This window comes from Camarhynchus parvulus, chromosome 2, assembly GCF_901933205.1.
Source record: "Camarhynchus parvulus chromosome 2, STF_HiC, whole genome shotgun sequence".
NCBI lineage: Eukaryota > Metazoa > Chordata > Aves > Passeriformes > Thraupidae > Camarhynchus > Camarhynchus parvulus.
The window spans coordinates 104,812,135-104,873,082 of NC_044572.1; the positions used below are offsets into that span (position 1 = coordinate 104,812,135).

General features: G+C 38.0%; 1 protein-coding gene across 3 annotated transcripts; it reads left to right on the top strand.

Moving 5' to 3' along the window:
* Positions 1-19,452: 19,452 nt before the first annotated feature.
* On the top strand, positions 19,453-59,971 carry RBBP8 (RB binding protein 8, endonuclease). Of its 3 annotated transcripts, XM_030971878.1 has the most exons (20): positions 19,453-19,585; positions 21,198-21,247; positions 28,535-28,755; positions 33,837-33,879; positions 36,265-36,360; positions 38,423-38,535; positions 40,083-40,158; positions 43,213-43,379; positions 44,783-44,884; positions 45,572-45,669; positions 46,304-46,431; positions 47,380-48,265; positions 48,352-48,478; positions 50,329-50,429; positions 50,821-50,935; positions 51,862-52,014; positions 52,631-52,700; positions 53,665-53,761; positions 57,346-57,487; positions 59,349-59,971. In XM_030971878.1, exons 3-20 carry the CDS (start codon positions 28,644-28,646, stop codon positions 59,444-59,446), a joined length of 2,724 nt encoding a protein of 907 aa, XP_030827738.1. In that variant the 5' UTR covers positions 19,453-19,585; positions 21,198-21,247; positions 28,535-28,643; the 3' UTR covers positions 59,447-59,971. The 3 variants fall into 3 exon arrangements, with proteins under 3 accessions (XP_030827738.1, XP_030827739.1, XP_030827740.1); XM_030971879.1 differs by lacking the exons at positions 19,453-19,585; positions 21,198-21,247 and adding an exon at positions 24,396-25,933; XM_030971880.1 differs by lacking the exons at positions 19,453-19,585; positions 21,198-21,247 and adding an exon at positions 24,396-25,608.
* The last annotated feature ends 977 nt before the right edge of the window (positions 59,972-60,948 follow it).

Genomic DNA, 60,948 nt, shown 5'->3' on the forward strand with positions numbered 1-60,948 from the left:
ATTTTCAGTGGCCCAGACTGTAGCTTTGGGTCCATCCTCTGCATTTTACCAGAGATAAGACTAATAGAATCTTGATATTTTTTTCTGAGAATATAGCCCAGACTGTGCAATTGAGGGCTCTATGGGGAAAAAACATGTAAATGTCATGGACATGGAGGAGACAATGCAACAGAGACAATTTATTTCTGATATTTTGTTACTTTGTAGTGCTTGACTTGCAAGCTGAATAATGTAGGTTTTACATGAAATTCCATTAAAGGGGAAAAAAAAGAGGGACAGAGAACTGGAAAACTTCATGAGTAGTCATCAGGTCCCAAAGCTTAGATCCACAGCACAGCCTACGTTTGTCCTAATCTGCTTGAGCATTTGGTGACATAGTAGAAGACTATTGTCTATGCTCAGCCACAGGAGGCAGATGAGACAGAACTTTAATGAGTATATTTCAAAGCTATTTGTTAGACAGCAAATGAAAGATGAAAGTTGGGAAAGCACAGTTCAATCACAGAAGAAAAATGTATTTTCTTTTTGGAAAACTCTGCTGCTCTTATTCTCCCTGGCTTGTCTCTCCATCCCCACATCTGTTCCCACTTACTCTGCGCCCATTTTCTCACTGGGAAGCATCAGACAATCTTTACTGCAGGCACAAATATCCATTCCAAGTGTCTTCGAGGGAATACATTCTTAGTCATGCCTCTGCTCTACTGGGTGTCCTTACTTTACATGCAAGTCTGGGTCCACATGTGTCCCAGGCTTCGACTCAGCAAAATAGTTATGCAGGCATCTCACAGTACAGATGTGCTCAACCCCCTTAATGTCTAGCACACATTTCATTTTGAGAATGCATTCCACTGAAGCTGGCAGAAGTGCAGTGTTTGTCACTGTCTTCTCCTAAACTGGGGCTTGAGACTTGCATATTGCGCTTTGTGACGCTGAGAGCCAAAATGCATATTAATTATATCACAAATGTAATGTTTGTTTTTTAAAAAGACGTAAGTTGGCAGGAAAGTTGGCTGTTATTTCCCTCACACTTTCTCCAGATGAGAATAATAATTTTCTCCCTTATTTTGTTACACACTCAAAACTCAGAGCAAGACTTTACTTGTCAGGCTTGTGACACTGCTGTGAATTCTTTTGTGTCCCTTGATTGTCTCCCAGGGAGAACCAGCGAGCCCTAAGGAGTCTCCTTCTCACTCCTTCACTGACTTTCTCCCAGGGATGTCTCCTTCCCCTCAGCCCTCTAGGTGGCTCAGGTGTCTTTTACAGACAAGGCAGATCACGAACACTTGGATGAAGGGTGGAAAGACGCCCAAAAATACAGCAACAGCCTTATTTGCCTATTGCTTGTGGGTAAATGATTGTGATCCATGGGAGGGATAGAGAACTGGCATGGATAGGGAAACAATACCATAAGGCAAACAGGTTGCTATGCAAAATAATGACTTAATAGGCAATGCCTGTAAGCATTTGTTATTAAATAATTGCAATTAACCTGTTTCAACTACTAGGAAGATTTTCAATCAGTTAGAAATGCTAATGTTCAGCATGCAATGAAGCCACTAAATGTAGAAAATAATTGCTCAGAAAATCATAGCTCTGCAAGAAAAGAACATTGTTGCCAGCAGTTTTTGGGTTTTTTTCCCCAAGGAAAAAAGCAGCTGATACAACAGGACAGGACATTTTCCACTCAGAAAACATGCATGCTCAGGCAGGCTGGAGCACTGTGTAAAACAGGCAGCTGTGAGAGATGAGTAAGTCCCATCCATTCAGAGATAAAACCACTTTTTTTTTTTTTTTTTTTTTTACATAGGCTAGTCTAATGTGGAGACTGCCAATCCTTCCCTCTCACTACTTCTTTGATGTTCATTTGCTTTAAAATTTTTCCCCGTGATGAACAACAGAGATTGCCAGCAAGTATTTGCAAGCTCAGCAGCAAAGCAGAAAGAGCTGAAGACTTGCTGCTCCAAATGAATCCTTGAAAATGACTGTCTACAATCATTCTCTTCTGTTTGCTTCACTTAGTGAGTTATGGGATAAAGGGAAACAAACAAAGTAGCATGGCAATAGCTATAATAACAATAACAACCCATTAGTGTTCGTAAAATCTCTGTTGGAGGCATGTAAGTGTGCAAAGTATCACTCTGCAAGGGATACTGAAGAAAGCATATTTATTTCCACACAGGCTGCCTCTTATTACTAATACATGTTGGGTTCTGATAGCATCACTGATTTTTGATAGCAAATTACAATGCCATAAAAAATACCACAAGAACAGGGAAAAGTATACCTAAAGCAGTACACTGTCCATGAGGCTTTGGGAGGAGTGCAAGAGTTAGAATGTTGGAAGGTGGTAACATCTCCTCCAGACTCACTCCCCATCACAAACCATCACCTATGTTGCACATTATGAACACAGAGAGCATAACCTGCTCCTTCAGAAACCAGCCATGCTGGGAGCTCCCCTTGCTGGAGATGTCTCTTGCGCGGAGCAGGAGGATGGGTGGCGGCACTAGGTGGCACTGGAAGCTCTGCGGTTAAGGCAATTTTAGTGCTATTTTGGGCTTTAAGCGCCATCTGGCGTTACTGTCGGCCTTTTCTTAAAAAGTCTGGTTGTGAGACCCTGACACCAGCCAGCTCCACTTTTCATGTTTTACAATAAATATGCATAGCTAGATATTAAAATACAGTACCATCGAGTTTTGCTGAACAGATTAGTATTTCCCCTCCTTTCTTGTAGTGCTTTTGGAAAGGAGCTCAATATATAATGCACTTATCAATTCTGATTTTTAGCCAAAAACACTTAATCAGAGAAGTTTTGGCTTAAAGGCATGAATGTGCTGCCAGATGCACTCGTGCTTCTGGATGCAAGAGCATTTCAATGCCCTTTCCTTCACAGTTCCTTGGCTTCTCCTCCTTTAGGCTTCCTCTTGAAAACTCAATCAAACAGGTTAGACAAATCAGAGAGACTGCCATGGGAGGCAAGAGCACAAAGATCAAACAAACAAAATCACACATCCATTCTTCCAACTCCCGTCCACCCTGCCACCCCCAAAAAAGAAACACCAGACCAAAACAATAACAAAGGACTAGTCCTTCACAAATTCCCCAAAGCCTGGAATGCATCTCATCAGTCAAGATGCTACACACAAATGCCAACCAACCTAGTAGGGATTTTCTTCCATGCAAGTTTGTTGCAAATCTTCTCATTCCTGTCTCCATTCTTTGCTTGTTTGGCCTGAAATGCTTTAATAACAAATGACAACTTATTTTATATCCCTAGAATATTCCTTCTGGATAGAAGAGTGTATTATTTGTGTATGCAAAACTCTAGATTCTGCTTTACCATTTCCTGGACAACATACAACCTGTGTTGAAGGCAGTGTGCAACAGGTACACACCAAGCTTCCCAAAAACAGACATCTGTTCCACATTTTGAAAGACTCTTGCACTATTATAAAAGCTGGGAGGGCAGGGGGAGGCTTCTTCTCAGTCTTGCTCACATTGAGGCTAACAGAGAAAGTTCCTTTCCACTTCTTTAGGAGCATACAGGGGATTTTGTCTTCTGCTACTACCTTGTAAACTGATGCTGTAAGAAGAAATTACTGACACAGTGTGACAAGGAGAAACAGCTCTGGCTCTAGGAGCTGGTGGGTGACATGCTGGGGCAGCAGCTGACTGAACCACCCAGACCCCGGCTACAGACAGGGCAGGGGACTCCACTGACTCCACCTTGAAAGGCAGAAGGGCCAACTTCTTCTTCCTGGGATTACCAGCACTGGCACAATAAAGCCAAAACTCAGATTACCTTTGTGTAACTTGCCAACAATTCATTTACCCTGTTGTTATCCAACATCCCATCACTTGGGGGCAAGGATGGAGGGGGGTGGCAGGTAAACACCAGGGCACAGGGTGGGCACTTCTGCAAACTGCCAGACCAAGCAGGTTAGCCAGGGGAATTCAGAAAGAAGTTGACCTACCTAAAAATGAATCCTCTCACAGACATAATGAAGACAGAATTTGCATTAGAAATTCATACAGCTGTTTGGAGAGGGGAATGTTGCCCTCAGGGACAAATCCACTCCCTAACACCCAGCCTTGGCGTCTCCCTCATGCCTGGCCAAGGTCCTCCCCCTCATGAGGAAGAATCCTGCCCCTGAGGCGCCTAAGCAACAGTGGAGCAATCCTGAGGAGGCCTCTTTATTAAATTAAATGTCCTCGTGGGAGGATGCAATTCAGGGTTTTTTTCCTTTTTTCTTTCTTTTTTTTTCCCCTCCCCTCAAATGAAGTTTCTTTCTCAGAGAAGAGAGTTTCATTTGGAAAAATTAATTCTGTGTGGCATGATTCAAACTGAATGTTGTCTCTTTGTTCCTTTTCTAAAGTCAAGTTGCATAAAAAGTAATACATTTCCAAAATCAGATTGTCTCCTTCTTCAGATCTGATTACTTACTCCAAGTTCATCATTAGGATAGTGTAATGTGGATCCATGGTTTAAGCAGGACTCTCCAGTGAAAACAATGAGTGTTCTGCCTTCTGCCTAAATTAATAACACAACATGTCCAGTAGAAAATGACTAAAAGATAAATCAAGCCAAGTTAGTTTCATTTAGGCTAAATGTGGGAGTTTTGCTTTGAAGTAAGAACATAGAAATTTGGTCTTGTTCTGTTCTAAAAGAAATTAATTTGAGAAACATATCCTAAATAATCAAGACAGACAAGCATTTTGTATATAAGTAACCAGGATTACATCCCTGAAATACAAATCAGGATTATTTTCAGCTTTAATATCAGTCTTTCCATACAAAATACTCAGCATAAACTCTCAAATCCAATATTCTTCTTCACTTTTTATAATTAGCTTTTTTTTTTACTTTAATCAGTGTAACTCCTTAACAACACACTCCTTTTGCCTATTTTGTTCTATTCTGCTCATACGAGACCACAAAAATAAAACCATTTCATAGAAGAAGCTTAGGAGGTCTGTACTTTTGTTAAGTGTATCTGCACCACAAATAAACAGAAGCAGGAGGTCACATCATTGTGCCTCTGTGTGGCTCCAGTAACAGGACTTTGGGCTACAGTCTGCACAGCTGAGGGCATCACAATGGTCACTTTTAGACTGCATTTCAAGCTTGTGTCCCACACATGTTTAAGCTCAAACTGGCTTCATGTCCAAATAATTTCAATATTAACACCCAAAACAGAGCTTCAAACAGAGATCTGGAGTCCTACTATTCTTTAGTCCAGATTCAAACAGGTTAGCATGCACTAAAATTATACAAGGCAGACAAGGCAGTGTAGGTGCCTTCTAAAAAGGCTGGTACCTGCAGCAAGGATAGGTAGGCTGCTGAGCTGTACTTCAGGGCCAGAACTGCAGACACACTGATGAGAAAGTGCATTTTGTTTCACACAGCTTTCTGTCTTGTGCTTTATCCACAAGGGTAAGGGACATGCAGCCCATGTGGCCCAAAATTTCCTGATTCTTCTTAGAAAAAACACAATTTGTGAAGTAAGTCCCATTTTAACCTAATGGCCACTTCCACCTCTGCAAGACAGTCTCCAAGAGAGATTCTTTTCACAGGACAGAAAAGACAGTCAGGCTGTCAGAAGGGCTTTTCAGTCTGCCTTTTTCATTATATCTTTTCAGCCCTTGAAGGTGCCAAGCAAAGTGGCAACAGCTGTTGTGAGAAGAGAGAGTGCATCAAAAACAGACCTTGTGATCTTCTCTTCCTACCAGCCTGTTCTCACTACCTGTGTTCTACCATTTTGTACTTATATTGTTTAGACATTTTACTCTTACCAGGGGATTTGTGTTGTTTTCATTTAATTATCCTTCTGCATAGAACAGTTTCACATAGAGCAACTTTACCCAGATGAGAGAGAGAGGCATACAAATAAAATTTTCACTGCACTGTAGACTGGAAGAATGAAGGGAGGTCACACCTCATGTACCCATGCTGTACAAAGCTCTCATTCATGTAGGTATGGTCACTGATGTAGAGTGGGCTTTAAATAACTTGTTAAGAAGAAAATTAGTACCAGAAAAGTAAACAAAATTACAAATTTCTTGACTCTTCAGCTTTGCTGAGACCCACAACCTCTTTCTCATGCCTTCCTCCATACATAAAAGGCACCTTAAACATTCTTTGTCATGCAAAAATTCTCATTTGTGTGAGACTCTAGTGGCTTGTCTCACTGACTTTTTAGGGCATAAATACCTCTTCTAAAAAGAAGAAAAAGGTCAGATTCGTTAAAGACTTCACTCTACTCATGACTACCAGGCTATTGCAATGTAATGACTCCAGGAGATAGGTCTTCAGTCCTAGTGTTAAGGAATGCGATTTGAGCCGTTGCCGGTACAGACATGTCACTGATGCTACTAAAACAAAACTTGAGCTAAAATTTGTTTCAAGTCTTTACTTGCTTGCAATGGAAAGTTTGCTGGCAGCTGTTGTCATCATTAGCCTTGTGGCGATGTTTTTTTCTGAAGTGTCTTGTGTCTTACTGAAGCTTAACGCTTGTTAAGTTGGGAGGGGACTTTGGGTGATCTGCCAGCAGCAGACAATAAAGTGCTCTTTTCTCCTGTTGTAACAGAGTCGTAAGTTTTGGTTTATGGATAATGGCAGCTACACACAGTAAATAAAACACACACAAAAAAGAGGAAAACATGAGGGCTTCTCTCTAAGTAGTCTATTTAGCCTATTACAGGCTCCCCTCGGGTTTTAAATACAACCATAAAAACACTCTAATTTTTCAACATTAACTTTTTTTTTTCTTAGTAAGCTAAGAGCAGGCATTTTTATAGCAGTGCCCCTCTCCAGTGACTCCAGTTTACAAGCTTTGAGCAGCACTACCCTTTGCTGTGGGTCCCTAGACATGCAGGGAAAGGTGTGATCTGGAGAATACCCCTTTCTCTGTGCACAGCTCTCTGGGAAGGAGCTGAAATTCATCGTCTGCTAGTACACTGTCCTCTGGTTTTGCCTTCTCACTATGGATTGCTGGGATGGATGGTGGTCTAGCTTTTAAATATGGATCAACTACATCATCTTTATCCTTTCAACTGACACAGGGCTGTACCTCAAAGCAGGCCAGAAAGCCCAGGAAAGAACCCCTGAAGGAAACAATGCAGTTCCAAGTAGACTCAAGTACATCGATTCTATGCAGTGAAGCCTCACATATGGCTTAGGGAGGTCTGTCAGGGCCATGGGACCCACTGCAGACATCTGGTAATTTGTTGGTATAAAATACCAAATGCACCAGAACCACTTAACTCCAGCAGCTTCTGTGCAGAGGCCCAGTTATATGTCCTGCAAGCAGATGGGGAGGTATATATATCACTCTACAGAAACATACAGCAGTCTCAGACTGCTGTTAGGTTCAAGTTTAGGTTCATTATTCAAAAACAGGTCCAGTGAAAGCTAATCAGATTAAGATAATTAAAAAGCAACCAGGCACCTTCAGCTGAAAAAACAAAACTAGAAGTCCAAACAAGGAGCAGCATGTTTTTGCCCATTGGTTGTGGTTTTCCTTGTTTGCTCAAGTTACTTGAGTCCTTGAAGTTACATGGAGCAAGCATGGCCAGGTACTGGCACTGTTTTAGCAGCATGATGAAACTAAACTGTAAAGGAATCTCTAAGGTTTGTGTGATTTAACACAGAGTTCTGTGGGTAGGTCCTGGACTGGAGACACAAGTTACAAAGGGAATTTTGTTCCTTACAGTAACTCCAGCTCCTCAGGGCAACCTTGGACTTGTCACTTCAACTCTCTGTCTTTCCTCCTCCTTCACATTACAGCCAGCCACAATGATGCATTGCTGCCTTACCCTTTCCTGCCTCACCTCCTGGAACAGGAGCTCCTCAGGAAGCAAGCTGCTGGCAGCTGCTTGCAGGAGCACAGCCTGGCACAGCAGGACCACTGGTGCAGTGTCATGGCTCACCAGCATCAGGGCGTGTGGCACTCCTGTGTCACCACAAGAGCACACACAGCAAGGTTCACTGTCCCTGCCACAGCACAGACAGAAAGACAGCAGGCAATAACCACCCTCTGCACACTTAATAATTTAAAGGAGGTAATTGCCATACATAACTTAAACCTTATGGGTAATTCAGGAAAAGTGGAATTAATTAACTATCTTGGCACTTGGTCTTCATTCTACTGCTAGGACGTATTATAAAACATATAAACATCATGGAAATGTTGTTCTATTTGTCATGCTGTGTAACAAACAGGGAAAATACTACTGAATAGGAAGCCAACATCTTTCCTCATGTACACTCTGCCTTAAGAAATCATCTCTTCCAGTACAGATCTGAGGCAACAGCATTCCTGCTATTAGCTGTCTTCAATTACAAAGAAATATGAAGTACAGAAATAAAATTCCACTTGTATTACATCTGCCTTTCCTAAGTGGCCAGTGCATATACCTTGCTCAATTTAATTCTGGAATCTCAGACCCAGCCAGAAGCCAGCTCAGTCTCCTCAACACCACTCACTTGGCAGTCTTTTGCCAGGTTCTTTGCACTTGCATCTTTTCCTAATTTTCTTTCATGATGTTTGTGTGCCTTTTGATCTTTCTGAATGATAAAACAAGGTAACCTAACAAAAAAAAAAAAAGAAAAAAAAGAAAGGAACAGAAAAGCTATTTCTCTGGAAGGCTTGTAGTCTGATCTTGTAGAGACAAACACCTCAAGTTGAGTCCTTTTTCTTGTTCTGACCCATTTGCATAAAATGGGTAGTTTTATCTCTTTTTTTCTCATAGGATCTAGATTTTTTAAAAGAATATTTCACACAACAGCTTTCACTGAGGTATTGAGACAGCCCTGATGGAAGTGCAGAGATCCCAGCTGAGCTGAGTGTCCCTCCAAAGTAAAAGTAGGGTAATGGCAGTTCAAAATTAGGCAACTGTCATATTCTCAGTGGCAAAACTTTATAAAGAGACCAGACTAAACTGTGCCAAGAGAGGTGTTATGTTCTTCTGCTTTTAAAGTGTCCCTAAAGCTCAGGTTTAGGCACCAGGGCTTTCCTGAGGAGCTAGAGCCCTGTAAGCAGCAGTAGCATGTGTATTTCAAACATCAGGCACTGCTGAAAGACAATGAACAAAGGGCATGCAAAAGGGAGGAAAGAACTCAGAGCCAAATTCTCTCAGGTCACATACCAGGTGAGATGACACTAGTTCAGGTTGCTCACTTGCCCAAATGAGGCCCTCCTGCCATCTGCCCACATATTTCTATCTTTCCGGTGTTGTTGTCACAGCAAGTCCTTCATTCTTTTGGGAAAAAAAAAAAAAGCCACCTGAACAATTGTATGTGTATTGATTTGGTTGATTTGCTGCCTGTGTAACTCAGAGCATCATTAATCTGATACAGAGAGAACCATTTGAAAGGCTTTGACTAAGTACAATATCAAGTGTCACCCTGGGTTTTAGAGTACAAAAAGTACAGATAGCACAAACAAAAGGGCCATATTCACCCTGGTTTAACCCTTCCAGCCTTGCTAACAATTGCCAGAATGTGGCTATTCTGGAGTTGAATCAGAGGAAAATCTGAACCAGAATAGAAATAGGAGAAAGTTGCTTGGACAGAGATGTTTTCTTGATTTCTTTTGCTTGATTGATACCACTGAAAATGCCAGATGACCGGAAACATTCATGTTACTGTTTCTCAGATGTTGGATTTTTCTAGTTTCTGGATAGCAATATGCTTATCAAAGGTGCTGATCACTTCTTCCACATAAATAAGACTAATTTCTCTCCTGAAAATTAATATGCAGGTAGCATCTGACCAGGACTGGTGAAGTGCTTCATAAGCACTTGGGTAACAGTAAAACCCCTTGAGAGTATATTTAGAGGAAGTAGCAGCAGGCATTTGCTTTCACAACAAGAAACATTTCAAACTCAAATACACCTTGTGATCTTGTCCAAATTCCTTCCCCTCACCTGTATTCTGGTCCATACTTCTATTGCTGTGCCAGCTATCATCCTTGCTGTTCCCATGCCCTCCTTCTCTTATTCTCAACAACTGCTGTCAGCTGCTGCCTTCTCCAACAAGACTTAACAACTACAGCACACAGGGCTGCTGTACAGGCTGCAGGTCACCAGCCAAGTGCTTTGGAGTATGCTCTGTGATCCCACATGGATTTTCAGTATGTTTTCCCTGTTCCTACAACCTGCACATACGCATCCAGAAGAGGCAGACTTTCATTATGCCAGCTAGGAAAAAAAAAAAAAAAAAAAAGGATGCCAAATCTCCAGTGCAATGGGGCTGTCATAAGCCTGAAGCAAAACAAAACTCAGCACCCTGTCTAGCCTTCCCACTCTTGATCACTCCTGATATTACTCACCCACAGGGGCTCAGTCTAACCTTTATGTCATGTCTGTGGCAGACGGAAACTCCTATAGTTTTACTGAAGCTGAATATTATTTGAATTTTCAGTCTTTCAGGTGTGCCTTAAAAGAAACTTTGCAAGGCAATTCAATTACTCGACCTTTGTCCTACCAATAAAATCCTTTTTATGTTGAAAAGGGTATTTTGATCTGAATGACAGAGGCTGGGCTGGACCCTGCTTTGTTTTCAGGCCAACAAGGTGGTAGAGGGCCAGGGCACACTTCAGCTTTCAGGTTTTTATGCCCAAAAATGGGCAAAACATGATCTAAAAACTTTAAATAATGTGAGAAGGGGAACCAAGGCAACTGTGAGCAGTTTTTAAACCAGTTCCAGTACTGGAAATCGGCCCCATGTGCCTTGAAATTTGCTGAGACCAGAACATATTTGTGCGTATGTGTGCTATTCTTCTAGTTCAGCACTGCAAAAATGTAAAACAGCAAAAAAAATTTTCTAAATAAACTCATGTTGCTGCTGACCCAGGTAGAGTACCTAGGACAAAAAAAACTTCTCTCTGTCACTGAATTATTGTTTCTCACTGATATTAAGAAAACAACCTGGAGATTAGCCATTGATAAATGGTTTCTACTTCCCCAAAGGGAACTTTCCCGTTTTACGCTGCCGTGCAGACAATCGAGCCTATGTCAGATTGTCAGTAACGCGTGACACAGGCTTCCTGTAACAAACAGGCCATGTTCCAGTCTGCACATTCCAATTCCATTAATCCTTGTACTGCTCTGTGATTAAAGTATAAGTAGCATGATTGGAAAAACAATGAAGATATCATCTGTGAATTAAATATATAAGGGTGCAGAATTCTTAGAAAACAGTGTTACTGACACTGGACTGTCCCTGGGCTTCTCAACATGTAGGGAAGATGAGACCTTGACACCCTAAGAACAGGTTAACATAATTCACATGTGCTGACAAAACTCAGGAACTGAGGGTTTAACCTCTGCTGCTGCAGTGAAGAAAGCAGAAGAAACAGATTGCTCCTGCAAAAAGCAATCATCCCTCCATCCACTCTGCTCTCACCCTGAAACAGTTCCCATTCATCTACTTTGCTGGCCTTTTACTGAGGAGCAGCTGGATAGCTGCACAGGGGATGCAGGTGTCCTTTCCAGCACAGGCATTCAGGCAGCAGAATCCTTGCCAGCCCAGTTTATGAAACAGGGGGACCCATTTCATTCCTCGATTCTGTGTGCCCCCACAGACTAAACAGGGACAAGTCTTTGAAGAGTCCTAAATCACAAAACCTACAGAGCAGCAAATTAGTGAAAGGAGAAAGTACAACTGGACAATTCCTCACACACCTACACTGAGATCACTCATTTCAGGATGAAAAATTATTTTATGCACTTCCTTAATGAAAAAACAATCACTTAATTTCTAACACAGAAGCCTGCTTTAACAGTAGCAGAGCCCAGATCAATACCTTGGATGTGGTTTAACACTTTATGCTTTTGTTTCACTGCCTTTTAAAGCATAACTCAAATATGAGTCCCTGATATTTGTTCTTAGAATTAATTATATTCCTGTATTTGCTTGAATACAAGCCAGAAAGTAATGAACTACAGACCTGAGTGTTAGAAAAAAATATATGATCAAAGGTACAAATACACTATTCACTATTCCATACATTCTTTAAATTGCTAGGGTGGGTAAAAATGTTCTCCCATTTAGCTCACACATTTTCATTTACTGAATTAAAAAAAACATTTGTTGGTCAGTATTCTTTGCTTTCTTTTAGGTTCCTAGTTGCTGCCATTTTACAGAGCATACTGTCTGGTCCTGAATGCATATGAGTCAGCCCAGTTTTAAGAATGTAGGTGGAGAATTAGTGTTTGGGCCAAGTGAGGAGAGCGATAGTTGTTTCCCAGCTAGTTTTGACTAGAAGTATTTTATTGGGGAGCATGGGCTGGGTGCCTGCAGAAATGTAGTTGTGTTAATTCTAGAGGGTGCATCAGAGTGATTTTTCTAGGTGTTGTGCCCAGGAAAGAATGGTTTCACCACTGTGTTCTGATTTTGCATTTCTAGATGCTTACATAAGAAAAACACCTTGCTGATTTGCAAAGAGAAACACTCAAGGCCTCCACACTGTATGAGTAAGTCCCTTTTTTAAACTCTAGATCAAATTCCAATTATTTTACTTTCAAAAAAGCATCTGTTAAAACATTTATTTCCTAAAGAAGACCATACTGCAAGAACCTTCACAAAGGATGATTAGGACAATTCCTTTAGGATAATTGTATTACATAGCACCAAATTAAATGACACACTTTACCTGTATAAGCACCAATTTAGAGGACATGCTCCAGGTCAGCCTTACTGATTTTGTTGCCCACTTTTTGCTTATCATGGAGGAATACAAATTAATCTCATGAGTGGGATATGAGCAAGCTTCAGTGGATTAAGTCCCAGCTATAAAAGGTAACCCCTGCCAAAAGGACTAGGGATCACCATCAGAATTCACTGGTTAGTCCACTTTGACAGTAGGATACATTGACACTTCCTACAAGAAGGGACTAGGGCAAGGTATGCAGAGTACTGTAAATTCACACCTTAGCTTATTTTTCTCTAATTTGCCTATGTTAGACACAGTAATGAAAGAAGAGATTTTAAACTGATTACACTAAGCAAATCCAAAGTCTGATCACTGAAGTTCACCTTCAAAACCAGACTTCTTGTCTTAGCCGAGCTGATTCAGAATGGAAGTCAAAGTGGCTGTAGATGTATTTAGTCTAGCTTAAGTGAATCATCCAAAAAACTCTTCTACACTAAAATCCTGTAGTATCTGTTTTCTCAGACAACATGACTCAATCCTTCACTATCAGCTGGATTCTGACCTTGCCTTAGGTGGAGGACTGGACAAAGGCAACCTGAGCCATCAGTCCTGACAATCCTGCCTTCTGTCAGGAGCTTATGGAAGCACCAGAAAAAAATACACTTTCCTTAAGGCAAATTACCACCTCCCTTGGAATTTTCAGAAGCTCATCACTACTTTAGGAAACAACAATACTTACGTTGCGTCTGCATTGTGCTGCATTTTTTTTTTTATCACTAGAGCATTGAAAAAGCTGTGGTGTTATGCTCAGCACAGTAAACACAACGCAAAACGAAATTTGACTGGCATCACATAACGAAGAATCATAGTTCATATCTTTCCTGCGCAGGTGAAGAGTTTATGTTTTAGCCATGCAGTTTTCCTGAGGGAGGAAAATAACTCTAATACAAAAGATACAGTTAAATCACCATTAACTTTTCTGTGTTTGTTTTTTTTGTGTTTTTTTTCAGTTGATCCCACCTCTTTAGTGATAAAGCAGTTGGAAATTAGGAAAATTTATAGTATCATTTCTAGACTTAGTCCAGTAATGTGCTCATACTGTAGCTGTCAGTTCATTATAGAGTTTCCTCATGAAATTTTAAGGCCTTTAACAGCATTCATATCATATTAAGTAAAGTTTTTGGTCACTGTGCATGTGCCAGTTTCCCAAAAGTTTGATCTCTTCCATATATTGAAAAGTTTGGAGCATGTGCCCCTCAGACATGCTACCACTCCTTTGTTTCAAAATTAAATATGTTTTGCTTTAAAAAATAATCCTGTGAGCCCACCACTGTCTGCCCTGCCAAGATTTGCTGGTACTTCAGCTATCCTGATACAGTTTTTGTGGGGCTGTGCTTTTAATTGTGGTTTTAAAATTCCTTATGTTTAAGTATAAAATTTTTAAACCAGACTATTTCACTGATACCCTCCACCAAGAAAGCCCACCAACACTTTCATTGGAATATTTTGGAGACAATGGCAAAGTTGGCTTCTGGATAAATCAAAAAGGTGACAGCCTCTCTGCCATTTCTGAATATCAGGGCTTCAGATGTGTGTCTCAAAGGAAGGTGGACAGAAGCTCTGCAGAGACCTGTACTGGGGAAAGGCACTGCCATACCTTTCCCGCTGCTCTTCCCCTCCTTCTGCCACAAGATATCTACTCCTGGGATTTCCCAGGAGTAGCTAATCTGAAACAGGATAAAGAAGAGGTACTGAATGAGGCATAAAAACAAGACACTCTGTTCATGCAGTTTCGATAATGCTGCAAGACTGCTGTGAGCTCTTTCCTTTTAAAGCCCTAAGAGAGCTGACAACAGGTTAAACGGTGTGACTGTTGTAGCTGTTGAGTATAAACAACTGATCATAGATGACAGAAGTTGAAGAAATGAGAGAGGGAGAGGATGGAGGGCTAGTGATCTGCTGGGTGATGTGCTGAACTGATACAAGCATGCTTATGGTTTAAGTCACAGGCTGAAGGTCAAAGGTGGAGGCTTGAAGGGTCTGTCTTGATTTTCTGTTTTTATCATGCAGGCCAGGAAGGGAATCAGAACCACAATACATTGTGGTTCTGTATACTGTGTATGGACTAGCACCACAGACAAACAGCTGCCTAAGTTCATATTTCCCCCTTGCTTCAAAAAGTGAGTAGCTCCCTTAACAGCTCAAGCCAGAAAACATACACTGGAACAGTAATTTTTTCAATTTTTTTAATCATACAAGAAAGGTAACAAAAGAGGATTAAAAATCTGCCTTCAGTAAGGTCATTAACAAAACTTCTTCTAACTTTAGAAGCTTGGAATTTTCTGTGAAAGACATTAATTGCAAAAGTCAAAAGCTTTGCTTTTGAAAAGCTGGAACATATATTTACATTCAACTAGTTTTCCTAATACCCTCTTCCTCTTGCTGTTTCTAAGTACAAGAACCAGGAGAGACCAACAAAGCTTTAGGTATTGGAAGAAAAAATTCTGCAGCAGGACTGATGAATGAAGACAGCTGAATGAAGTAATGGAACATAAGAATGGTTGGGCTTCCCTCAATGTTCTGAATTCTGAAGATGCTTAATACCAATGTGGCATCTAAAGTTTTTAACAAAAGATATTGTCTCAGTAACATTAGGTTTCAGAACAAAAACATATTTTCTCACTCAATGAACCAGAAAACAACAAATAACATATTATTTTTTAAATACAGACCTATTGAAAATTTTAGTGAGTCTTTCTTCAGTAATAGCTTGATTTAAACTACCTTTTTGTTTTGCATATGAGACACAAAGAGAGATCTAATGTGCTAAGAATATTTCAGGAGGACTCCTACAATAAAAAATTGTAGCTCCTTAACAAAACTATCTGGTATCTGGTGTATTAGTAAAACAGCAGACAAATGAGTAGTAGACAAACTACATGGATTTTCTAAGGTCTTTGACCAAGGTCTGCAGAGGATACCATAAGTACAGATGGGAATGTACTTCTCATATTTGGGAAAGTAGTTCTCATATTTAAAATAACTGAAGGCCTAGATGACAAACCGGAAAAATTAAATATCTGATTTCAGCATGTGAAAAGATAACTGTGAGGTCCATGATATCCCATGCTTCCATGTCTTCATATAGAAAGCCTTTTCCTTAATACAATATCATTTGAAAAAGAAGATTAATAACAAAAAAAAAAGTTTATTATTCAGACACAAACAATGACAGCAATGCCTCTTCTGGTTCCTGCTTTATAACTCTCTCTTTACAGCAAATACTCACACTTCTGTAATGATTAATCACCATGAAAAAAAAGGCAAAGCCGTCCTAAATGTCTGTAAGACACCAAAAAATAATAACATTTCAAGGCTTTTTCCTCTCAGAGAAAAATTGCAAGATTTTGTATTAGGCTCACTTTTATAGTGAGAATAGTGATAGTTCTCTAGTAATTAATTTTTATATCCTGCTGCCTCAGACATGGTAAAGGAGAAACTGTTGTTATCAACAAATTAGTTACAACAAGTTCTAAACCTGTTTTTGCTCAGGAAAGCATAAAAAATGCTTTAGGTTGCGTCCCTTGGCTCACTTGAAGGCATTTTTCTCTGGTTAGCCTCTAGGTCAGAAAATAACTGCTGCTCCCTCTCTTCCTTTTCCAAGGTTGGACTTGGCCTACTTTTCATTATGCCCTTTATGAACCAACAGTCTCCTGCCCTTACACTGCTACACAACTAGTCAAGAGGAAAGAAATATTATCTAACTGTGATAAGGGGTGGGGGCATGTGTGTTATCTGAATTTGCTTGTGAATGTACTGAACAGCTCTTGATAGCTACAGGGAGGTATGTTGTAAACTCTCTGTAATGAATACTTGTAGACATGAATGTTTGTGCATACCTTCACTATAAGAACAAGTTGAAGCCTGCACCATTTATATTGTCTTACTTTTCAGAATTGCACCTCTCTGAGACTCCTCTCCTGAAGAAGATTTTATGTGATCACTGTATAAATTGGTAGAGTTCACAGATAAGCATTACAAGACTTTTCTTGATGGAAGCTGGAGATGACAAATAACTTATACTTTATTCTCAACTGCAAAAGCATGTAATAGTAGGTTTGATTTTGAAGAGAATTCACCTGTGAAATCCATTTAATGCAAATTATATTTGAAATAACAGAGAAATAGGTCCTTCAGATAATTATACTGCCTTCTTCAGGAGAAGAAACGAACTCTCTCACAGAGAACTCTGAGGAAGCCTGATACTACAATATTTATGTCTGTGGTAAGTTTACATTTAGAACTGCTATGAGTTATGAGGCAGAGAACAAGAGTCAACTGATGTCAAAATATGTGTTGATACATACAATAACTTCCTTGTCTTATACTTTTGCCTTTTACTTATGAAAAAATAAATTTCTGTAACTTGTGGAAATGAATATAAAAGCATAACTTAAAATCTCAGTCCTGACAGCAACTCTGTATGAGAAGCCCTAACTAAGGAAAAGCCCCTGCTGAATCTTTAAGGTGTGCACATGGTGGGTTTTTTTGGGGGGAACAAGAGTCTGGAAACAACAAGCTCATTAAAAGCTCTCAAGTCAAAGGAAGAGGTAGTAAACATCTCTTTTTCCCTAGGCTTTTCAGAGTCCAGTAAAGAGTTCAATGGCAAGTACAAAGCCTTTAAAGACCCACTGTCAGGTTCACTATAAGACTCCAAATTTAATGGTGAGCTCAGGATGCAGAAAAGAACATTTCAGACCATATCTTTTATGAGACCAGCTGACACAGTTGGAAGTAGACCAGCTTTGAAGCAAGCACACCAGCCCTCCTTAAGTCTAGTATACAAGCAGAACCTTAGCAACACTGTACATTCTTACAGCTATTTTGAGTGGTAATTTATTTGCGTTAATCAGTTACACAGTTTATCCAATTATGCGACACTCATAAAACCAAATCATAGGCAGACAACAGTACATTCACATTGGATAGGGATTTACAGTTCAAGATTAAGAGCTTGTGGAAAGAGCTTCGGAGTTTTTACAACTTCCATTTAATGTGGCACCAAGACTGGGACATACCCAGAACCCAATGTCCCCGTCACCTTTGGCAGTGATGCCCAATTATTCAGTATAGCCTCCTGAATCACCAAAACCACTTCCTGCAGCGGACTCTCTGTAAATCCCTTATCCAAGTACTGACCCAGCCCAGCCCTGCTTAGCTGTATGCAATCATAGCCTAAGGTGGTGTGAGTGCAAGCACAAACAGCATACATCTGGCATTGCAGCTCAGTTAGCTGCCTTCTTCAGACAAAAGCCTTCCTTTCAAGGCAGTCATAAGATGCAGTTTTATAGGAAGGGCTACTTTCCTGTAGTAAAATCATCTGAGTATATTCAAATATCAACTTGTCCTTCACATTCAGGTCAATGGTGAAAACACCATTGCCTATCCTACACAGCACTGTTTGAATTTGGTGGTAACTTCCTGTTCTAATCACAGGTTGTCTAGTAACTATTACTAAAATCAGTAAGTAAGAAAAGATGATCTAAAAAATGATAAATATCACTGTGGGATCATTTTATGAACAAACACAGCTTTCTACAGTTACTCACAGCCTTTGACAACATTCAATACAGCAAACCTTTTCAAGCCTGAGTGTTTAAATTCTAGGTCCCTAAACAAAAAAGAAGCACACGTTTAACCAACTGATTGTATATCTACCCATGATTACATTTCCAGAAGTGTCAATTACAGCTCTTACTGATTTAACTCAACATCTCTGACAATCACAGCAGGGCAATCTGAAAATTATGGCCTATATTTGTATCTGGAAAAAAAAAAGAGTACTAAGTTTACACAGATGCAGGCTTCTGTCAGGGCATATACTGATCTCTGCCTACAGCCAGAATAACTATGCAATCTGCAGGACTGCCGTGCAAGTATTCTTGCCCCACAGCCATGAACAAGAAGCAGCACAGCTGCCATTGCAGCCCGTGTGCTATTGTAGCAGGGCAACTGCTGTCTTTCCTCGCAGTAATGGCCCAAATGTGCCATGTTCTCTGACCTGTTTCACCTTGAAATAGGCTGTGCAGTAACTCAGGGTCAGCTTGCACAGACCAGGGCTCCACCAAAGTCACAAGGTGGATATTCCACGTGCAAGCTCACAGTGTGCTGTTTCTCATGTGGTAACAAAGATACGCTGAACCCTATGCACACAGTAAATACACTTTTCACTGGAAATAAATCTGAATTAGTGCATAATTTTGGGGGGTTTTAGCTGGTCATACTAAAGATTTGGTGTTACATTATAATAAGTCTGTACTGTTAGTGTTAAAAAAAAGGACATTTTCTTCTCTCTTTCTCTTTGCACTTATGCTGGTCAGACCTCTAGCCCAGTTCATCTGCATATAAAATGAAACAAAATTTATAACAATAAGATCTTGCTACACTTAACAAGGATGTATCACTCCCCCACCCCTCGGTAAATTATTTTGCTGGAGGCTACATCATTCTCTCAGAGTAGTATGTTGGGAGTTGACAGAGGCGTGAATAATTCGCGGCGGAGAAGCCTCCCCAGCCGAGCTGAGCTGCAGCATGTTGGGCTGGCCTTTGATGCAGACTGGTTGGGCAGGTTCCTGGGTGCCCCGGGAACCGGTCTGACGGGCCTGTTATGCCAACAAATTCTGGTATGATTCCATGCTCTCCAGAATGCAGAAACCTGCCCAGCCAGTTAAATGAAAGGCATATTAGGTTATCCATTGCACATTGTATATATCTTAGGTGCAGCAGATCTCCTCTCGGCATTCTCTAGTGTGGTCCACAGTGGCTTCCTCATCTCACTTACACTTGAGGTTTATAGCTGGAGGGGAAGTCAATAGTAAATATTTATCACCCCGACCAAGAACAGAACTTTTCACAATTCAAACAGAAGGGTGAGTTTTGAAATCTTTTTTTAAAATTAATTTAAGATAACCTTAAGCAAAAAATTTCTTTGACGCTTGAAGTGGTATAGTGTCTATTTCCTTAATGTGTCTGAGTACTGCCAGTCTCTACAGCACTGGTTGACAGAATTTTGATAATTGCATCTGTTTGAGCTTTCTGTGTGCAGCTCAACATCATCTGCTGTCTGCAGGGTATTTACTGCAGAGACAGTTCAATGGACCTAGCACAGGGTTGACAGATAGAAACTCCACAGCCAATGACTTGGTATGTTGAGCAGTTCAGTTAAGTATTGCTTATATTGCTTCTCTTTTATACAGCATTTTTATAATCCCTGTCACATAACAGCAGTGTTGTGATAAGGTATAGTGCCATTACAGTAAGATGTGTGGTTACTAATTCTTGCCAGATTAACCTTTTTAATAGCTCAATTTTATAGAGTGAGCTACTTAAGCCTAATTTACCTATTCCATGGTAAGACAAGAAACTTACTTGTCATTCTTACTGCTTTCTTTCTACAAACTTATTAGAAATTTACCTGTTTAGAATGAGTAACGGTGGTGGTAATGGCAATAAAAAGCAGTGCTAGTCATAAAGGGTAGGCTGACCTGAAAGTTGTACTTGTATCTGCAGCTGAATCCATTCACAGGTTCTGTGTCAAATAAGAAAAATTAAACAGTGTGAAAACAAAAGCTGTGGAATCTGGTAACTGATTAACTACTGGGGCACAGAACTACTTGCTGAGCTGAATAGAAAGGAATGAAGACAGGTTTTGTCATGCCTGTTAGGACAAAATAACTCTTTAACATAAGTAAATGTGAATCTTCTCAACATCTGTGTAGCTACATTTTTTAAAACCCTCACATAGCTACTTCCGTCTCCTGGGAATTCTTGATTTCGTCTAACTTTAAGCAAAACAGTTACCATTCTCTTTTGCGATGTGAGAAAAACCCATATCAGAATCAGCGGATACAAACCACTAGATACAAAATATCTATCTTGGATTATGTAAGATTTTATGGTAGTCACACAACAGGAAGCTTCAATTATGTTTACTGCCAGCTATTTCCAGGCTGATGCTAAAATTAATATTATTCTTTTGTAGAGTGCCAAGAAAAAGGCCCCTTGACCCTCTTGAAAAAAAATCAATGAATTGAAATCACTTTCTCATTAGCAGCACTGTATGTGTGTGTAAAATTTTTTCTTCAAAGTGTAGATAAACAGAAAAGAACATAGGAAAATTTTATAGTCTCACAGAGGCTGATAATAATCATCAGGAAAAGAAGTTCCATTTTCTTATATTCTCAGTTGATTCTGCTATCAAATACATAATGAAAACTTGCTAAGGGATAAACCATTCTCCAAAGAAAAATTACAGCTGGCTGAGCTACATGTTTTGCATAAGAACTCTGTGTAGAGCCTCCAAAATCCTACAAGAGAGCATTGATTTCTAAAGCTACAGGATTTTAACACAGAACATGTTGAATGTATTTAAAATTCAAAATAAATAAACCACTTTTTCAAAATGCTGCTTGCTATCCCCTCTCCAGTTTACATGTTCTGTTTTATTTGGGTTTTCCTCAGCTCCCTTTTTTTTTTTTTTAGGGGGCTGGAAGTGCAGGGGCTATTGTTTGGGAATTTCTTTTTCCCAAATGGTAAGTAAAACATTACAAATACTACTTCCTATATGTTGTTTCTTTTCTGTCCCTGAATTCATGTTTACTACAGTAAAAGGTAGGTGGCATGATTTTTTGAACAGATCTGTTAACTTTTACTTCAGCCTTCCAAAGCTGAGATAAATATGCATAACTACTCAAACTGGTCATGTTACCCTGGGTAACATCAGTAAGAGCAAAACATTTCCACATGCAGCCAACACAAATAGGTGCTGCTGCTTAGAGCCTGAAAACCAGGAACACCACACTGGGGTCCTGCAACAGCATCCCTCACATTGCCTTTTTGGTTCCCCCCCCCATCAGGTCTTCCTAAAAGACCTGAGAGTTTGAGTTGAGTAAGCCCTGGCAGTTTCTGACTATAGATGAGGAGCAGTGAAAGCACTTCAAAGAAGAGGCCTCCTTAAAATGAACAGTGTTACTGACATCGGGAGATTTGATCTTGGCTCAGTTTCAAACGTGGCTACGCAAGCAGCTTGAGAAGAATCAAATTCAACTAGTGGGGTGATGGAGTGGCTCCTCCCTATTTTTCCAGAGAAAGCAACCACCTGTGCCAGACAGCAGTGGTGGGGTCTGTTGCCTGTGTGCCTTCCCAGCTGTAAGAAATCATGCTACTCAGAGCACTTCCAGTTCCAACACTTCCAGTTCAAATTCCATTTAGGTAGCAGCTGAACTGTGCCACATACTCTTATTTGCTGCCTCTGAAGTTGGGCTCCTTTGATGTCCTTATTGGCAATTGCAGCATAAAGTGCATTAAATAAACAGGACTAGAGAGTTAAACAATTTATTTATCCTTCAGTTGCAGATCTGCAAGTCGAGGAGGTTGTGAACACACTGGTCATGTATATGTATGTGTGATCTACTAAATGTGATGCAAATACATAAGGACCTCACTATTTTATTTTATACACACAAACATATATATATTTTATACACACACACACATATATATGCAAAGAATAAAATAGTTACCTTTGTGCATAAAGCAAATAAAATATTTAAACTGGACTTCCCCTTGTAATTCAAATCTGGTTTTAATCTTTACATCTAAATTTAAAGTAATAGAAACAACAAAAAAGTAAGCTTTCTGCTAATATCTTTTAGCCCTATTCTGTATGCATATGCAGTGAACTATGTCATCTGCTGCTACCTGAGTGATTAGAAACACTGATGCAGTCTCTATACTACCCCTCAAAAAGGGAGGGATGCGTGTGTGAATTAAAGGCTATTTTTAATTTTATCTGTGCTGCAACACTGCAGTAATCTCACAATAGAACTTCAGTTATTAGCTGATTTGCCGGTAAAGTCCAGCCATCAAGAAGAAAGGCATTGCCACTAAACTGTAACTGAAAATTGACAGCTCCACCTACTATTATACGATCAAACAGTTCAGACCATCCAGGTCTAAAATGGGCTAGGACAAAATAAGATTCCTGCTTTGCAGAATTGCTCACTGATAAGTGTTCTGTCACCTAGTTCAATGTGCCACAGTAAGGGTTATTTTGAAATGTGGACACAAGCCATGACACCACAGGAAGTTTCATATCTGTTCAAGCGCAGCAACGGTGAAGCATTTTTCCCACAGTTTTATTGTCTAGGTGTGTGTGTTTACTCTTACAAGGTGAATGAGATGTAGTTCCAGTTAGACTAGTCATTTCAAGACACCCAGTGTGTGAATGTGGAATATCAGACTCTCCGGTAGTTTTCTGGCACATTCAATGAGCCAGGAATCTATTCAGTGGCCAGCTATGTGATTATGAACTACATAAAATCAAATAAATCTGGAAGGGAGATAAAAGTAAAGTTCAACCGTTAACGTTAATCCGTTTTCACTTACTGTGGAGTAGATAAGGATAACACTGTAGAACTCAGTGGATTTATATTGCTGTAAAGATCAACATGAGAGAATATGAAAACAAACAGCTCAGAGTTTATTGGGAAATAAAAGGGATGACATAATTAATTGCCAGAGTGCTTCCTATAAATAGTAAGAAAGGTACAGTTTATAGTAAAATATCTGATCAATCAGCAAGAGGGCTATTTTATTGATACTTATTAGATCCGTGCATAGATTTAAGACATCTGCTTCTCTTAACATGAGGAAATGACTGCTTGTCTACATCACAAACTTTTAGATTACAGAAGTTTCAAAAGTAGAATGAAAAGCTGCCAACAAGCATTATTTAGAAAGACTGGAGTGTCTATCACAACCCATTATGACATGACAGCTTCCTCCAAAACACCTAGCTAATTTTAGTTCCACCATATGTCTACTGATCTGATAATGCATCAAACTTACAATTTGATCTTACAATAAGTAATCTGCTTCTGAGCTCCTTAACAATATGTTCATTTTATTTAAGTCAAAAAATAAGTGGTTAAACAATGATGAGGAATAAGCAGAAAAGTTAAGTATATGATTTTTTCAAAATACTTTAGAATTCATGGTATGTACTTGATGGGAAACCAAGAATATTTTCAACAATGGGGAGCAACAGATTTGAAGCTTGAATCATGTGTCATCTCCTGTCTGAGGGTATTTCAAAATATCTCAAAAATGTTGAAATAGTATTTCAGATACAGTTTTATTTATGCTGTAGCTCCTTATTTATGTTTTCTTGAGACCTGAGTGATCTGAGTAATGTAAAAAAAATTAGATGGAACGGCTAGTAACAATTATGAAATACCCGAACACTTAACTTTTAAATATTGCTATTAGCAATGTAGAAAGTGTATGTTTGCAGCACTGTCTCTTCCAAACTGATCATTATTATGTCTTCTAGTTATGCCACCAAGCTGTCTCTGTACAAGACATACCATCTCTATACATATCAAAATGGTCCAGTGGAATCACGTGAAGGCAGAATAGAAATAGTGAAAAACTCTGTTTTGTTTCTATTTCATCACTAAGAATTACCTAAAATCAAGAGGTTTATCTCATTGCAGACAGCAGGGCTGGTCCCAGTGAATGAAGGAACATTGATCTGCAATTTGGGCAAAAAAAAAACAACATTGAGAAGTAACAAAAAAGTTCAGCAGCCTTATACTGTACTAATTATATGTGCCTACTGGTTTCCATATTCACATAAAACACAAAAATATGCCGAAGCCGCTCTGTTGTACAGTAAAACGATGAGCCAGGAAAACTGTTAAGATCAAGAGGGTGGGGGGAAGCCCCCCACATACTTCTGTGTGCAAGCCCCAGCAACCAGAATATGAATCCTGGGGCGCAGATGGATTTAACAGCATAGTCTTAAAGGCAAGGCCACTTCTGGCACAGTTGTACACCCCGATGATCCTTTTTACATCTAAACCAGCAAGAACTTCTTTCAGGGAGGCTGGGGCAGCATTTGTTTCAATTCAGCCTCCCGCTCACACTTTTGATTTTCCAGAGGGTGCTGTGCCACCAAACTGTGGCACCAGCCAGGGCCTGACTTGTTTCCTTGGCTTTCTTCTGGCAGCTCCCTGGGAAACCCCAAGTTCTGGGCCAGAGGAGGAGAGGGCTGAGACAACACCTGGTGATGTCAATGAACAAACATGAGCCAGCAGTGTGCCCAGGTGGCCAAGAAGGCCGACGGCATCCTGGCTGTGTCAGCAATAGTGTGGCCAGCAGGATTCTCTACCTGGCATTGGTGAGGCCGTGAGGCTTGGGCCCCTCAGTTCAGGGAGGACATTGAGATGCTGGAGCGTGTCCAGAGAAGAGCAGCAAAGCTGGTGAAGGGTCTGGAGTACATGTCCATGAGGAGCTGCTGAGGGAGCTGGGGCTGTTTAGCTTCGAGGAGGCTCAGATGAGACCTCATTGCTCTCTACAACCACCAGGAAGGAGGGGGCAGCCAGGCGGGGGTCAACCTTTTCTCCCAGGCAACAAGTGACAGGACAAAAAGAAGTGGCCTCAGATTGCTCCAGAGAAGGCTTAGGTTGGACATTGGGAAGAGTTTCTTCACAGAAAGGGTGATTAGACATTGGAATGGACTGCTCAGGGAGGTGGTAGCCACCCTCGCTGGAGGTGATAAGGAAAGACTCGACGTTTCACTTAGTGTCGTGGTGTAGTTGACCACGACTGAACGGTGGTGTTCGGTCAAAGGCTGGACTCGATGATCTCAGGGGTCTTTTCCAACCCAGCTCATCCCGTGACCCTGTCACAGCGTCATCCCCGCCAGCCGAACGCCCCGGCGCCCGCCCGAGCCACGGCCTCAGACCCTCACGCCCCCTTCACTCGCGAGAGCAGCGCTGAAGCCTCGCGAGAGCGGCCACGGCCCCGCCTTCCCGGGCGGGGAAGGTGCTCGCTGCGGTTTTTCCTTTTTTCCCGCCGCTGGCGCGCGGAGCCGCCGGGAGCCAACCAGGTAACGGCGCGCGCTCTCCTCATCCTCCGCCGGGGAGCGAGCGCGAGCGCGCCGCCCCCCCTCCGCTCCGCCCCGGGGACGGGCCCGCCACGGCCCCTCCGGCCCCGCGACCCCGCCGGGCGCTCCTGAGGCGCTGCCCCGGCTGCCCGAGGGAGCCCCGTTCTCTCCGGCTGGGAGGCTCCCGCCGCTCGGGAGAAGCGGCGTGTGCGACATGCCATACCGCTCCTCTGGCGTCCCGGCTGCGGGGTGTGACCTGAGCCTGGCGGGAAGCTCCCAAGTGTTGGTCATGGCAGGATTTCCCAGAGCATCCCGGCGTGTCTATCGAGTGAGTTTTCTGTGCGGTGTTGCTGCAAGAGGGAAAGGAGAGCGAAGTTCACCGCCGGGAAGTGCAGCAGAGTTGAGTTTGTAGGAGCAGCCGGCGGGGATCAGGGCGCCGTGTGCTCCCCACAGTCCCGGAGGGGTGGTGTGGCCCCGGCGGAAAGGTATCAACACCGATAAGCGGCCTCGGTGCGTTATCGGTGCTGATGGATTCCTGGAGGCAATCACTGGTGAGGCCGTGGAAAGCCTGACGGTGCCGGAGGGAGTTGGGTTGTGGAAGAAGAGGGAAATAAATGGACGCTTTCAGGTGGTTCTATGAAAGCGACAGTCGGCAGGATAGCAGCAAAGCAGGACATCCGGGAGAGGGGCTGGCTCTGTGCTTCCACCCCCAGTTTCCAGTTCTGTCCCTGCCTGCAAGTGTCCGTACGTCCAGCTCTGGCGGTTTTCCCCCCTAAGGACTGGAAAGCACTTCCTTAGGGCTGGAGACTAAGGCATCACTTTTACACCTGTGCAGCTGCCCAGGCCTGTCAAAGGCTCCACTTGAACGCTTCTTGCATTCCCTGTGTTTTAGGGGAGGTTGAACATCTGCAGGAAGTAATGTATCATTTTGGGATCTTGAAGCAGATGCAGCTTGGGAAAATGCCTTCCTCATTTTTCCCTATTTGTAGTCGGTTGATGCACTAATAATTTGCAGAAACGTTGAGTGGGTTTTGTGTATATTTTTCCTTGCAGTCATCTTGGGGGAAAAAACCCCAAAACAAACACTAGGGACACCATTTATTGTCTAGTCAGGTGACTTTTTAATGGGGATGAGTCATCTGACAGACTTAAATCTGAAACAGTAAGTGAAAGCAAGCGTTTTCACTGCCCTAGTGCTTGATAGAGAAAAAGCTTGATCCTGAAACATCTCTTGAAGGTGCAAAGCAGGAGTTTAAAAGCCATTCCTAAATTCACGAGGCAATTGTTTCCACAAAGAAGCGTTGTAAGATGGCTTAATGTGGCTGCACACAAAGTGGAGCATTTCAGCTGCTAAGATGCAAGCAAATCACTGTTCAACTTCTGTTGAAGACTTGTAGGCATTGCTAATTTCAAAGGGTAATTTTATTTTCTATTAAGGGTTTATCTGAAGATAATATTTGCTAACATGAAGCCATATCCTGAAATAGGCACTGAATTTGCTATGAACAGAGCAGATTAAAGCAAATGTGGAGCTGCTGGCTTCATTATTGTAACATTTAAATATCCTTATACTATAGAAAACATACAGTTCAAATGTTTCTGTTGAGAATAATGTTTTGTTCCATTATTTTTATTCCATTGTAAAGACAGCCAGACTGCAAAAAAGAGACTTAAAATGGTGCACAGAGAGATGAGACAGGAGAGTGGAACCAAAGCCTGCAGGCCCTACACTTGGTTACTGACCACTGGACTGAACATTTTATTGTGGTGAATCTGGGGGACCAGCTAAACCAGCAGCTGCATTCAGATACTGTTGAGCTGTTTGAAGGCTTTCAAGATAGGAAATGCAGCTTCTTGACTAATCACAGACCTTGTATCATCTCAACTATAGCTTATACCTCAAAAATTTGAGAGCAAATTGTTCCTTCCATTTGGCAGTATAGGCATGGTGGTTTGCTTGCTCAAGTTGCTAATTTGGGAGTAGTACAAAACATCTAGCTTTTTTTCCTTACTGCATTTTATATTACAAGGTCATAGAGATATCTATGACCAGCTGGTACTGACAGTCCCTGTTCAGAAGTGTTTGTTTAAAACTGACTGCATAAAAATGGGGAAAACTTAGAATGTCCAGTTTCACACAGAGGGAACTGAAGGACAGGGATTACAGAAGTATTTCAGTATTGGATACCCAGTGCCAGTAGAATTGAATCTTGCCTTGGCTCAGAGCCAGATTGGAGTACCATGCTTCCTCTGTAGTTTGCCTGAGGGCACCATCTCTGTAAAAAACCCTTCAAAACAAGTGAGAATTATGGGTAAGATTATCCTAAATTTTGTAGGCAGTCAAGCTTCTAAGATAGAGCTAGCTGACTTTGATTGTTCTTCTCAAATATTAATGTTTACGAGATTTACAGATTTTTGTGATTACTCTACAATTTTTTTTTCATCCGGGAATGGGAATCATTTTAATATAGAATTTGCAAAAGAATGTCATTTGAATCCAAGTTTATGTAAAGGATGTATGTAGACAAATCCATTTCTGATAAAACTTTTGACAAATGCTTTTGCTGACAGCCAGATTCTGGCACTATGGCTTACTTTTGGAAAACAGGAATTCAGTATACCTCTATCTTTAGATAATAAAAAAAAATATAGACTCTTAAGTGTTTTAATCTAATTTTAAGTTGATAGCTTTTTAAGGGGAGGAAAATTCTGTTCATTTGTAATTACCTGCAGCAAAATTACCTGCAGCTAAATTCTGTTAGTTTGTAATTACCTTAGCAGTGTCCAAGCTTTCGGGGTGACTGTCACTATGAAAGTATATAAATACATATCCTCAACAAGGATAGACAGTAAACTTTGCATTTCATCCATGGCTACAAGTTATGCTCTGATAAATTCAAGTGTAAGTGTTTTTATTCTGTTGTTACAGATGTACACCCCTCTTCAGAAACAGTTTCATAACTATGTAATTTGAAATACAAAGTTTGAGAGTGAGCCAGTTCTGCAAGTCAAAGAAGCTAGGAGCAGGAAAAAGCAAGATGAATGCATCTGGAGGAAGCTGTGGCAGCCCTAGTTCTGCAGAACCTGCAGGAGATTTCTTCAAAGAACTGTGGTCCAAACTGAAGGAATGTCATGATAAAGAAGTACAAGGTAAATCATTGAAGGTTGGGTTTCAGGTTAAAGTTGGTATTTGTCAGTTACCACAGGAAAACTTTGAACCAAAATACTCTGCATGGAACTAAATAGATTGTTAATGTTTTCAGTTATGCAGAAAGTTGGACCCGATGATTATAAATGAACCTTAGAGATTGACCGCCTAAGCCTGGTTTAACAGGATTAAACTATCAACACAAATAAATGATTTGCTAGGTCAGTGAATAAAAAGTAACACAATGTTACATGGAGTCTCTGTTTGCCTACAAAATATCTATGTGTTACTTTTCCTTTAGTGGAATGTGATTGAAATTTCCAAACCATGTTATTCAATGGATTCTTTTCTTTTTCTTTTGGCTTTAGTTACTTCAGATACATTAAATTGTTTGCATTGTTTATTTCCCCTAACTTGTGCAAAATCACACTGCAGATTAATGTTACTGAAGTGAAAATTATTTCTTCAGATTTTAGTGTTCTACATTTTCTCAGCAAAATTTGTTATGTTTTTATAATATGATTATTCTTACATTATGTTACTTGTAATAACAATTTTATTAAAGATTGGCTGTTAGTGTCTGTTCATTCTTCAGTAATTCAGAAAAGATGAATTATTGCACTGTGTGTATTGCTGTTGTAATATTGTTTTAGAAGGACTGACTATTCATAAGGGTTTTTTGCTAAAACCATTAAATAAGTTAACATTTTGTTCTGCTAATCTAAAGTCACGTGATCCATTCTTTTTGGATGGAATTGAAACAGTATTAGACTGTGTCTTCAAAGAAGTTTATCCTTATGTATGAAATAGTATTTATATTAGGCTGAAATAAAAGTGGCTGAGTTTTTGTGGTTTAATAGCTTTAGCTATGCGAGTGGATCTTTACCTAGGGCATTTCAGTGGCCTTGGTTGTTTCTACCAGCCTCAAAACAGTTTCAGGTCTGTCCATTTTGGCCCAGTTAGACCATCACTTCTTGGTTTCAAAAACTCTTGGAGATTGTTTTATAATTAATAAATATTACATGCCTCCTACTGAAAGTCTTGATTCAATTATTTGCAGCACTAGGCTGTGACACTTTGTTGTTGATTATTAAAAAAACCAAACCAAACCATCAGCCAAAAAGCATATACCAATATGGCAACTGGAAAAAAAACTATAGCAGACAGCAGCATTTCTTTACATTAACATGTGGGCTACAATTTTACAAAAAAAAAAAACTTTTTTAATAATTATTTTTAAATTGTTGATGGTTCTTTTTGGAGTGGGTGTGATGTCAACCGCAGATAAACGCGGAAGTACTGACAGAATGGGATCTGGCAATCTATGGCATGTCTGAACAACAAAAACTTAACAAACAAAAAGCTCTGATGTAGAGACTTATGTTAAGTGACCCTTTCTCTAGTTTCTTGGGGTGTGCAGCACGTGATTTTCAAGTCTGGGTTTTCTTTATGCAAGCAAGATACTCTTTAGAATGCATGCAGGGTGTGGCCAGGTAATTTTGCCACCAGGCAGTCTTTTTCATGCCTAGCCCTTTGTCAGTATGTCCTACACTGTGTTAGGTAAAATTAGGTCTTCCATGATAACATCAAAGACATGCCTGAAGGATAGTTAATTTTTTCAGAAGGTGGGGATCCTCTTATAGAAAATGGTACTGGAAGATATTTTAGAAACATCAAACACAGACTTGCCTAGACTTTGCTTGTTTCTGAAGTCTATAAATAAGAATTAAAATTGACTCATGAGTTTCCAATCTGAATGTCAGCAAAAATTTTTTTAAAGGTGGTAGAAGGTGGATTAAGGGAAAGTTAGTAGTTGTTGAAAAAGCTTCTTTCATGTACAATGTACTGAACACTGAAATGGTAGAATTCTTCTAATTTAAAATCCATGAAAAGTAGAATTTATGACAAATGAACTTGACATGGTCAGACATGCTGTACAAGTTATGTCTATAGAATGTAGACTGAAGAAAACTTTAAACTCATGCAGTTTGAAAGGGATTTTATTGAATTTTGATATTACTATATTGTAAAGGGTGTGATTTTTCACCATTATGTAAAGAAATCCAGCTTCTTGTTCTTTTAAACTGATCACTTCCAAAAAGATCCAAATTTTGGCCTTCTTCAGCCAAAAATAGCTATTATTTAACTTAAATTCATTATGAAACAATGGGTAGGACACCTACATCCCAGTGTCCAAAGATGTTGGGTATGGTCAGTGTCAGTTGACTTTTCATGGAGCTCAGAAGTGCTCAACAACTCAGAATAATGGTCATTAAAACTCTTTGCTTTTATTTCCTATGTGTGGGATACTTCCATAGTGCCCAGAAGATTCAAAGGAATTTAATAATGGTTTTTGTAAGCTGATTTATTTCTACAGGTGGTAATTCTTACCTCTTGCTTGAAATAATTATATAGATGCTTGCTGAATGTGGATCGAGATGGTTTCTGAGGATTAATTTAAATCTAAAACTCTAAAAATATCTATCAGTGTGGAGATGTGAGCAGTGTTTTATGTAAAAGAATGGTCTAGTTTTTTTAGTTATTGCTTACCTCTGAAAAGCAGAAGATAGCAATGGACAAAAAACTGTGGTCATAGAAGGAGAGAAACTTATGAGGAAAGCAATCTCATTGATAGATTGTTGTAGGAAAGGAAATGGCTGGAAGTTCCTCAAAAGTGAATAATTATAGAAAACAGAGCTGGAAGGGATTTTAGGAGGTCATCTAGTCCATCTCTGTACCCTTCAGGTAGGATTATGTCTGTGTCATTGCTGACAGTAGCTTGTCCAACTTGTTTCAAGAAATCTTCAGTGATAAAGATTCTGTGGTCTTCCCAGGCACCGTCAGCTTTAAGGAAGTCCATTTAATGCTTTTGAAAATCCATCAGAACTGAAATGATCATAGCCATTAGTTGAAATATTACAGCTATTCTAATCAAATAGGAAGTTTCATAAAAGTGTTTAATTAATCAGCCTAATGATACTTTAAAGTGCCTGTTGCTTTAATAGGTGTAGAGTGTCATTTACTAATGCACTTACAAGCTTTAGGTAATGTAGATTTATATAGCCTACAGCTTCTCTATTCCATAAAAATACTGTGTAAAAGATAAAATTGAATGGAGAAGGGACATAGTGTAGTTCCACAGTTTTACGTGCTCCCTATGTTAAATAAGGAAACCTGGAAAAGCAAGCTCCTTAAATGAGCATGCTTGAAAACTCTTAATGCTTTGGAAAAGCAAAAGGAAGAGACTACAGCAGATGGAGTAATTCAAGGCTCTTGGATAAATGTAGCAGGCTGGTTTCCTGCCTTCTCATTGCAGTCATTTGAACTAAGAAAAAATGCAACCTTTAAGTAACTAGTTTAGTTCCTCCTGAATTCAGGTGAGAGGGGAGATAGTGTTACCTGTAGCACAGTACTGGGCCTTTTGAGCCCTGCCTCTTCAATTGGTTGCTCAGGTTGCCAAAGTTACAATCCTAAATACTTGCTGAACAGACTACCTGTTCATACAGGAGATGCATTGTTGTGCAGCTTCATTCCTTCCGATGGGCGTGGAGCAGCTTTAAAGCAAGCTTTATAGGGGTTCTAATTGCAGATGCCTAATTGACTTGATGAATAGCAACTGCTTAAAAAAATAAACCCTCTTTCTGTGCTGATCTGCATGATAGAACATAACTTCTCACAGGTGCTGAACACTTGGAGATAAAAGAAATCTTGCTATATTTCCTAAGAATTTTTTTAAGTAGTCTGTCTGCATTTTTAACTCACTGTCTCACTGGCATCTTGTAGCAAGTATGGGTTCACTGAGTCTGTGGCTGGCTTGACATTTTAAGTGGCCTGAGGAGTGAACCTTCTCAAGCAATTAATTTTTCCCTTAGAGCTGTTCCTAGTTGAGTGTGGTAGTGGAGAAAAAAATAGTCTGTTAGCTGCCTTAACCTACATTTTCTATAGTAAAATGTAGTATCAGCTCTGTATTTAGGCTAAAATTCAAAATAGTCTGAAGTTTTCTTACAAGTGTTCTGGTTTTATAAGTTTATCTTGCTATCCTAAATGCATAATACTTTTGCATGAGAGCTTACAAGACACCTAATGTTCAACCTGAAGTTGGTAGCAACCTTTTATAGTTAGAAGAAAATAACTATGCTAGGAAATGTTATTTTCTGATGTGATATGAAAGTATCTCTGGGATTTCTGTTTAAGAAATTGTTTTGTCATGGGGGTCTGATTATTTCTGTTTATTTGGAATAGGAGTGGCCAGCTTGTGTGTGGGTAATATGACATAAATTTCCATAGCACTGTGTCTCGCTTGTTAAATTGTTTCATGCACAAATATCCTCTTGTCTCTGTGCAGATACAAATGCACCCAAAACCTTTCAAGCAGATTGGCTGGAGAGTTCTGTCCCCTGGGCTGTCAGCTGGCCACTTCTGCTGAGAACATCAGTTGTATTTGAAAACCTTTTTCCTTCTGCTCAGAATATAGAGTTAGGAGCGTAGAACTCTTAGGGGGAGAAAGGCCACAGATGAAATGTCATTCTTCAATTCACCTTCAGATAGTCCAAGGAAGTTTTGACTGAGGGAGTCTGGTAACACATCTCCAAAGAAGGATGTTGTCCTTCTGTGCTTTAAAGCCTTGAATCACATATTTTTAATGTTTCCTTTATGCGTATACACTGTAAAGCATTTCTCAGTTCAGTGATTGGATGCTTCTTTCCAGTGTTGTATTATGAATTTATGTGCACACAGAACATATTTTATGCTACTTATGTGGGCATAGTCAATGAAAATATATTGACAGTGCTGGCTTTTCATGTGTGGTTATTTCACAAAGGTGTTTGTTTACTTGTGTAAGTGGAAATCTGTGTGTTTGCTTAAGTCCTTATTTCCTGGAGATCACAATGACTATATTTGTTTCCAAGATCCTGTAGAACACACTCAAAAAGTCCAGGAGGAACCTTTTTCTCTCCAGATTATTGACATTTTTTGTCTCTCTTTGCAGATAACAGTGGCGAACAGGGAGTTAATTTATTGTCTCACTGATTTTTTAAAATCAGAATTCTCTAACATGTAATTTCTTCTTTCCACTTTTCAGGCTTACAGCTGAAAATATCTAAGTTGAAAAAGGAAAGATGCTTGTAAGTACTCATCCTAATGATCTAATTTATTAAAGGAGAGTCAGAGTCCCAATAATGAGCTGCAATTCTTGTAAGATCAATTAAGGTTTCATGGATTCTTCCTTTAGAGATGTAAAAAACTCTGCTTACTTTAATAATTCAGCTAAAGTTGTCTGAAGATTTACAGAGCTCTCTACAGGGTGTGTTATTTCTTAATTATAATTTATAAATTAAGTAGTTGCTCATTTTTACTCTGAAATGATGAAATTATCTCTTACTTTTGATATTAGCCTGCTGTATCATAAGTTGCTTCCATGTTCTGTAATCTTAAATTGATCAGTCCATTTTCTAGATGAGAAATATTATCAGTGCTGTGACTGCACACGTACGAAATAGGTTAATCATTGTTTGTTGGAATCTTTCTACAGCTGCCACATTGTGGATACAGTACTGTTACATAGGAGGTCTTGTTCTCCTTGCTGCATCTGAATACCTGGGGTTTAGTATTTCAAACTTGGTAATCAGCTGACAATGAGCACCTTATTTTGTATCCCACTCCAGCATTGGAACTAATGACTTGTAAACCCTAGGTCAGAGACTGGCCATTATGCAGCACTTTCATAGCCAAAGAGTCTGTCCTGTTTATCAGGTGCACTGGAATTTTAAGGAAAAAAAACCCAACCAAAAGCCTAGTTCCTTCTCTTGTTTTACTGTCTTCATGGGGCATTTTACAGGGTTTAGGTGAAAGGCATGCAGTATTAGTGTACATTAGTATCTTACTTATTTATTGCAAGTGACTTAATGCCATAGAATGACATCTAATTGACAAGAAAAAATTTTTAAATTTTCTATTTTAAGCCTCCTGTGGGTGGCATAAAGAAAAAATGAGGGGATTATTTGTGATTTTAGTTTTTTGTTGGAGGGATTTTTTAATGTCCTAAACATCAGGAAAATACAGCCTGCTTTTGTCAGACTTCGAATTTTGCCGTGGCCTGGCTGTACTTGGTTAGTGAACTGAGGTAAGAAAAGTTCAACATTTTGAGTTTCCCAGGTAAAAGTACAAGCCTTAAATGGTCCCTCATGCTGTTTGCATGTAACTGTTTTATAGGTTGAATATGCAGTTGGAATGACCTATGTGGGTCTGTGTGATAGTACAGAAAAATGAAGCATCTGTATTTAAATTTGAAGATAAATAAAATATGCTTGTGATTGTACGCTGTAGAAGCTTCCAGCTGTCCCATTCACTTTATGACCTATGATTGCTAGTTTCTTGAACTACTGTAATGCCAGCAATGCGAAAATGTGGTTGGCTAAACGTATGATAAAGGGATAGTGCCAATTTAAAAGTTTATTTGTGTAAAAGAACTGTATCAAGTTAGTAAATATGTTTTCATTTCCTAGTGTGTGTGTGCACTTAACAGCTTTTCATGAGCCAGTTTCATGACTTCCACAAATAATCCATCTCAGGCACACTGAAAACAACCAACTGCTTTCATGGATATATACAAAGGATTCCATGGTAGAAAGAAGAACTGGGAATTTCTCAGAAGTTAGTCATTGTCATGTTACGCAGATTTAGGCACTTAGCTTTTATTGAACATTAATATCCCTGTAGAAAATAATCGTGTCTTGTCACTCATACCATGCATCTTGAAGAGATATTGTGATCTGATAACAACATTGAAAGGGAGCTGAAATTGGGGAGTTAACATTACTATTTTTCCTTAGCTCTTTTAAGGAGAAAATATTCTTTGTCAATTAATTCATTCTGATTTTTAGAAAAGGTATTTTCTACAAGATGAACTGCTTCTGAGGGTTTTGTAAAGAGACTTCTTTTATCTTCATTCATGCTATGGGAATACATGCTCCATAGAGAATTTCTTCTTGAGGAAGTAAACCTCTAATGGAACTAAAGACTTTTCAGAGATTTCCAAACCTAATGTGGTTTCCCACACTGCAGAATTTAGTCACTGATATGACAAGAACAAAATGACCTGTGAAAAAGAAAAAAATGATTGTGAAAGCTCCCATTAGATTCCCCACTGCTCCACAACGCAGTAGGGTGGAAGAGAAGTGTTTCAGTTTGTTCTCTAAGATTGTTGCTCAAACATTGTTAGCTTTTATGTCTTGACTGTCATTAATTCTAGTTTTTACCTGAACAAAAATCAGACATAACAGAAGATCACCTGTATTATGAATTAGAAACTAGCTGCATCTTTCCTCTGTCGTTTGCAAATTATTATTAAGCAGAAACACTAGCTTTGTGTATCTTCAACATAATATTTGTGCTGACGATAAGCACATTTCCCAAGGATATGAAAGAAATATGCCTGAGAAAATTCTCTAGTGAAAAAGTAATTACTGCAATTTAAAGCTAGAACTATTTTTTCCTCTTTTTCTTTTCAGGGATGCAGAGAGGCTTGAAGAGTTCTATACCAAAAACCAACAGCTCAGAGAACAGCAAAAAGCACTTCATGACACTATCAAGGTTTTAGAAGACAGGTGAAGTAGTGTCTTCTGGCTTTTGAGTTTGCTGAATTTTGCGCTTGCAGAGTAGCTCTGAATACCTTTGCAAGTTGAGTTTATTGTGTTTTGGTGTGAGATTATTGATTTTTTTTTTAGTAAGCCAGTCCTTTTCTAATGCAATCCAAATAGTGTGTTATAGAGAAAGGTGTAGAATTTACATTTTTCTGAAGAGCAATCAATAAATATATAACATATATATTTATTTATCTCATCTATATAATTAAACATAAAATCAGTAATGAATAAAAATAAACAACAATTTCTGTTGTATTGTTATTTTCAAAGTGCTTAGTTTGTTTAGTTCAGTTTCAATAGAAGTTACAATAGAGCAACTTGGAAGCAAACAGACATTTTCAGCTTTGTTCTTTTGTATCCATCTTTGTACAGTTAAATTTTATATTGATCAAGATGTAATACAAGTACAAAACCCAAAGGCTATACTATGCTGTGAAACTAATAAAATAACTCACTAGGAAATGTTTCAGTTTGAGGGGGTCTTTTTTACCAATTGCCTGTTTTCCCTAAATTTGATCACAGGTTCTGTCTGTTACCTTTTTTTTTGGATTTAGGTGTTCTCCTCACATTTTGATCCATTCTGCCTTTTCCTAATTTGTTTCTGTTTAATCTGGTGCAGCAAAGCAAAACTAATAGACATGAAATTACAGTGCATTTTTCCTTCTTTAAAAACTATACCTGTTTTGGAAAGTATATGTTAAATTTGCTGTTAATAGGCTCTCAGAGGCTTTCTAGGAAAAGGAGATCATAACATAGTGAATGGTTTTCCACTATTCCAGAGTTACCTCTAATTCTGAGCTGTGATACTCTACTTTTATTTTCACCTCCATTTCTCTGTGAAAGACATTAGGGATAAGCTTGTAGCCATGCAGATAATAAACTTTTCATACCATGTAAGTAGAGAGGCATTCATGGTCTGGACGGACCTTTCTAATCCTGTAGCAGATTAATTACTCACGTTGTAAAAAACAAAAGAAGTATTTCAACTGACTTAATACAAGGAAATTGTAATGCTGTGTTTGTTACACATTGAGATAAGCTAGTATGAAAAGGCATTTCAGTATTTTACTCTTGCCGTAATTCCACAATATTAAAACACCAATAAGCAAGTATGGGTTTTACTTCCAATATTCAGCTGTGAAATTGGAAAGTTACATATTTTGTTTAATTCAGATTTTTTAATACTTGATGTAGTAGCATCAGCAATGCAGAACTTTTGACTGACTGGTTTCTTATTCAGCAGGCAAAAGAGAGTCTGGTTTTCACTTTGGTAGTACTGTTAACTTTTTGCTGTGTACCAGAAATAAATACATTCCATTTATCAACTATAAAATGAGCACATATTTAATTGCATGAATGAATGTGTCAGGTAAGATGGAGTGATTCTAACCAGTCCTTTTCTGATCATGGATGTGTTTTAAACAGCTAATCTGAACTATTAGAGACAGTGGAGTCAACACCTCTCATGAACTTTTGTATCCACTTCAAATTATTGGTGCTTAGATAAAGATAAAGCGTTTCACATTTGCTTGGCAGTTGTTAAGAGTGAAATTACTATTTGTTCTTTTCATTTTATTATTTTGTTTAACGACAGTACATATCCTTCTTAAATGAGGTAGTAATTCTATTTAGTGATTTGCTTATTTGTATTTTCTTGAATGAACTTTACATAAAATGGTGATTTATATCCAACAGTATTTTCAGTAGGATGCCTTACAAAGGATTTCGGTGGCAAGGTGTAGCATGCACCACTTTATTATATAAAGTAATGCATGTTGCTTTAGAAGTATCCAGTACTTACAATCATTTATGCAAATGTTAGAGCATATAGTATTAGATCGTTCAGAAATCTCAAAACATTGCTATGTGAATATATCAAACCACAGTACTTAGTGGTGTTCTGCATAGTTGTCAGAAGTTCTCTGGTTTTCATTGTTCAAAAGGTCTCTTAAACATTGGTATCTGCTTCATGCATGGCAATATTTTTTAACAGAAGGACCTTTTTCTGTTCATTTTATTGTAGATTGAGAGCGGGGTTATGTGATCGCTGTGCTGTAACCGAAGAACATATGAGAAAGAAGCAGCAAGAGTTTGAAAATATCCGGCAGCAGAATCTCAAACTTATAACTGAGCTTAGTGAGTTTTATCCCCAAGCTTGAAGACAAAACATGCTATTTTGTACACTAGTTCTCCAGTAATTCCTGTAACTTGATATAATTTATATGTGGTGTGTTTAGTAAGCCCAAAAAGTTCAGTCAGGGGATACTTAACTGTACAGTCTGAAAATATGTAACATACCAGTGACTAGTCATTTGACCCACCTTCTTAGATTGAAGTGCTGATACTGAAAGTGAACTGACGTGGAAAATCTTACACTGTAAAGTAGCTACTTTAGATAAAATGTGACTGCTTCTGTTTATTCCTACAGCTAGAATGATTGCCAGCTTTCCTAAGAAACCCCTGACTTCAAAAGGAACTGGTGATTGCAAAGTATCAATTTCAGACAGAAGTGGGTCCAGCTTGTGTCCTGTAGTTGGTCTTGGACTTTAACTGCAATAAACCCATAACTGTCACATAACCAACTGAGACCACAAAAACTAGCTTTATACCAGGCAGCTTGTAGCCAGCTCATTTTGAAATCAAGAAATAGAACATGTGACACAAATTACACTGTTTGTTTCAGGTGATACACAAGCAGGACAGAAATGCGTTCATTAAGAGAGTTTGGCAAGATTGGTTGTATAAAACGTAGAATAATAAAGGACAGAATTTTTGAAGGTTTATGGTATCTTTACCATTAATTATTTTGTATCATTTAGTTGTCTTTATTTGTCAAGAACAAGCAGTCCTTAAATGAGATTTAAAATACGGGAAATGCCAAACAAAAATAGCTTTTTGGTGCTTAATTAAAATATGGAAATACTAAATTATGGAAATGCTATGCTAATACAGAATATATCAGTGTTTCAAGGACATCTAATATTGAGCACTTACATAAAATTATTCTGAGTTGTGAGTTTAATGATGAACAGCAAACAGGGTACAGCCAATCTCTAAATATAGCTCTGAACCTTTAAAATCAAGGTGGCACTTATTAGGTACAAATCTTGAGCTGTGACACAACAGTAGGCTCCTGTGGGTTTGGGTTGAGATCTGTACAACAATGAAAAAGATCATTTGAGGAATCTAGAGGCAAAATAGACAACAACAAAATAAAAACATAAAAATTAAAGTGGACGCAAGAGTTGGAGCTATCACTACATTAGTTTGAGACAGCATGGGAGAAAAGCTTAATGGTTGCTTTAGTGGCTAAAACAAAATTCAAATTGCTTTGTATTTCATAGGTTATCCTTAGTCTAAGGTAGCAATTTTGTCCATGGAGGCAAGTGAGCAATTCACTGATCTTTACAACACAGTCTCACTTGTGTGTATATGGACAAAAGTAATTAATGATTGTGTAGAACTAATGTTGTGATACAGTAATTGTGTCACCTCTGCCTTTTCTAACATGTCATTTTACTACTTTTTAAGTGACTAGCTTCAAACTTAATTTTTGTAAACCACAGATAAAGTGTATGGTATTACATTTTACAATTTGTTCTGTTTCCTTCAAGGACCTGACAAGATTATCATGTTAACATGTGTATATTGATTTTTTTAATACTTTTTTCTATAAATTTCAGTGAATGAAAAAAACAGCTTACAGGATGAGAATAAAAAGTTAACTGAGCAGTTCCAGCAATTACAGAAGGAGCTAGAGTAAGTTTTGGGTTGTTTGGGATATTCCCCCATTCCTCAGTACAAATGTCTGGGAATATAAATATCAGCTTTGAAGTCTTTAAATCTTATTTCCTCTTTCTGATAGATAGACTGTGATAAGATAGCCTACTGCCACAACATAACAACATAAGCCCAGCTGCCTTCTACTGTACAGATTTTTATTTTCTTTTATCTGTGTGCATCTTGTTTTAAACTGGCAGTTAAACTCGAAGAAGTGAATTTATCATAGAAATTTTGCTTGACTTCTGATCACAGTGTATAGCAAAGCCTTACATCTCATGCTTTTATTCCTTGTTTGCCTCTTTACCTTTTGTCTCCTCCTAGACTAAGACTTCAGAAAAGTAGTTACTTTAGTCAAAAAGTCCCAGGATCATGCAATAAATTTTTAAAATAAACTTACTATAATTTTTCAATTTAAAAAGAAAAATACTATAGTAAATTTTGAAAAAATACATAGAAATAATGAGCTGCAAATTGACTGTGAAATTTTAACCTGCTATAGTAAGAATGTGTCATCTAATGTTGTGTTTAATATGTGAATGTGGTGTACTGCGCAAGGCAGTGTTCCTTTCTTGTTGTGGTCTGACATCATCTGAAACTTATCTCACTTTTCCCTATCTATGACTAAATTGTGTACATGCCTGGGAGAAATGGGACAGGATGTGTGGACTTGATACAGAAGGTTTTTTATGCATGTGGTTTATTTCTTGTCTATTTCTTTCAGTAGGGAGTGAAACAACTAGAGTTCAGTTCAGAATGGCTGTAGTCCTATTCCTTTGTATTTCTTGGTTTGTCTCCCATCTTTGCACCTTCATTGTCCTTTCTTTTTTATGTATGCATTTAATTTTCTTGGGGTAACATACTTCATGACCCCAGCTTCCACTAAAAATCTCTGGCCAATGCAGGAAAGCTGACCGATGTCACAATACATTATTAACTTTGCATGTCAGGTGATCATTTACATAAGTGCAGAGTTGAGTGGATGAACAGTAATTTACAAGGATGGAACTGCAGTTTTAATACTATTGCATTTGGTTGTTTTGGTTGAGCTATAGTCATGGTACTTTATTTAGAATTAGCAACTTAGATTGATATAATATCATCACATTGTAGGTACAAAGTAGCAGATTGTTTCTACTGCATGATATGAAATCAGATTTTTGCAGTCTTCTGTATTTTGTAACCAAGTTATAATATTAGGAATAAAAATCTGAGAATTCTCCATATACGTGAAATCAGTGGAAGTGTAGAAGAATTGTATTATCTGATCCTTTATGACATTGAGATTTCATTATGCATGGATGGGAGCAGCAAGGAAATTTCTGCAAAAACCTCTCCTGGGGTCTCAGATAAATTTGTGATTCAGAAGTTATTTATTACATAGTTATGATGTACAGTATGTATGGCAGCTGCTTCATTTGATGGTTTTTTCTGTGATGGGATGTAGAAACTATCTCTTGGTTTATATAGAAGTAAGGTGCAGAAAAATATATTTTTAGTAGGTTCATTTGTCAAACAAGGCCATGTGTGCCAATAAATTTAAAGAGAACTGTAACAGCTAACTTAAATTTGCAAAGTAAATTGATTAATATATTGCTCTGTTGTTTATTTTGATTTGTGTCTTAAGATATTGCTAGTAGATAATACAGTTTTCCAGTGCTTTCTTTGTAAATGTGCTAGAAAAGAGGAATTACAAAATCACACAAGGGATTCATCAAGACTTAAGAACATCAGTGCATCAGTATTTGTCATTAAGGGTTCAAAGTTACTAGTGGTAAAAAGCCTAACTGCAAAAATGCTTTTTGTCTCAAGCCAGACAGCTTTTTAAAGTTTTCCATTACCTTATTTTATATAAGATGTTGTGGTTCAGCTTCAATGCAAGCAAAAATTTATCTGTATTTCCTCTTCTTCTCTTAAATCAAAACCTTATATCCTTCTCTTCATAGTTAGGAAATTATCTTTTGGCCTGTGTTTTCTCTTGAGAATCTTAAGGGAAAATGCAATTGCAGGAAGATGACCAAGCAGGCTGAGTTAGATTTCTGTGTGCTTTTCTTTTACTGTCTCTTCCACATCTCACTGCTACCACCATAGGGCAGTTAGCCCCTTGTGAAATACTAAACAAACTATTTTAAATTCAAAGATCCAAAATCAGTCCTTTTTTGTGTTATTTCCTCACTATGTATAGATAGAATTTTTGGAAAGAAAAGACATTGTTGTTTGTTACACCAGTTTTTATATACTGACTCTCCAGCAGGCTGCTAGAGCGGACAGTGTGAGAGAAGGTAAACTTCATAACTCATCTTGTATTTTACATTACTTTGTTCCATGCTATTTTACATTATTCCCTGAAGACCTTTTTGAGTTGAGTTAGAGGTAACATCAATGCTTTGGAGGGGGATTACTTTGAATACAGTGCTATTCGGTACTATTTAAAAATTTCCAAAAGCTTTTATTTTGTATTCAAGGCAGTATTTCTGATCACTGAATATATTCTGAATTGGAAAGGACCCAACAAGGATCATCAAGTCCAGCTCTTAAGCTAATGGCCCATCCAGGGGTTGAACCCAGGATCTTAGTGTTATCCAGCACCATGCTCTAACCAACTCAGCCAATCTCAGGGTCATAAACTGGGAAGATGTACAGGGATTTCCATACGGGGGGGAGACACTGATCCATCCATTTCAGCATTCTTTAACAAAAGAAGCACCTGCTTCAGAGGACAAGCCATAACCTCCACAGTACATACCTTCTTCTGGGAAAAAGGGTTTCCGTAGTGCAGTTGTGTGTTGACTTCAAATGTGAACAGCTAGTGTTGTATGCTGTTCTTGGGCTTGATGGAGCAATTGTCAATCTTTTGTTAGATGTATCTAAAAACTAGGTTGAGTATTAATTTTTTACAGTGTAATGTTATTGAGGTGGCTGTATTTCCAGAATTGTTGGGTTCTCGTATACTGTGTAGTTGTCCTGCTTGTTGAAGTGAAAACTCATCTTGCTGACTTGGGCTTTTACTTGACCGCTTGATTTGGTCTCCAGGATGCAAAAGCAGCAAGCAGTGGAGGCAGAAGAAATTATTCCAGATTCTCCAGTTCTAACATCTTCATTTTCTGTCGTTAATCGTATGAGAAGAAAAAAAGAGAATAGACATGTCCGATATGCAGAACATAGAACCCCAGATTTGGAACTTAGGGAAAGCAACAGTGGTAAGAGTATTTTTTTTTTTGTAATTAATTAAGGGCTAAAGAGAAAGATAGTGTATAAACTTGATTGCAAAGGGCAAAAACTAAAAAAAAAAAAACAACCCTTGTGCTTTTTTTTGCTCTGCTTTTTCTCTTTTTGTGTGATAATGCATGAGTCCAGGGAAAAAAGTCTACAGCAGTAACTGTTATATCAGTGATATGCTCAGAACTTATCTCAACCTTCTACTTTTATTCATCCATGCGCACATGCAAATGTAACAGTTGTCCAGCCTATGTTTCTTCTCTGCTTGCAAATTGGCTGAAAAAGCATCTGTTCAGGCTTGACTTGTGTACGCAGCAATGTCACCACCTAGTGGAGAGTGAAATAGATATTTTGCCACGTTCTGAAATTATTCTGCAACTGAAGTAATGTAACTGGAACTGGTAGATATCGACATGATCTCTCTTTGTCTGTATTCTACACTGTTTGCATTTGTTTTGTGTCTTAAATTCAGAAGTATTGTGTGCATTTAATTTCCAGACTTTGTTCTGTAGTGTCATAGAAATAACTCTAATCTATTTTGTCTACGGGAAGTATTTTTGTGAAATAAGGCACTTTGTGCTAGTATTTTATTGACACACAGGAAATATTATAATCCACGTCAATTTATCTTGTGGCATAAAAAAGATCTTTTAAGTATGAATACATCTAAGTATTAGTCTTGACTAAAAGCCTCTCCCCAAGAATAAAAATAGGATAACTGTGGGATGAAAAGGGTGGGCTGGTTATTCATGCCCTTTATTTTGCAATTGAAATTTTTAGTTCTGTGAGTAGCTTCTCCTTTCTAAGCATACCTATCTCTCTCCATATTCTGTATTAAAAATAGAGCTACTAAATGAATCCAAAGTTTAATATGTAAGTGGTGTGAATACCTATCACAGTTAATGGCTTTGAAAAGCTATTGGTCATCAAGGTAGAAAGAACTGCATGGCATATGTTTGTCATGATTCAGATCTCAGTTTTTTCACCTTTTTATTACCTTAGCTGATGCAGAACATTGTTGCCTTGGATATTTTATCCTTCAATAATTTTATTGCCCTATTAACAGGCCAAATACAGCTTGAATAACTATTTTTATGTGGTCAGATTAGATGGTGGTCTGTTTTGTGTTAGTAGTGTTTTAGGGCTGACTGGCTGAGATCATATTTGTGGGAAAAAGGATTAATACAAAATGTTTATAATTTTATTTTTATTTGGACATATTACTATCACAAATTATCAGATGTGCTTACATTGCTGGATCTACTGAAATACTAAATCTTGCATTTAAATGCTTTTAAGATCTGGGTCATTGTCTGTATCTATGCAAAATTATCGCAACAGGATACCTAATTTCACCATGTGAAAATGTTTCCACATATCCTAGAGTTTGGAAAAATTCCACTCTTTTCCACACAAGTGAGCACTCACCATGGAGGAGAGATACTAGTGACAGACACCTGTGATCCACAACTGTCCCCTGTTCCAAGTAAGTGTATTAATAGATTTAGTTCTAATTCCATTCAACATAAGGCAAAAATATTGTAAAACTGAGGTTTCATCTCTTTAACCTTTTTTAACACAGAAACCTAATAAAGTGCAAACCTTTTAAAATAATGTTAGAGAATCAGCATGAATAATTATTGCAAGTCAAGATTGAGGTGGTTGCTGTTCTTGTGCTTTCCAATATTATTATCTTGCCCCAGTTTAATGAACTGAGTAATGTTAAACCCCTCAAAGAAGGGAAACTGTTGTTTTCCTGATGAAAAACAAATGAAAAATAATGGAAATATGCAAGGAAATATGCAAGACAAGCATTGTATTATAAATACACATTATCTCTCTTCTACATGCTTTTATCAGACTATTTGTGCCCTGGACCAGGAGTGCAAAAAGCAACTTATACATTGATTTTTAATTCTGGGGAGCTGTATTATTCAAATAGGACACATATTTCTCTGTATCAAACTGATACAGCAGTTTGCCCTCATGAGAAATTCTTTTGCCACTTACTGCTTCCAGATACGACTTTTATCTGACAGAGATCAAACTATTTCCATAAATGCCAGTTTTAAAATGTGATCTTTTTTGTTCTGTGTTTGTACCATCTCTGTGAATCAAGCAAGGTATTATAAAGCATATGTAGCTTATTGTGATCTTCTTTCTACTCACAAAGATAAACCAAGAGTGGGAGGATACCCTGTTCCAAAGCCATCTTTTAACTTGGCTGCAGTCGTTGCAGAAACAATTGGACTTAGTGTTGAAGAGGAATCTGTAAGTGTTCCCAAATTTCTTACATAACTGACTTTTTGGGCCAGTTGTTTACAAAAACAGTGGTTTTCTCTTTTGCAGTAAAATTAAGTAATACTGCAAAAGTATTCTGAGTTCCAGTAAGCTCACTTTGGTTTGCTTTTGCTTAGTCTTTACTGACTTGAGCATGAAGAGATACAACTGTGCTGACCTGTCTGGGGGGGTTGAGGAGGAGGGTAGAGACATGGTTCTTCCTTTCAAGTTTTGTTAGTACAGTGATCTAAATCCTTGGGTCTGATAAATTCCCTTTGTGCCGTAGTCAAATCTAAGACATTAAAAAATGTTTCTTGGCCATGAGACTGGTTGGTGACTCAGGTGAGATTATTTGATTGTTTTGGTTGGTAACTACCATGAAAATTATAGTATGAAGAATATTTTTGTGTCCAAGCATGTGAATGATTTTTTTCAGTTTCCATAAGATTTCTTTAAAGCTTCTGGTCCAAATTTCATCTCTTAGCTTCTATGATTTTTCAGAATTTTGAATGTTTTGATTTGAATGGGTCTTCAGAGTATTTATGTGCCAACTGAGAATATTTCTAATTTTAAATCCAATATCTTCTCACTCTTCTTTTCTTTGTTTTCCTTCACCGCTTGCAAGGAGTCCCAGAGTGTACTGAATCTTCCCCTCACTAATACAGTTATGAGCCAGGCCTCAGAGAGCATGCAGTCTCAAGACTCAAGAAAACATCCAGCTTCTGAATCAAGAAATGATGACAACAATTTAGGGTGTGTTTCCACTCAGTTATAATAGTTATAATTGTTTTAAGTAGGCTTATAGAAGTTGGGTCTTTGTAGAATTTCAAACCATGCAGGATTTTGCATTAAAGGTATAGAAATGTAAATAAGTATTTTTGTATCAGAGGGGTTTCTTTCAAGTAAATAACACATGAGAAGCAAAGGAACTCATAAAATGCAAGACTGTAGGCTTTTACTTTATTCACAAACTTCTGATTTGGGCTTCTTATATACACAGTCCCTTCTTTCCTAACTTTTCATTATTGCAAGGTATCTTCTGAGGCCCACAACCCTGTTGATAGTGGGCCTAGAGCTGGAATGTAAGAAGGATTTTATTGCTCTGATTAGGTGTCAGACCAGTTACTACTGCCCTTCCCACTCTCCTCAGGATATTGTAGTCTAAATTGATTTTTTTTTTTGGCCCTATTTGTTGTCTTAAATCTATGTTTTGTTGATGGCAGGCAAAAAACAGTACTGAAAGGAGCTTGCACTTTTTTTCTTCACCTGCAGAAGCTTTGAGAACCTGTTGTGGTTTTAAGATGTATACAAGAACCTAAATAGACTTCTATTGCAACCATTCTCACTTTCTTCCTTTTCATTGCACTGAAAGGTAGGGAGTCCTTGGATAGAAGAGATACTTAGGCAGACTTAACTCTGCCCTTGATTCTCAGTTGAATGTGGAACAGCATTTCACACCATACACCAAAATGAAGGATCTGTATGAGATCTGTCTTTTGTTTGCCTTCTACAGCTCTAAGTGCAACAGTACCTATCCCTAGAATAGGTTAATTTTTGTTTTTCCTTCTGTTTTACCGTTAATACTAGCAGCTCACACAGCTTTAAAGCAGATCAGCAATAAGAAACATTCTATTTTTTAATATAATTTCCTCTCCTTCCATCTGTACACCAGAAAAATCTCTCATGTTTCATTGTATTCAGTATTTCAGATCCATCTCATAACACTCCACCAAACGATGACTGGGATTCTCGGGTAGCTTCTCCTGTTTTTGGAGCTTCTAGCAGCATGAAGAACAACTCAAGTACAGTTCATGCTCCTTGTATTTTAGATTCGGAATTGAAGCCTCATCTCAAAACCAACCTCTTCAACAATCCATCCAGTTCCAGATCTCATAAAAGTAGATCAAAATCTGAAGATGTTGCTTTTGTTGCACCTCTGAATCTTGGGACAGAAATCAACTCGGTTATCAGCCAGGCCTCTGTCCATAGGCAAATGGTTGTGAAAAAGAATTCTAATGAGGCTGTGACCTGTGTTGGAAACACCTGCACAGCTAAAAATGAGGTGATCAAGAGCGATGTCCTCCTTGTATACCAGAAGCAGCTAGAAGGCAGGTGTGGTAAGAGAAAGAAAGCTGAAGATGATCATGAAGTTAGCTGTGAGAAAACATCATTCAGCAAAGAGAGCTCTGTGCCCTTTCGGTCTGATGTTCAGCAGGTTAATGGGGAACATCCAGGGGATAAGCCCTTGGATCTGTCTGATCGCTTCTCTGGAGTTCGTGGGCAAGAGAAAAAACAAGGAAGTGAGGAGACATATAAAAACAGACTGAAGCAAGTTACTCTGCATGACATTTTTTCACACATAGGGAAGACCATTCCTGAAGGTTCATCATCTGTTCCAAATGCCAACAATAAGAGCTGTTTGTTTGGCAGAGATTTACAAGAGGAATCCTGTGTACAAGAGGCAGTGCTGGGAAGAACATTCCCTGACAGGAAAAACCAGATCCCAACGAAAGAAGAAGTTCCTCCCTTCAAATTTGCACCACTGCCGAGTTCTGCAGAGACAGAAGAACTTTTTGATGATGTAAAGGTATGCTTTTCTGAATCTTTTTTTCTTCTCCTTTGAAGTATTTTATTTGAGTTTTGGGTAATAGTAAAATTGCAATATGTTGTTAGGTTGCCAGTGGCCACGTACCAAATAGAAAGAAAACAAGGACAGGACATGGAGAGTCTGAACCAGCATCTGTACTTCAGCCAAACCCTTGTAGACTATCAAAAAGTAAAGCACAGCAAAATGAGCAAGGTAACTTGATGAAAATATTCCTTTTACTGCCTGCCTACCCTCTCAGCCTGTGCTCAGATTGAATCGAATTTTTCCTATCTTCCTTTCTTCTACTTTAATCCTTTGTTCTGCTTCTAACTCAGTCACATTCTACTTGGGATTTCTCAAGATCACCTCCAACATGTACAAGTCTGTCTTCTAGGCATACTTTTGCCACTGTGTAATAAATATATCATTGATATTCAGGTGTACATTCAACAGGCTAGGAATCTTCTTCTTGTTTGTTGCTGTGTAATAATAAAATCTCATGAAGTTTGAGTTTAAACTATCTATATCAAACACTTGAAAACTACTCAAGTGTAAGCATAAGTAATTTTGTTTATATTTTTCATTATTCCTAACAATCTGGTAAGGAAATTTGTACCTTCATTGATAATGAACACAGGCTGTCATATCTTCTTTCCAGAGCATGTATCTTCTTTCCTCTTAAGTGCTCCCAGTTAGAAAACTTCTTGAACTAGCATTGTAGAATCAAAGCTTCTGTACTCCTCAGCCAAGCTGTTACACTGCGTACTTTATTTAGAAATACTTGCATTATGAATTTAAAAGATATTTACCAGTAGTTGGTGTGGCCATGTAGCTTGAAATCTAAATATTCTCCTCAAAGCTAAATCAAGAGGCATCTTTGGAGCAATGACCAGACACTTGTACTCTTTGCTTAGACCTGACACTTGCATTGTCATTGATCTAACTTCAATAGTGACCCAACTAGGGAAGGCACCTCCTGGACCTGTTGTTTGTAAGCAGAGAAGGACTGGTAGGTAAAGTGATGGTTGGGGGCCATCTTGAGCATGACAGTCACAAAACGATAGTTTTCCATTCTCAGAGAAGTAAGAAGTGGGAGGTAGCAGAACTGCTACCTTGAACTTTTGGAGGGCAGATTTTGGCTTATTTAGGAGATCACTTGATAGTCCTCCCTTGGGAGGTGGTCCTGAAGGGCAGAGGAGTCCATGAACTGTGGACATTCTTAGAAGAAGAAGGAAATCTTAAAGGTGTAGGAGCAGGCTGTCCATGTGCTGCAAGAAAGGCCAGCCCGACTGAACAGAGAGCATTGGCTAGAACTCAGATATAAAGAGTTTATGACTTTTGGATGAGGGGGCAGGCAGCTTCAGGAGAACTACAAGGATGTTGCGAGGTTAAACATAAAATAAGAATGTAAAGTATAAAATTTAAGTATAAAAATAAGAATGGCCAAAGTCCAGTTAGAGCTTAACCTGGCTACTGCCATAAAAAATATTTCTATAAATCCATCAGCAACAGAAGTAGGGCTAAGGAGAATAAACTTTATTGGATGTGGGGGGAACATAGAGATAAAGGATGAGGAAAAGAATGAGCTACTTAGTCCTATTTTGCCTAAATCTTTAATAGTAATTTTCAGGGTACCCAGCCCCTGAGCTGGAAGACTGGAATAGGGAGCAGATTGAAGCCCCCATAGTCCAAGGGGAAATTGTCAGTGACCTCCTGCACCACTTAAACACACACAAGTCTATGGGGCCAGATGGGATCCACATGAGGTTACTGAGGCAGTTGGCAGAAGTGCTCAGTGAGCCACTTTCCATAATTTATGAGCAGTCCTGGATAAGCAGGGAGGACCCAGTTGACTGGAGGTGAGCAAATGTAACACCCATCCACAAGAAGGGCTGGAGTGAGGATCCAGGGAGCTACAAGCCTGTCAGCCTGACCCAGGCTGATCCCAGATCACCTTGAGTGCCATCATAAAGCACATGCAGTACAGCCGGTGGATCAGATGCTTCTGGCAGAGTTTGATTCTAATTATTTGTCCTTTTCTTTGTCATATTCTGTGCATACAGACCTGAAAGATAAACCTTCTTTAGAAAACTTCCAGTGGAGCATAGACCCAGGAGCTGACCTTTCCCAGTACAAAATGGACATTACTGTGATTGATACAAAGGTGAACTTTTATAATAAGTCTGCATGTTCTGTGATGTTGGAAAAGCCTGCAAAGCAGTATCATGGACATTGTTCTGGGCAGACCAAACCCACTTTCTAATAAAATTTGGAATTTGGCTCATTTGATATTTGTTCATGCTATAGTTATCCTAAAACATGTCCACTGTTTAGTTGTACTTCATAAACTCAGCAGGAATATTCTCAGGATGAAAGTGGACAAATAGTTGTGAGAAAGAATTCTAATGGGGTTGTAACCTGCAGGAAAAAAAAATAAATCAGTGTCCAAAAAGAAGCCAGTAACTGCTTTGAAAGTGTTTCAGATACACAGCATTGATACTGACTAACCAATTGCTTCTGGGTGGAATTGTCATATTTGCTTCTTTTTTCCTTAGGGTGGTTCTCAGACCAGAGTTGGAGGGGAAGTTGTTGATATGGATTATACTTATGTTAGTGACAGTGTGCTATTAGAAATGAAAAATCAACAGCAAAATCAGGAAAGCAGTCCACGTAAGACTTTTTTTTTCTTTTCTTCAGTTTGGTTTGCTTTTTTGTGGTATGGTGGGGGTTTGGGGATTTGTTGGAGTTTTTTTGTTTGGTTGGTTTTTTGAGGAGCAGGAGGAGAAAACAGTAAAAGGGCACTTTTTTTTGTTTATGGCTAGATAGTAGAAAGTGGTTTGCAGTAAAAAAACTGGTGATGAATTTTTATAGGTTACATAGGGTCAGTCTGTTTCCTAGAGAGTTGGTGGTGGGTTTTGAGGTCGTTTTTTTTTTTTAACATAGGTTAAGAAAAAAGACAGGATTTATGCTGAGAGAGCCAGTAGCTAGCTATTTCTTTACAGTGCTTAAAGGTGAAATACTTAACCATATAATATATGGTTATATAGCTATAATAGTTCTGATCTCACCTGCAGTAAACAACTTTGAAAATTTTCTATGTAATCACACCATATTTTGTATGAGAAGACTAATTTTGTTTTTAATGACATATAAATAGAACTAGTATGTTTAAAATAAATCCAAATGTGTTTATATCACTTTTACCATATAGTATGTGGTGAATCATGGCTGCAGGGCAGTGACTATTTCCTATCCACAAAAAGTATTTCCTTTTGCTTGGATAAGTCCATAATTACAAGAACAAAAATTTCACGTATCCAGTATTAAGGTTTAAGGTACCTCATGGTGATTTTAGCAGTTAATCAGATTTTAGAAATGGGATCCAAGGTATCTGAAAAATAAATGAGCATTGGCCACATTTGAAAGATTGACAGAGGAGTTGCATCAAGAATTAAGATGTAGCTGTTTTTCAGTTAATTGGTACTGGAGCAGTAAGTAGATATTAATTCTTTTAATACACATTTAGTCAAAATGGAATTTCTTGACTAAAATCATTGAGACACTGATTTGGATGTTCTTTGTGCTTTTAATAACAGGAGGAGAAATAACAGATATGTTTGATCGAACGAGCCATGAAGAATATCTATCCTGCCTACCAGAAGATAGTCCTCCTGCATGTGATGAAAGAGAAACTCTTCATGATGAAGAGCAGGATAAGGGAATAACAGCAGCAAGCAAGAAACTAAAGAGTGGGATATAATTTGGTTTTGTCTTTATAGCTTATTTAAACTACAAGAGTTGATTTGAAATCAGACTCTGTTCTTTAGGAACAAATATGCCAAATTAACCACCAGTTCTTTTTGCATCAGTTTGTGGTAAAGTTGATTCCTTTTAAGGACAAAACATAAAACAATATGATTTTCTTTTTTGGGTTTTTTTTTTGGTAGTTCATTTATCACCACACAAATGTGGAATGTATAGTGGAAGTTGGCACAGCAGCAGAACATTAAATTGACTCTTAAAAGAAACACCAGGTTTTGGCTACAGTTATTTACTTCCTTTCTTCTCACTATTCTAGGTTCTGTGGAAGATTTTACAGTATTTTGCATTTTAAGCAGCCTTTCCTTTGATGTTCTTCTTCTCTTTTTTGCTTGTGTCACTGCTGCTTTCCTTCTGCTCCAGTAATGCTTTTTGATTGATGGTTCTATCAATTCTGTATTACTTTTTGTATCTATTTGAATCTGTTGTCTCAGACTGAACTGTACATGGCATTTTTATATTTCTTAAAAGTTATTTTATTATTTTACAGAAGTTTCTGCAGGCAGTCTGTTAACCTTATATTTTGTTTTGCATGTCTGTTTACAGAACATGAGGATAAACAAGATAAAGCCAAGCAGAAAGCTTTCGTGGAGCCTTATTTCAAAAGTGATGAGAGGTAATTTAGTTTGTTCTCTATGGGCATTTTAAGGCTCTTTGTATCTTCCCTATAGGAAACTTGATCTTCCATAAAATAAACATGTTTGTGTGTAACAGCCTAGCAGTTAAAGATGCAGAAGCAGAAGATCTACTACATTAGATAAAAGACTTTAGATAAAAACTGGGATAAGGGAAAAAATGTTGAGATGCCTATTACATTTGCTGAAGAGAAGGGATTGCCTCTTCTGCTTTTTATAATTTTAGTGAATGCAGTGTTTTGTAATCTATGCGGTTTCTTACAGGCGTGTGGTCATGCCTGAATTTATGAGCCAAGGACCTGTGGACTGCTTGTACAAATGAAAACCTTTCCTTCTCTGTTTTTTTTACCCCTTGCTCTCTAGGCAATGAATGAATAGTGTTCAACAATTGCACCTCTTAGTGCCTTCTCTGTTGCCTTCCAGTATAATCATAATTAGAAGTCTGAGTCTTCCTTTTTGTAATGACACCAAGCCCTTCAGTTAGCTTATATTTTACCTCAGTGCATATTTTCTTTGTATAGGAAAACTTGTTTGCTGTTTTGAAAGCAGTTAAGTTGAAAAGAGCCTACTGATCTTGAACCCAAACATATGGAAATTCTCTCGTGGAAATCATTGCAAGCACAACTCTGTCTTGGACAAAAATATTCTATAGAGGATCTCTATTTGAGTAATTTCTATATAGTAATTACTTTTACACTGTGAAAATCCATGATAATGAGACACACATCTCTGGTTATGTAAAAGTTCATTTTATGTTTGAAAACTGTTTTATTTATAGAAATTGCCCTGTTCAACTATGAAAGGCAGTATGATGTGGGTTTTGTAGACATTTTCTGATTTTTTTTTAACTTATCTGTCTGTCATTGTGTTGTAAAAAAAATGGAAAATTCCAGTAATGTAGAAGAAATAAAAGTACTATTATGTGAAAACATTTTTGTTTTTCAGAAAGAATACTGTGTTAGATTTTCCTCATATTGAGGTTATTCGGAAAAAAGACGAAAGAAGAAAATTACTTGGCCACACTTGTAAGGAATGTGAAATAGTAAGTAGTGCTTTAAAATTTGTCAGTCTTCCATTCTTCTAACTCCAGACAGTATCTAAGTGCTGAAGTGCTGTTTTTAATTATTAATCTGGTTGCATCATCATCATTACCACAGTAGCTGGGAAGTAAGTGTTTACCAAAGCTGGATAACCAAATTTACAGGTGATTTGTTTGTTTTTAGTGCAGTAACCATGTAGAGCATGGAAAGACTTGGGTTTGATTTTTTTTGTGTGTATCTGCATACACACAAATACATATCTACAGAAGAGCTTCTTACATCGTGGTTCCAGTACAATTACTGTTAATAAAAAATACATTAGCTGGTCAAAGAGCTATTACAGGTTTCCAAAATTTAGATCAAAAGCTCTACTGAACTTTCTGGGTGCTGGAATAAGTAAGTTCTGTATCGTATTGTACCTTTATTAAGATAGACAGATCTCATTTTGGTTGATTTTTTCTTTCTTTTCTGGGTTAATTTTTTCAGATAATTACACCAGCATAGGAGACAATGTGTATATTTATGCAAATGCATGGAAAAATGTTTAAAGTTACTTGTTTAAAATACTTGTTAAAAAGTATGAAATTTTCAATTTCACATTACACATTTTTTCCTCCCTTTCTATTTACTAAGCTGCTTTCAGATACTTGATGTAGAGATAAAATATTGATGTAATTACGTGTGTAATAAGAACAGATTTTATTTAGCCATTAATAGAGTTATGAGCTAATAAATGATGACTCAGTAGAAGTTGGGTTAATGACTGAACAATGGTGGATTTTCTGGAATCCTTCCACTTAATTTCCACGTGTATATAGAACCAACATTTTTCAGAGATTCTCCTGCAATTCACTTTATAGTCAAGTCCCATTTACTTGGCTGAAGAAATTTATTAGAGTATGTTTTTAATGAAAATATTTTCTGAAAAATATTGGTAAAACTCACTAAATACAATACTTAATTTTTACAATCAACTATAAATACCATTGTAAAAAAAATGTTTGATTTAAAGAGTTTGCAAGAAAACAAAACAGCCCCCAACCTTCAGTCTGTTTCATGGTTCCAGAGCCATGTGTTAAGCATTTTAATTTCCTGTTTCTGTAAGCTAGAGATCTTCCTTCTGTAAATCCAATTTGTGTTACTTTCTGTCAAATTGGAGTGATAACTATAGTGTCTGGAAACATTCACAGCTCCAGTTTTGTAACAGTAGGTTTATACATTAAATGCTAGGAAAATTTGGGTTTGTTGTTGGTTTTGGCTCTTAGGGGCTTTTTTTTAAGTCTGCACCATTCAAGATTAATGTCTTGGAACGTGTGGAATGCTTGGCTGTGTCATTGCACAATAATAAAGCTAGCTTTGAATTAAATGCCTGTGAGAGAAGGGAGTATTGGATAAAGCATAAATGATGCTTTAGAAAAGTCTTGGCTTGCTGATTAGCCATATGGGTTTGAAAAGCTGCCACAGTCTAAGGGAATATTTAGGGAGTGGATAGAGATCAGTAAATTGATTCTGGCCCTGTACTGCAAGTGGTGTCAGTGGGGTCAGTTACTGTCACTCTAAGACCTGGGATCTAACTTCTGCATGTGCTGCAGCAGGCTGATATTAAAGTCCTTTATAAGTGCTTATCTTAAAAGCTTTGTGGAAGCATCTCATTCACTTTACAGTGTAGAACTTTGGATAAGAAGTCTTGTTTTGGTTTTTTTATGACCCTGTGATGCTATCAGAGAAAGACTGTAGGCAGAAGTTACAGGTAGCTTGTAAAAGTAACATTTGTTAGTGTGGTTGTTAAGTGTAGCTACACTTAGGTGAGTAGGAGAATCACTCAGATGCATTTTTATATGCATTTAGATTACTAAAATAATTCTGCAAATTTTTGCTAAACTAATGGGAGGAACATTTTTAGGGTTTGCTCACTTTCTGAAACTGCAAATTGTAGAGTTCTAGAAACAAATCTTTTACAGGGAAGACAGAATGAGATTGCAGTATCTTCACACATGGAAAAACCTAGCTCAAATGTTTTGTGTGGATTAAAAATGCTGTGGACAGTAGGATCAATCTAGAAAACAGCTGAGAGTTCTTTTTGCTGTTTAGCTGACATACATAACTCTCATTCTCTGTTAACCCTAATAGATTTCTAAAGAAACCAAAGAAGAAGTTTCTTTCTAATTTATTTTTAAAACATGCTTATCTTGATATTTGATTGTTCTTATTTTCTGTTCCTACTAAACTGTACTGTATTTTTCATTGTTGGATCTGTAATTATTCCTTACTAATAATAAATTGTTTAATTTTAAAAAATGCAACACATTAGCAATGTTTAGTAGATTAATTTCTAAAATTTCAGGCTATTTACAGGACAAAATAAGGAGCACTGCTAAATATCCCTAAATAAAACTCAGCAACATTTGTCTTATACAGACACTCTGGAATTCTTATAGTTAATTTTGTTGACTTAACACCTCATTCTTTACTTTTGTCAGTAAAAATTGAATGAGCATATTTTACAATTCCAATTAGGTTTTCTGAAATCACGCCAGTAGCTGAGAGCATGAAATAATCTCTTTTGATAGAGGCATCCTGTTCTCTTCCTGAGATCCCCAGTCTAGGTCACTTTCCATCTGATTGAATGAGTTATAAATTTTAATTTGCCTTTTTGAATTGTAACACTGCCATTTCAGTAGAATTGTTTTACCATTTTCACAAGGGTCAGGTTTCTTGTGTGGCTGTGACTGTTGACTTACCAGTTGAATCAAACAGTGCATTCACTTTTAAAATATTTTGACCCTCTATGTGCTCTAAGGTCCAGATTCGTATTTTTAGGAAATACAACCAGAATTACAAATTAAAACTGTAGAAAACTGCATGGAAAAAAATATACTCTAACCTTCTATGATGCTACTCAGGAAAACACCCAGCAAAAAGGTTTGGAGGGAGTATATAGTTTTCTCACTGCAGCCCCCAGTACAGCTGACAGGGGTGAAAGAGTGTAGCCAATTTACTGTAGAGAATGCTCAGCTGACAGAGTATTTCTGGAGTCCCAGTATCAGTCAGCTATTTAAACTAACGCTTTATTTACTTCTAATTTGAGGCTAAGTAAGTAGGAAGTATTTTGACTTAAGTTTGCAGTTACTACTGTAAATTTGGATACTGGAAATAATTCTGCAGCATGAGGGTTTTTTTTCTTATTTGTTTCATTTCTAGTTGCAAGCTGACACAATAAATTTTAAACTTCTAATCTCTTTCAATACCTGTGCTACTTAGCTTTGTAAAATCAGTAAGTAGACTGTTGACATAAGTGATTGTACACATGCCTCAACCTTGTTACTTATGGTATGTTAAAAGATAGAAGGTTAAGAAATTTGCCACAATAAATTTGTTATACTTAGTCTGTAAATTCAGTAAGCTTTTAGGATAATTGCCAGGTGTTTGTCACTTGGATAATGAATCTCTACTCTGGCTGTCCTCACCATTGTTTTTAGATAACTGTGTTAATAAACACAGTGATTGATAATGTTCAATTGTGTAAAGCAGTTTCTATTATGTCTGAATTTGTTAACTAGGATTTTTCTCCCCCTGTTACATTCAGTATTATGCAGACATTCCAGAAGAAGAGAGAGAGAAGAAACTCGCTTCCTGTTCAAGACATAGATTTCGCTACATTCCTCCAAATACTCCTGAAAATTTCTGGGAGGTTGGATTTCCTTCCACCCAAACCTGTGTGGAGAGAGGTTTGTGCCAAAAAAATCTTGAAAAGTACTTTTTACAGCTGCTTTTTTGTTCTCTCCTGAAATTATCCATCATTGTCTGGCTTTAGCAGTTCCCGTACTTCTAAGAAAGAAATATAAGGAGAATTTCTTAGAGCCTAGATAGAGACGGCAGAAATAATTGGGATTTTCATAGAACTTAATTTCAACCCTATATATTTTTGGCCATAAGCAAGAATTGAATTTTCAGAGGTAAAGACCAAGAGATTGTACTTACTTAGGAGAGACAGGCAGCACTATTGATGTCCTTTGTCAATGTTTTTAGAGCTTCATAATACCAGGTGATAATGGAAATCTTGCAGGTGTAGTTAAACAGTTTTTCATACATATACCCTGCTTGTTGGTGACAATGAAAAGATGTGATGTTTGGTTTGGGGTTTTTTTAAACACATCTTCACATAGAAGTTTGTTCTTTCTAAATAATTTTCCAAAATCTTAGAGCCTGGTGTAAAAATGAGGTTTTACAAATTATGTTAAAACACAGTGAGTTTGTAGTGTACTCTAGGTACAATTCTTCAGAAGTGGTGAAGTGCTGGGGTGAGGAGGCCTACAGGAACTCTCTGAGTTCCATTTATGTATTTACTTGTGCATTAGCTGTGAGACATTCATCTTTGCTTTTCTCTGTTCTTGTAACAGTGTCAGGTCAGGCGTAGGAAAATGTAGCCAGAATTTTGTGTGTGTGTGTGTGTGTGTGTGTATGTGTGTATGTGTGATAGTGTTACAGTATCATCCTTAATCTTTCACAATAGGGAGCCTTGATTTTTATGGACCGTATAACTTGTTACTACCCATTTGGAATCTGCTTGCAGCCTTATTAAACATTAGCTTCTTGGCTGTCTCCTTGTTCTTCTGCAGTAAGAGCTGTTCAGTTGTTAATGGTTCTCAACAGCATATCAGAGGCAGACTTTAGATCAACTCTCCCTTGGAAAAGGAAATATTTTATAGCAGTGCAGCAAGAGAACTAAAACATGAGGGAGTTCCCATGATGAGCAATTACTCTTGCCACTCCAGTGTAGTGGGGTACAACATAGGTATTTTCTACTCCTTATTGGTGTCTTGAACCATCTGTTTGTGTTGTTTTGGTTATTTTTAATAACTGAGTTACATAGACAGAATTTTCCAACTATGAAGTAGAATCTGCTACTCTCATTTTGGTGGGCATTGTTGCTGATCAACAGTAAGGAATTGACAAAAGCCAGGTGCTGAAACTGACTTGCATAAAATGTCTGTTCACTGTCAGTGTTAGCTAAGTTGAGAAACGTTATAGAAGTTTTCCCTCCACTTCTCTTATCAGAGAGCTTTCAAGGTGTGTTTGATCTGTAGGCTCATGTTCAGCTTTTTCCAGTCTTTATAAATCTGGTTGCTCTTAAAACAGAGGGAGGTACTGTTTATACCTACAAAACACATGTGCCTGAAGTTTCCTCTGTATGACTAGGATTTACATTTTCAAAAGTGATTTTTGTTAGTGAATTGAATTAGCAGTTCTTGCATACTTTGCTCCTCTTATGTAAAATCCTTGGTAGAAAGAAAATGAAAAGTGCAGTTGTGTTTTGAATAGATGAACAATTCATAATTTCCATTCTGTTCTTCGTTGTTAAATGTCTGTATTGCATTACTGTGCAGTCACCTACTAGAAAGCAGCTGTATTTTTAATGAATGATATTTGCACACTGGGATCTCAAAACTTTTATGTGAAGTCAGAACCAGTTTCCCCAAAAGGAAAAAAAAAAATTACAGGTTATTTTTTGGGGCTAAACACACATTAAAGCTAAAGTTATTCCTGTTTTTATATAGTATTTCTTACCCCAGGTTTATTCTTTTTAAGGCTACATTAAAGAGGACCTTGCTCCCTGTCAACGTCCAAAAAGGCGGCAGCCTTATGCTGTGATGTTTTCTCCAAAAGGCAAAGAGCAGAAGACATAAAGGATGGGGAAGTGAGGAGTGCCAGCCTGAACTGGATCTCTCCTGTCCGTAGATATTTATAGTTAATATAAACTTGAAATAAAGAACTGTGTTTTCCACAATGATAGATACATTGTTTAATTGAATGTGTAAATTTTATAAAATTCGTTTGCAAGTCTGATGTACCAGAAACAAAACTATTTAATGTACGTTTGTTTCATATTGTGTTAATACATTTTGTATTCGTTTTTGCACCTGTCAGAAGTCTCCTACTTTATTTTCTTTAAGGCCAGCAGCTGAAATTCCAGCAATTCCTGTCTGAACTTTGTGTCAGTGAGTAACTGCTTTGAAGTCACTGAAATCAGTTGTTTTTGCAAGAGTAAATGTCTGTCAATGGGAACAGAAATGACAATTTTCTAGGGTGCTTTTATTTTGCTCTGGATTTTCTTGTATTTCTTTTCTCTTGTTGCAATACTGGTTGTATCTATTTGGAATAAAGCTGCATTAAATATGAAATCTATCTGCTGTTCATAGTTTGGGAGTGCAAAAACCAGGAAGTCTGTGTTTTTCTTCAATTCTGGTGTTTAATGTATAGCACCATGTTTTCCTCTGTGTTTAAATTAGAATGTCCAATATTCATTTTGTTTTTTCCTTGAAATCTCTTTGCATATATGTGTCTCATTTATTGATAGATGTAAACATTGTTTTTTCTAAATTTAGGTGACAGCCCAGAGTTCTCCTAGTGGACAGCAATAGTCATCACCTAGGTTACAAATGATTATCCAGAGATATTTTAAATTAATCTTTTCTAACAGGGGATATATTTCCATACTTGCATTGGGAAAGTAAGATCATACAGTATCACAGAGGCAGGATAATACCTACATAGGTAGGCAAGCCCAAGATCACCATAAGATCCCTAGGAATAAAGAAGCTACAATCAGAGTTGGGTTCAAGCACTGAGAACTCTTTTAAAAAGAGATCATAAAGCAAGCAACTATCGAAATGCCTGAAGTAAAAATAAAAGAATAGAAAGTACAGATACATCTGGGGGTTTATCTGTATATATTTATATATAAAAAGGTATCTGTAATTTCTATTCTTATACTTTATGTATGGGTATAAAAATATATTTAAAAACTTGGTGGATAGGACCATTTAAATTCAGCTATATTTATATAGGAATGGTGGCAGGTTCTGCTGGTGGAGAAGTTGTAGCATAGGCCCAAGAAGAAAACTAAAACAAATGTGATCTATTTAACTGTAACACTAATTGACACAAAATCCTTTTAGGTTGAAGTTACAGGCCTTGCAGAAAAGTAGAAGAAGGGATAACAGTAGGCACTGTCCCCATCCTACCTGCTTAGTTGGTTTTCTTACTTCAGCACTTCACAGGGGTGTATCCTAAGGAATGCCAAAGGCATAAAGCCAAATAACAATGAAAGTCCTTTGTCCTTCCCATATATACTAATACATGCTGACAATAAATGTTTACAACACTGTGAAATCATTTCTTGGAACAG

Coding starts and splice junctions, on each gene's coding strand:
- RBBP8 (XM_030971878.1), top strand. CDS start 28,644: ATGAATGCATCTGGAGGAAGCTGTGGCAGCCCTAGTTCTGCAGAACCT. Junction 38,536..40,082: donor CAAACTTATAACTGAGCTTA/GTGAGTTTTATC, acceptor TATAAATTTCAG/TGAATGAAAAAAACAGCTTA. Junction 45,670..46,303: donor TTAGTGTTGAAGAGGAATCT/GTAAGTGTTCCC, acceptor ACCGCTTGCAAG/GAGTCCCAGAGTGTACTGAA.